At 36.5% G+C, this 66,046-nt stretch overlaps 2 protein-coding genes across 3 annotated transcripts; one reads left to right on the forward strand and one right to left on the reverse strand.

The window, feature by feature from the left end:
• Window positions 1-5,540: 5,540 nt before the first annotated feature.
• LOC129273170 (uncharacterized) lies at window positions 5,541-8,663 on the forward strand. The gene is made up of 2 exons (XM_064107948.1): window positions 5,541-8,418; window positions 8,491-8,663. The coding sequence occupies exon 1, from the start codon at window positions 5,631-5,633 to the stop codon at window positions 6,576-6,578; it is 948 nt and encodes a 315-aa protein (XP_063964018.1). The 5' UTR covers window positions 5,541-5,630; the 3' UTR covers window positions 6,579-8,418; window positions 8,491-8,663.
• Window positions 8,664-28,047: 19,384 nt separating this feature from the next.
• LOC129273166 (retinol dehydrogenase 8-like) lies at window positions 28,048-36,664 on the reverse strand. 2 transcript variants are annotated; one of them, XR_010295320.1, is made up of 6 exons: window positions 36,286-36,664; window positions 34,925-35,104; window positions 34,251-34,344; window positions 32,650-32,914; window positions 28,199-32,323; window positions 28,048-28,106 (listed from the first exon to the last, which is right to left on the reverse strand). XR_010295320.1 is itself a non-coding variant. In XM_054910202.2 (5 exons), exons 1-5 carry the CDS (start codon window positions 36,548-36,550, stop codon window positions 32,204-32,206), a joined length of 924 nt encoding a protein of 307 aa, XP_054766177.2. In that variant the 5' UTR covers window positions 36,551-36,664; the 3' UTR covers window positions 28,048-32,203. The 2 variants fall into 2 exon arrangements, 1 of the variants encoding a protein (XP_054766177.2); XM_054910202.2 differs by having other exon boundaries at window positions 28,048-32,323.
• Window positions 36,665-66,046: the final 29,382 nt, after the last annotated feature.

The following is a 66,046-nucleotide window of genomic DNA, read 5'->3' on the forward strand; positions in this document are numbered from 1 at the left end:
AGAAAAATATCTGGAAGTGATTTCAAATCTTGGGGATCAGAATTAAACTATTGGAGATTCAATCATAAATACTTCGGATTTAAATCTAATTTCAGATTTTGACAGGTCACGATCTCGATTTATTTCTAATGCATGGTATAATACCTCCTTTACAAACACCATGATTTGTCTTCCGTGACTGATCTTGAGAATTTGTTATCAATTAAAAAAAATAATCTGCGATTAGTACGATTGCCACGAGTGATCTGATACGATATGATATGGTCACTACGATTATTACACGATTAAGATCACCGTTTTGATCGTAGGGCGAATCGTAAAAATGGGAACTATAGGTATAAAGCAGCTCGTGCATAGCTGATTCAATTCATCTTTTTCAATTCAATTCATCTTTATTTCACAAGCCGATTAAAAAGGCTCTTTTAAAAACAACATAAATACAGTATAAACAGTTCAAATATATAGAGCAGCTCATCACAGAATGTGTAGATGTTCCATAATGCATTGAGGTAATATAAAATACATGTTAACTAATCATTACAGTGAAAAGGAAAAATAAAAGAATGTGTTCTAAAAATAATGAAAGGCTTGTGAGGCACACCAAAAAAGACCTAGAGACATGCAGGCAAGGTAGCCTGAATAAGATAAAATAGCTATAGATAAAAGAGAAGAACACATGGTTGGAGCAAGAGGCTGAAAAAAGGGGTCAAGTAAAGAGAAGAGTCAGGAGAAGAGGTAGATGTAGAAGGAAATAAAAGGGAAAGTTCAAGATAGGAGAGAAGTGAAGAATAAACTGAGCTCCAAAGTAGAAAAGATGAGCAAGAGAGACTGGATAAAAATATGCAAATATGTAAATAAGAGACATTCCCCCATTCCTTAACAAACCGGGATGATACCCAGTTCCCACTCTCATCCGCGCCACGGTTGGAACGGTGGTCTTAATCGTGGAGTAATCGTAATGATCGTATCAAATCGTAAACGTGGTGATCATAGACAATTTTTTATTGGTTCGCGATCAGTTAAAAAAGGTTATTCGCGGTGTTCATAACGGATCGCACGACAGTTGAACGAGGTATAAAGAGCAATGGTGACAAATCGTAGACCTGCAGGCAGGGGTTCATGATTTCGGTATGCATGGTATGGGGAATTCCTTGCTCAGATGTTGATTCGATTAATAACCAATACTAATAATAATTAAAAAAAAAGTTTTAACCAATCACGCGGGAAATTTATATCTCTCTTATTTAACTCCTCCCGATAGGCCTATATCGTGACTAATGAGAAAGGCCCCGGTGAGTAGAGTTTTTTTTTTTTTTTTTTTTACATTTTTGTAACGAAAAATCAAATTTTGTGATAGATTTTGACAACTAATATTCAAAAAATAATATCATATTTCACCCTTCTCTCATTCCTTTTCTCTTTTTTTTCTTGGTCGTGACAAATTTGGGGAGGGGGCAAGAGCCCCCCATCTGTACGCCTCTGCTCATCTACCCCACTCACATGACTCCTGAAGCTTAAGGCACGTAGTATTATCCTAACAAGTTTTGTAGTAACGTATACAAATAAGAATATTTTTTTCTTGTTTCAAAGGGGCACTCGTTAAAACGTAAAAAGGGTCCTTCTCAGGTGAAAGGGACACAGAACACGTTCGTGAGGGGCACTTTTCTTGGGTAAAAAGGGGTTACTAGCACGAGATAGGGCACCTACAAGAAGGCAAAAGGGCACTTGCTCACTCATAAAACGGGTCCTTCTCAAGGGGCACAGAACATGTTCGTGAGGGGCACCTTTCTTGGGTAAAAAGGGGCAATGATTCGAGAAAGGGCACTTACAAGAAGGGGTGGGGGCACGTTCTCGCACATAAACAGGTTCTCCTCAGGTGAAAGGGGCACAGAACATGTTCGTGAGAGCACCTTTCATTGGTTAAAAAGGGGCAAAGATTCGAGAAATAGCACTTTCTAACACATAAATCGGGGTCTTCTCAGGTGAAAGGGGCACAGAACACTATCGAGAGGGGGCAGTTTTGCTATAAAAAAAAAATTGGCACTTATGCAAGAAAGGGCACTTGGTAACACCTAAAACGGATCCTCCTCAGGTGAAAGGGGGCACAGTTTTTCTTGCGTAAAAAAGGGCAATTTTTCAGTGCTTCAAAAAGTGGGGGGGGGGGTGGCACAGCGCCCCCGGCCCCCTAGGATCGCCGCCCCTGCCTAAGTGGGAAAAAGATGTGCACCTTTTCATTCATTATTTGCACCAGGAATGCTCGTTTGCACCTTAAAAGGTGCAACTTTTCCAATTTTAAAGCGCTTAATACTTGACATTAAAAGCGGTTAAAATTTACACCTTTGTTGTCCATGGTTCTTCTTTGCACCTATTTGGGTGCTTATTGTATCTAACTAAACACTTAAGGTGCAAAAATTAGCATAATTACAATTAACTTTAATTTACTTAATTTAAAAAAAAACAGTATACACATCATGGTAGGTATGCAAATTAGGGGAGTGGTGACATAAGCCACTCACTATTTATTTTGTATTTAATTATATGAAATCCTCATCGTCATGTGAAACAAAGTTTTATTCCAGTGAGTCCCTGAACATGTGGTATTACTATTGTTTTAACGTTCAGTCAAGTTGGTCATTATTGTCAAATCTGTAAAAAATTTCTATATTGTGTCATTCAAATTTCAAACAATAATAAAACAAAAGAAATTATGGGGTTGGGCATCATCAACTTTATCATTTCCATGTAACAGACTGAGGTATGCATAATATAAAATACATTATGTGCAAAATTAGAGAAAAGTTAAAATGCCAAAACTTTCTTATTTTACACCCGATTTTGATGAAATTTGTAGCGTTATTCTCGTTCGATTTATCTCTATTGTTTAAAAAAATATTTTTCTGGGGTCGACTTGACCATTAGATTAACTTCGCACGAGAAGTTTTCACGTGCACGCACACTTCGAGATATTGTAAGGAAACATTAATTTTGCAGTCAGTTGCAAATTTTTGTTAAAATTTTACAACAAATAGGTCGATTCAAGCAGTAGCAAAGTAGTTTACATTCCTTGTGGCAAGAAGCAGGTCAGTAATCAATTGTAAATTTCCAATAAATAATTGTAGACATAATTATGATTGATTTGGGAACCCGAAATTGATTTGCAATCGATCCCATGGTTCTTGAAACACCACATTAGATGAACTTAGGAATAATGATATTTTGTTGTTGAAATGTTCTTGTATTTGACTCTTCCAGTTACATTAGTTACAAACAGCAGTAAAATAACCATACAACTACAAACTGACAATAAACTTCATGAGGTACCAGTAACATTTAAAGAAAAAAGGGAATTTATATTTATATTTAGATTAATAAATCATTTTAATGAGTATAGCTGATCCTTTCCTCCTTACCTTTCATTGAAAAAAGTATTTAAAAATGTAATACGCTGATCTGAAAATGTGTTTGACAAATTCCCAACCCCCCCCCCCACCCGCCCGCCCCCACCCCCGCTCCGAAATTGCAGACGGCGAAACCATTTACTGCGGCCCGCAGAAAATTTCGAGTAATACAAAACAAATCAAATTAGGCATGTCTGTCGCTGAAAATAGGCAGAATTAATATTGATGTGCACAGAACAAACAAAATGACTGATGTGCTTGGTAGTAGCGACATGAGATTTTTCTATTTTTTCTTATTATTATTGATTTTTCTATGCATATCAGAACATTTCTGAGAACCTTCCCAAAAGTTTGTATTTCCATTCTCTATCATGCTATCATTCTGGAGCATTGTGGCCCAGTGGATTGGTCTTCTGACTTTGAAACAGAGGGTTGTGGGTTCGAATCCCAGCCGTGGTGTAATTTCCTTCGGCAAGAAATTCATCCACATTGTGCTGCACTCAACCCAGGTGATGTGAACGGGTACCTGACAGGAAACTATTCTCTTGAAATTCCTCCGCGCAGTAAAAGGCTGCGGGGCCAAAGCTATAGGGTAATATAAATATCCAAGTCCTTTGGAAGCGCAGAATGATGTCATGTCAAAATGTGCATGTTCGCCCTATACAAGAACTACGTTATTGTTATTATTATTATCATCACCATCATCATCGTTATGTCCAAATTATTGCGTTCACCAATTGATCCCCATGGGAACCAGGATTCGTCTCATTCTGACATCAAATTCGATCAACACAATTCCAAGGGTTTTTAAACTTCAGCGGATTCGTCTTGATCCAATAGAACGATTATCATGATTGTGTTCTCTATATAGAGAAAGGTTATTCTAACTGCCTATTTTAGCATTATTTTGTTTAATAAGTTCCGTCACTGGGTAGTCATTATTTTTTTACTCAGTGGCCGGCGTGTTTCGACCATTTCACAATATCTTTTAATGGGATGTTCACCCTGGCGAAAAGTTTGTTGTAAAAATAGCAAAAAATAGTAGAAAATATTATCGAATGCTTGTGGAAAGTCCATCAAGGAATAAAAAAGTTATTAGAATTTTAATCATATGATTTTTACGTCGTAATTATACGAACAGCTGTGGTAAAAATCATTGAAATATCATTTGTCATAAAATTGAAAATTGTTTTTATTGTACCTTCAGTATATTAGAAAAAAACACATTATCCATAACCATTAAAAAGTGACATTTATGCCTTTTATTTCATAACATATGGGGCAGTTGCTCGTATTATGACGTCACAAATGAAAACATTAAGATTCTAACAACTTTCTTAATCTTTGATGGATTTTACTCAGACCTTCACCAGTATTTTAATTATTTTTTTCTACTGTTTTAACAACAAACTTTTCGTCAGAGTGAACGTCCCCTTTAACCTTCAGCGAAAAATGCTTTAAAAAGCATTAAAATCATAAAAATTTCTACAATTTTTCTCATGTGCTATAATGACCTCTCTTTACTTTACTAATTACGAATTTGCTTCAGACTTTATTTCGTGACAAGAAAAGAAAAACAACAGATTTTTGCATTTTTATCTGTTAAAAAACCCCATAAAAACCAAACACAAAATACAAAAAAAAAAAAAATACAAAAAAAAATCATTTAGACGCAATTGCACATTTTTTTTGCCAGCGGCATAAAAGTAGTCGACCAATGCGCATGCGTCGTGTCACAATTCGATTGTCTTTCATGGCGAAGTTTTCATTTCTCATCTTATTAAACCTGTCATCGTAAATCGAGTGTGTATAGGCCGTTGCTAGAGCGAACATTATTGGTACCTAAGCAAGCGCGCTGCTGGTGACGTACGGTGGAATAGCTTTTCACCTGCTTTCATACTATAAGGCATACTTGGTCGTCGACGACCAATTTTGGTCAAATACTTCATTCAGTCGACTTTACAGGTGCCTTTCTGACACATTTCAATAAAAGTGGTCGCGGAACAAAGGGACACGGGCTGATAGACCTGCAAATTCTTTGTTACCTCTGCAATGTAAAAATTTAATAAAGGCAAATCGCATGGATTTTAGCAGTTGATTGAATCGTTCATGTTTTTGTTTGCCCGGACTCAAGATTAATAATTTGTGCCAATTCTATCAAATCACCCTCGCTCCTTTTGTGTGACTTTTAACAATCCAGCTGCTCTTTTGGAGGGGACTTTAATTTCCGAAATGCCTAATGAAATGGATCAGAACGGCGGAGACACCAAGAAAGGTGTCGACGAGTCGAACTCACTTAATGCTTCGCAGAATAGATTCCTTCGCGAGAAAATGGAGAGCACACTCCGAAAAGCTCGCGAAAAGGTTGCAGAGGTCCAGCAGGATGTGGGCTCTGACCGATTCGATAAGGCTTGGGAACGTGTCTACGGCAACAAGCAATACCGGCCGTCCTGGATCGGGAAGTTACAGAACCGTGGCTCTCCACCCACCAAGTTCAAACACCATGCGAGGAACAAGAAACAGGGGGTTATCACCGAAGATAAGAAAGAAGAAGAAGATGAGACTCTTAGGCCTCAAACAGAGGGAATCCCCGAAGAGTTCCGCGCTAAGAAAACTCTTGATCCTCTCAAAATCAAGGGCAAGATCGTTCCCAACGAGCAAGCCTTGGACAAATGGCGGAAGGAAATCGACACAGGGGAAGTGACGAACAATAAAATTGTCAAACAAACCAACGTTACTGGCTGGATTGACAACAACCAGTATTGGAAACCTGATGAAAAGAACTTCATGTCAATGAAACCTATAAAAAAGAAGATGGATTCGCAGAAGGTTCCCGAGAATCAAAAGATCAACACAGAGAAGTACGATCTGGTGGGCAAGTACGAGAATCGGGTGCAGAAGGCGGATTTGAAGATTGGAGACAAGATTGTGCCAAAGGAGAGGGATCTGAAGAAGTGGGGAGATGAGCTGGAGATTCCGAAGAATCTTACGAAGCAGGATTTCAGCGTGAAACCTTCCAAGAAGCCTGCGACTACAACCTTGTCTGGTGCTGGTGCTGCTGCCGTTGCAGGTGGCGTAGCCTCTACGACGCCGGGTAAAGAAACGGAGGGGCAGAAGAAATGGGATAAGGTGCTGAAAACTGCCGATGTGCCAAATTTCCTTGCCAACGGTTACTGGTAGCCGAGTTTTCGATAGGGGTCCTTGTCATGGTTTGCCCATTGGCCGAAGGCTTCTGCTAATTCTTTCCAACTGCATTGGTTTCCATCGGCATTGGGAGCATATTAGTGGGACACCTTATAGAAGAGAAAGCTTGGTGAAATTCAAAGTGTGTGCTTCAGATGAAGGACAGCAGCGTAGATTGGCCTTTCTCAAAAATAGTAGTCTTCAAGAAGAAGGTTTGGATTAGACAAGGAAAAGAACATTATTATCAAAGTGGATGATCCGATTGATTCCAGTGGAAACGATTCTCTTTGGACGGCGAAGTACTTTGACAGCAAGTGAAATTATTATAAGTTTTAAAAGAGGGAGTAGGAAAAGACTGAAGATACAAGTTACAGCAGTCTCTGAATATGGCATCTCTTTGGATCTTGTTATAGCGTTTCATTGCACATTCCCGTATATTGAAAATGAAACGACAGTAAGACTGAGTGTAATGCGTCTCAAATCTTGATAATTGATTTTAAGAATTTGCTTTATATTAATTAGCCTACCGATTAATTGCAGTTTTATTTCTTAAAAAGTAATTCATGTCTTTGTCCTACACTACTCATGAGTGAAGTGTGAAGTATATACCATTCGATGAGAATTACATATAACAATTTGTGGATTAAAAATAGCTCACTTGTCTCTATGTAATCATAGTTTTTTCCCTTGAAGATCTTTTGTTCACTTCTGTAATAATGCTACAAAAATATGAGCATAATTTATCTGCATCTCTTTTTATTTGTGTAAACTTGGTTGAATATTAATGAGAATCATTCATAAAATAGCTCGTTGGTTCTTGATGCTATTCCTTGATTAGTTATTATCAGGAAAGGGTAAGTTGAGTTGATTTGATTTAATTACCATTTCAACTCGTCATCGTGGCGAGTTGTTTCGCAAGTTAGTTTGATATCAATTGGGAGTTTCCGCAGTCGCTACACAGACGCTTTCTAAATCATTGAGAATCTATTGTCAAAAGTCCTTCATAACAAAGCAGTCTTTGTCGAAAATCGGTGAATCAAAACAGAAGTGTCGTTCTGGACTCTGGACAAACGACATATTTGCTATTTTGGTCCGCTGTCCGAATCCGAGGACGATCTGCTGTCCCGTTTCACCAATTTTTGACAAAACCCTCCAATCTGTTCATTGTGTTTTTACAATTTTCAATAGATTTCCAACGTTCCAGAAAGCATCTGCGTAGTGTTGCGAAAACTCATTATTACTGGACATCAAGCAGCAGTTGCGTTTTTACAGATTACCATCAACATCAAAAACACTTGACTTCAGCCTACCCCGACGCTGAGTGGTGGGAGAGCCAATGATGTTTAGGAATAGGTAATTGATGGGGTTCGTAATGACCAGGAGATAATAGACGTGGGATTGAGCTATATAAAAATGTTTTTGAATATTTCACTGGCCTGTAAACGGGACGGAACAAAAAGACGGAATGGTGGTGTAGGTGATAGCGGAAGGATGTGACGGGCGATGGGTGAAATAAACACCTGGTGGGTGTTTCATGAAGCTGTTCGTAAGTTAAGAGCAACTTTAAGAACGACTGGTGAACCTTTCTCATGCGCTAAATAATCACCAATGAACATTTAATAGTGAATATCATTTATCACAAGAAAGGATCACCTGTCGTTCTGAAAGTCGCTCTTAACTTACGAACAGCTTTATGAAACGGCCCCTAGGTAACCTATCATCACATTCCCCGTCTTTCCTGGCTCCGGTCACACCGCATCAGAGCAAAAGGGAGCTGTCACACCTGTGCGTTATGGCCATGTAGTGTGTGCCGAACGACGTATGGCAAGACAAACCGGTTTTGATAATTTGATTATATTTCACGATATCAAGAAATCACGTGCTTTATTAAGGAAAGGCTATTCTTGAGATCAAGAAATAATAAAACAGCTTTCAATGCATACGTAGGCATACGTTGGCTTATTGAAATTTCATGATCATGTTGATTCGATCTCCACTCTTGATAACATTATATTATTCCAACAAATTTCTTTATGAAGATGTGGGGGTAGGGGGCAGTGTTCTTGCCCGTAATACAATTCTAAAAAAAAAAAAGGTTTACAATGATATTTACTTTCAGAATGTTTTTTTGTTATCATAATTGATATTTGATTGTCATTCAATTCTTCATAAGTTGTACATTGACTTTCTTGAAGTGCCATGAGCACCGGAATGTTATTATTATTATTATTATTATTATTATCATTATTATTACTATTGTTATCATCATCATCGTTATCATTAATGTAATGATAATTATCATTATTACTATTATTTTTATAACCCTATTAACCATTTTTACTTTATCATCATGATCTTTATCTTTCTTTATAATGCGATAATGTTCATCATTATAATTCTTATATCATTAATTTTCTTCTAGAATTATGAAGTATACTCTCAAATGATTTTCTTTATCATAAACCTACTGAATGGTGATAATTGTATAGAAGATGATATATTGGGAAAAGCGTTTCAGACACCAGGAGTCAATATTTTATAGTTGTATATTTCTGATAGATACGTAATTATGCTATCATTATTTGTTGTAATCCAAAGAATTAAGTTTCTTTCATTGGAGTGTATTCCTCAACATGAATGAAGCATCGAATCGTTTGACAAGATTTTATTTCAGATTTTGATATTCTTTGTTCGTATGTTTCTCATTACAGTATGCATGGTGGTACCTTCGTTAATTTTGTTAGGTTATCACTGCACGATGTTGTCTAGGCAAACCAAATTAAGTCTTGGTAATCACAGTTCATATCATAGGTGCAAGAGATCATTATGGTATTCATCATAATATCGTCAATGTTGGAGAATATAGTGTTTACACTCTCCTCCATGATGGCAGTCATCATCGGGTTCATCACTTCAAGACAAACAGAGTGAAATAATCTTGTTATGACATAAATCTAAGATACCCCCGACCATTTCCATTTTTCTCAGCACTTCTTCGAAGCAGACAGTCCTTTACCTCGTAATTATGATGATGAATATCTGTAGTCTGAATAGAGACCGAAATCTGCAGTGGACGTTTCTTTGCTTTCCAATGAAACTCGAATCACCTGCTCATCTTTTCATTCAGAGATGATGATGACAAAAGATTTGCACCTTTATATCCCCATCTCGCTTTCTCTATCACCAAAGAGAAATAAAAATATGAAATGTATGATGTGCATTTCTGAAAGGTCAGCTCATATGTATACCAGCCAAAACCGTGCTCATATGAAAATACCCTTTTGAATTTGTCAGCTATGCCGCAAAAATGCGATTCATCCTGTAATTCTCAGAAAGAGAGAGAGAGAGAAGAGGGGATGAGTTGGTGCATATGAGAGAAAATAACCACGAGAAATTTTACCCAAGGTATGCAGTGTAAGTAATTTTTAGTTTAAATTTGACATTGTATTTGTGAGTTAATCACATGGTTATATAACGATTATGATATAACCTATTTTCCATTAGGCCTTATGACAATAAAATATCAGCAATGAAGGGGGGGGGGGAGATGGGGTGGAGCAAAATAATATTGTTAGTCATTTTTGTTACGCAATCAGTGTCCCTAATTTCTGTGTCGAACATCGTCCATCCAATTTCTCGGGGGCACTGGTGTCGCCTCCTTCCGCTTTCAGTTATGGCCAAACTTCTGAGATAAAAGTCACCATAGGTCTGTCATTAAAAAAAATATATATTATGTAAGCCGAAATGTGGCCTTTCCAAACGGCAAAATAATATAAATAGAGTATAATGATCATGATGACACAGCTAAGAGAATGAAGAGTGTCCATACGCATCTACAACACGCGATATATTAGTCGAGTTTAGATCGAATTGCCTAATTAAGACGGCAAATAATGTGCCTGGGTTGTTCCGTGACAAATTGTCTCCAATAATCGATACAGGTTGCTTTAAAAATCCACGCCATTTATCTCTCCACGTGTGAGTCTAAATGATAAGTTTTTCCTAATTATTTGATTCAATGGTGTTTCCAAGGTGACAATAATCATCATAATTAGATGGGGTTGGTTTTCTCTTACCATAAACTTAGCTGTGTGCGATAATTATGCCCAACATTTGCAGCAACTTCACGACCGTCGTTTATTAATTAAATTAGCAAATGCACTGCGTATTGCAAATGATGTTCCCATTGTATGGCGATGAGATATCTCATTCACATTTTACGAATAGTGTGTATTCAAGATGTTTTATTAGTGAATTAGGCCTCACATTTACAAATAAGGTGCAATTTACACCCTTAAACAGTTAAAGTGCAACATTAGACAGCAAAAACTGTCATATCAATATAAAGGAGCACATCAGACACTTTACTCGAGTGTTAAATTTACATTGTTAATTGCACATTCTTTGTTACACCAAATCAACTACATTTTTGGTGCTATTTTCAATCTCGAGGGTGTAATTTCAATAATCGGTTCATTTCATTTGGTCTTATGCCAATTCGTCCAATTACCAATTCCTCTACTATCATTTGGTGTACCATCAGTTCGTATAATTCCCACATGGTCTAAATGCCATTTCGTCCACTCACCATTTCGTCTAATAACCACTTGGTCCAGTAGACATTTAGTCCATATACATTTTGGTCTCATTAGATTAAGTGTTATTGGGCAAAATGAATGAAAATAAAACTGATATTAGACCAATTGGTTATGAGACGAAATGGTCATAGGCGAACTGATGATTAGACGAAGTGATGATTGGACCAAATGGCTATTGGACCAAATGGCTATTGGACCAAATGGCTATTGGACCAAATGGTTGTTAGACGAAATGTTGATGGACGGAATGGCTTTAGACTAAATGAAGTTAGACCATGTTGTCTACACATAATGTGCAAGATTGCACCCGAAAAGTTGCTGTTAGTGTCGCATTTAGGGTGTAAACTTAATTGAAACCCTTGACTAAATTAATTATGCTGTATACAAGCCATTTAATTTTACTTATCCTACAAAACATCAAAATCATTGTGTGAATTACTAGTTATAACATTATATTGAATCATTTTATCAAATTTCCTTCAATATCTGGCCGTTATTTTTTTTTCCAATATGCCAAATCTATAATAAAACCAACAACTTTATCATTACTTAATATTGTCGATATTTGGGCTCACTCGCTTTAAAATATAAATTTTCAAAGACAGTGATATGTATAAAACCCTCAAACGTTCAACTCTTTGTAATAAAATGGCGAGACTAAGTTCATTCATCGTGTCAAAATATGGAGTACTGAGATCATTAAAAATTATATAATTTTCCTGTGGTTATTAATTGATATTTCAATTCATCTATTTCACGTTTTTTATTGGTGCTAACATGGCTAAAATATTAACTAGGCGATCACACTTGAAAATTGTATTAAGAATGGGTTTGCTCTACTGAATGCAAAGCATATTCAATTATTGATTGTCTCATTAAGTTGATTCTGTATCTTCCATTCTTCATTATATTTACCAAAAACATTAATATATAAAAGTCACTTTAATTTCGTTGGAGGTCATTTTAATAGGACCGAAACTTGATATCGTGCAAAGACATAGGGGCGGGGACGCCAATGTATTTTTATAAGGGCGGGGGGCAAGATGGCCTTAAGGTGGTGTCATTTTCTATCAATTAAATAACTGTAGGGGTAATAGAGGGAGTCCCCTACTAAATTTTAATACTCTTCTTGGTTTGTCTCCCCCTTAATACCTCCCCATTTTCTCCTATTGTCATGATTTTTGTATCTCTACTTCAATAATGACGGGGTATGGTCGCACACTGCCACCCCCTTCAGTACTGCCTCCTGCACGAGCATGATATATTCCTTTAAATAAAACCATTTAATGAGCAGCAAATAATGCCACCAAGTGCTGGTATCACTCAAATACTTGACGACTGATACGAGTTCGATTCACTCAACTCTAAAGGAATTGAAGGTTGATCAATATTCAAGATCTCTTTATGAGAAAAATGATCCTTTTACATTAAAATTCTTGACGAAAGGTTCATCGATAATATTGACAGGGTGGTAATACGAAATTCGAATGCTATACTGACGGCTAAGCCCGTGTTTCATTCCACCAATCCTTTAATGGTCTGACCTTCAAAATGCTTATGCTGGATGAAGAGTACTCATGTAACATCGTTTAAGCCCCCATCACACTTATTCCGAATCAAGCAGGAATCGAGCAGAAGCTGGAAAGAAAAAATATTCAAAAAATCTAGAAATTTTTGGGAGGAACTTATGAATTCATCAAACTGGAGTTGAAATTCAGTAAATTGACCAGGTGTATCATCATACACTAGTCATGCTAGTCAAAATGAACCGCAATGGAGTCAGATTGATAATTCGTGCTACGTTCTTGGACATTCTAGGGGCATTCTAAATATTCTGACTGCATTCTGAGTGCGTTCGAAATATTTTTGTCATTTCTTTTGGCCGTCCCGAAGGTTTTGGTCATGTTCAAAACATTCGAGGGGTATTCTCGAACGATGTTGGAAGTAGATTTAAATGACCAATTGGTGGTCAAACAATAGTCCTTTCATTCAGGCCAATTCTGCTTGATTCGGAATAAGTGTGATGGGGGCTTTAGGAGTCATGGATTAATGTTCATATAGGCATTGTTATTGATCAAATAATATGATTGCAGCTTGCAAGATAATGCATCAATTCGAAACAAACGAAATGTTCTTAGAAAACTGAAAATCAATTTGGGAGCTGTATATATAGGAAGAACACGTGTTCGAGAGATAACCAGCAAAACTAAAGCTTATATTATACAGATTCGATTTCAATGGCTCCATAATTATGTGATTACTCTACTACTGAATTATAAAGGATATTTATCTTGGTATTTTTTCTGCACAAAATGTCATTTGGGAAGGAAATCGAAGGGGAAAATTGGTATCAATAGGGGTTGTATAGCTTTGCAGAACAGCACTGGCGTTAGTATGTATGATGTTAAGTTGAGTTGCCAAGAAAGAGGAAAAACTCGGAAACGAAATTAGACTTGGGGCCCGTATAATACAAAGCTTAGCAATGATCGTAGAACATCTTTCTACGACTGATTACTTTGACTACACCCATACTAGGTCCATGCTATACAATCAATCGTGAAAATTAAGCGTACGATTAATAGCTTTGTGTTACGAGACCCAGATCTCTGATTTTCCTATAATGTTATGAAAAAAGTTTGGATAGATAAGACGACTTTCTGAATGGTGAAGCAGGAATAAGACTTTACATGAATATAATCAAATAATGTATAAACAATACTTTTAATCGCATGTATAATATATTCATAATATATAAACAATGCGCACATTTTTATTATCAACGTTTAACAAATGTATATTATGCAGAATGCTACATTAGAACAAAAGTATATGAATCTTCTTTAGACAATAGGGATTTTAAACGGGCTACCAACCTTATTACGATTTACCCAGTGTGTGTGTGTCAACATATGCATAGCAAGCCGTTTTATCATTTAATTATATTTATTAATATGAAAAATTCAAATACTTGATAGACCTATCATGAAATAAATTTGTGTTGTTAAAGGTCAAGTCCACCCAAGAAAATTGTTGATTTGAATCGATAGATAAAAATCAAACAAACATAACACTGCAAATTTCATCGAAATCGGATGTAAAATAAGAAAGTTATGACATTTTCAAGTTTCCCTTTTTTTTCACAAAACAGTAATGCACAACTCAGCGATATGCAAATGAGAGAGTCGATGATGTCCATCACTCACTATTTATTTTGTTTTTTATTGTTTGAATAATACAATATTTCAATTTTTACTTAACTTAACCATAAACTGTTAAAATAATGGTAATTCCACATGTTCAGTAAAAAAATAAAACTTTGTTTCTCTTGACAAGGAGGAGAAAATTAGAATATTTCATATAATAAAATACAAAAGAAATAGTGAGTGGATGACGTCATCAGTCTGCCAATTTGCACACCGACCAGGATGTGCATATAACTGTTGTGTGAAATTTAGCGAAACTTTAAAATGTCATAACTTTCTTAATTTACATCCGATTTTGATGAAATTTTCAGTGTTTTGCTTGTTGAGTTTTTCTCCTTTTTTTCAAATCAACTTTTTGTTGGGGTGGACTTGTCCTTTAACAAAGGGTATTTTTGTTATATCAATAATTGTGGTTAAATGAAGAAACGGCTTGCGAATCGCGCGTCAACATACGCTGGCTAAAATCATCCAGGCATTGACAGTCCCTTTTTTACGAAAACAGGACGCGAACTTTCTGCGCATGCGAGATATACATGTACCACACTCCACGCTCTTGTTGTTAACAGCATCATTCGGATATTGCATATAGCGTATTAAAAAAAATACAAGGTTATGCAATTCTAGTGTATTGCAGTGAAATAGTCAAGTTCTACATATGACTATTGTTTCGGGCCTAGTGAATGTTCCCGTCCTGTTTTCTAGAGATCTGCTTTTTAAACTTTTTTTTTTATGTGTAACAAAGAAGGGGAGCATCTCAAAACGTTAAGTGCAGGCACACATCGTTTTGGAGTCCCTCTTGGTTTATCATTCTTGATTTTACTGTAAACATGGAGTTACAGTATTTCTGAGAAACTCTCTTGTTGTAAACGATCTTGTAGAAATCATTAAATTAGCCAAAAAAATATAATATTTATGGTGTGCTCGTTAAAAAGGCGGAAATAAAATAGTACCTTAATCAGTGATCCGTCCATATTAGATCATAACCTCTACATAATAATCATCAATGATATACAAATGAATATGTATAATGAAATAAATGCTAGTTGTTGCTCGATAATTATATTGTAACAAATAACGTGTAAATAGTGCAACTTGTATATGACTTATTAATGGCAATATATAACCAAACATGATTATTAACAAGTTATATGACAATATGATATTTATTACTTCTTTTGTAAAGTTATAATTATATAATCAACACAAAAGCTATGAAGAATATTCTGAATTCCATGCTTAAGTTTGTAAACCCACCTATAGTTAGTTTTGAATAAATTATAAATGAAATAGAAAAGGATGGCATCTTCATTTCAATGTGTCTTCATTTGTTTTATCCCCGTTCATGGGCTATTCAGGAAATTTACATGATAGAGGAGTAAAAATTGAAAAGAGATAATGTAGACGGAATATAAAGAAAAGACAGAAAGAGGAGAGAGGAGATAAAGCAGAGATGGGATAAAATGATGGAGGAATGAGAAAGAAAGAAAAAAATTATTAAGAGAGTCGATGAGAGAGCGGGAGTGAAAAAAAGCGGGGGGAGGGGAGAGAGGGGAGGGGGCGGACGGGAGAGGAGATTCTAGAGAGAAATAGTATAGTATAGTATAGTATAGTATAGTATAGTATTTATTTTCCGTATAAAAACACAAAAAAGCAAAACGGATGGATAGCCCATTTTCAGTTTAGTCGACATGACTATACTGTTCTTCCATGGGGTCCATATACAATACAAAGTAAAAAGTAAACACATATGAAAGAAGCATAACATATACGGTAAATCAAACAAAATAACAAAAATGACATGATATATGTTGTTACTAATAAGAAAAGATCATAAAATTAAATAGTTTGGCAAGAATTTACACTAAATATTTTTAAAATGAAAGAATTGAATGAATTAGGCTGCTATCACGTTATTGAAAAAGGTTTCCACAAGGAGCAAGGAATAATAAAATGAATAATATGAATATACATTGTATAAAAATGAATATGTAATCATTGTGAACTGATTCTGGTTCACGCATACAATTTTAAGAGGGCAACAGTAAGAGCGTAAAAATATTGAATGGAATTCAGAATAAAAGTACAGATTGCATTGAGACAACATCGGAATAAATATATAAAAACATGAATATGCACTAATTTGATTCATATGACCAGTAAGAAATAAAAGACCGAAAAGGAGAATGCGCTTTGTGGAACTATTTAGTGGAATAAGCTTAAAGTCAGTTAGTAATTAAAGTTTGTTCAAAGAACAATGGGGAAATGGGAAGAAAAAAAGGAAAAGGGAAAAAAAAATACAGTAGGCCCTATTGACTTTATGACAAGGTAAGCAGGTCACCGAAGTGAGATGATAATTTGGTTTTGAAATTGTTTATGGTAGGAGACAATTTTAAGTCCAAAGGTAGGGCATTATATACATTGGCACCTCTATATTTAAAGGATTTCTTAAGGAATTCTGTCCGTGGTTTAGGTAAAAGTAGTTTTTCGCCATAACGAGAAGAGTAATATTGAGGTGCGATCTTGAATTCATTACGTAAATACTGTGGAGTTAGTTCGTGCATTACTAGCTTGTACATAAAAACAATACAATGCTGATTTCTCCTTTTGTTAAGAAATTGCCAGCCCAGAGAATTATGCAACTCAGCGACAGATATGTGTGACTCTGGTTTTACTCTTAATATGATACGAGCTGCTCTGTTATGTACCTTATGGAGTTGTTCGATATATTTATTACATGCTGAGCTGTATACAGTGGCGTACCTAGGATTTTCCACAGGGGGGGCAAACGTCCGCCAAAAAATTTGACAAACAAAAAAAAAAAAAAAAAAAAAAAAAAAAAGGTCTTCGATAACAAATAGAGGATTTCGTACCACAAAAAAATTGACAAGCAAAAAAAAAAAAAAAAAAAAAAAAAAAAAAAAGGGCTTCAAGCTCGTCAGGGGGGGCAAAAAAGGTTTTTCAAGGCCCTTCAGGGGGGGGCAAAGATACGTTTTTGCATGGGTTGTGTCTCGTCAGGGGGGGCAGAGTGCCCCCCCTGCCCCCCCGTAGGTACGCTAGTGGCTGTATATTACATCGCCATAATAAAAATATGGGAGTATAAGAGACTTATAAATCGAGTTTACAACTGATTCATTCAACGAGCGTCTTAATCGTCCTAGAAAACCAACCATCTTACTTACTTTCTGGACTAGTTTTTCGATATGTTTATTCCAGGTCAAAGTTTCATCACAGATCAGTCCTAAGTACTTAAATTCACGCACTTGGTTAATACGGGAATTGTTTAATGTTACATTCAAGACATTGCATTTAGCAAGCATATGTTTACTTCCGATTAGGATGCATTCTGTTTTATTACAATTGAGAAATAAGGTGAATTAAAGGCAAGTCTATAAGAACTGGATAGTATACCTTGTCATGCATTATTACTGGAGAAAATGGGGGTTGAAATGAAGTTTGGAGTGGAGAAATTTGAAAATATTATTCTTGTTTTCAGAAAGAGAGTAAAACGCTTGAAAAAAAAAAATTGTTTTCGGCTGAAGACGCATATCCAAATGTTTTCTATAAAAAGGCTTAAAGGGCAAGTCTACCCCAAAAAGTTGATTTGCATAAAAAGAGAAAATTAAAATAAGCATTACACTGAAAATTCCTTCAAAATCGAATGCAAAATAAGAAAGTAATGCCATTAAAAATTTCGCTTAATTTCACTAAACAGTTATATACATGCACGTCCTGGTAAGTATGCATATGAGGGGAGCGATGACATAACCCACTTACTATTTCTTTTGCACTTTATTATGAAATATGTATATTTTATTCTTCTCCTCATTGTCATTTGAATAAAAGTTTTATTCTTCCCTGGACATGTTGAAATGTTATTGTCTTATCACTTTGTAGTTCAATCAAGAGGGAAAAATTATGTATCAAAAAAGAAATAGTGAGTGAAGAACATCATCTACTCGATCTCTATTGCATGTCATTGAGTTGTGCATATCACTGTTTTGTGAAAACTACGCGAAACTTTAAAAGGTCACAACTTTCTTGTTTTACATGCGAGTTTGATGAAATTTTAAGCGTTATGTATGTTTGATTTTCTCTATTGATTCATATTAACATTTTTGTGTGGTGGACTTGACCTTTAAGGGTATGGTTTCAGATTTTGGGACCAACACCCGAACAATGCGCCTAGGGCACTCGGCAGTGTGGATTAGGCGCATCACGAATCGCATCTTTTATTATTATTATTATTATCATTATTATTATTATTATTATCATCATTATCACTATTATTATTATCATTATTATTATCATTATTGTTATTATTATTATATCATTATTATCATTATTTTATAACCCTTCCAAGGAGGGGGGGGGGGTGGGCTTTGGAAAATAGATTTGACGGTCTGTGTTTCGTCTTATGATCGCGATTTAAGTTTGATGTGCATATCTGTTTTGTAAAAAAAAACACGAAACTTATATAATTCATGTTGTTTCGAATGAATTGCGACTGACCTTTAACTCTAATGAACGTTTAGAACGACGTTCAGGGTCTTCACTCTCTTATACTTATACTTATACTTCTTTTGTAAATATATCATAAAATTAGGCTCATTACCAACAGCTGAAGCACTCAATATTTTTTTTTACTTCTTTTAAGATCATGACCCTTTACTCTTGAGTATAGCGATATGGGATTTAAATCTAGAGTGATTATAATGCAAGCTGCTTGATTATATTCACTCTGATAACATCGATTTTTAGAACAAATATGAGGTGGGTGTCTCGTGACTTTAATTGGCGACTCTGTTTATATTTCAGGGTATGTCAGATGAGTAATTATCTGCGTTTGACTGTAGCGATATCTAACCCACCGGATTGTGCACACAACTCAATTGACATCAGCCCGAATATTCCAGTATATTGAACTGTACGGTCGAAAAAAATAAATTGAAGAAGAATGAATTAATGGTGGTGTGTGTCTATTTGGAGAAGTGATCTATTAGGTACACAGAAAAGGGCGATTAATTAGTCATGCAAACTCTTCATCAATGCCAATATTACTCTCTTTTACAAAATGAATAATTAAACAATAGGTTCGTTGAGACCATATTTCAGTTGCACATGGATTATGGTATCTGGCATCAGATCATTCCCATATGTTTTGTGTTATTCTTTATTGTATTCATTCAATATATAATATATTGTCATGTACAGTAAATTATTGCAACGTGTGATCGAAATATGGTTTACATTACGTAATATAAAAAGAGTTAAAAATTCCCTTATATTTTGAAGATCTTCATTAAAAAAATGTTTCAGTCCAATTATCCTGATTATGTACATATTGCAGAGAACTAAATCATACTGAATGAATAGATAGAAAGGGAAATCGTGGTCACAGCTTTTGGGGGCACAAACAAAAATTCTGAGTTAAAAAAAATGCGAGCGCGAAGTGCAAGCTGACTTTTTTCATATTCAGACCTGAAAATGAAAATTTTTTATTGCGCTTCACGCTCGGATTGCTTACTCGATAAGCAATGCGAGCGTGAAGCGCAATTTGAATTTTTTAATACATAGACCTCAGCAGGTGATATTTTAAGCACTTAATATTCATGATGTGCATGATTACTTTGACATAAATTATTGAAGACCCTACAATCACTAGCGTACCTACGGGGGGGGCAGAGGGGGCAGTCTGCCCCCCCCCCTGACGAGCCACAACCCATGCAAAGGACGTATCCCTGCCCCCCTGACGAGCTTGAAAGACCTTTTTTGCCCCCCCCCCTGACGAGCTTGTCAAATTTTTTTTTGGTACGAAATCCTTTATTTGTGATTGAAGACCTTTTTTTTTTTTTTTGCTTGTTAATTTTTTGGGCGGACGGTTTTGCCCCCCTGTGGAAAATCCTAGGTACGCCACTGCCTACAATATATATATCTTTAAATCAATTGTTATTTAATACTTTGACTGTGGCCTTAAAGGTTCTTTTTATTCATTTCTAAAGAATTGTGAAATATGTTAAACAAAAGTTGAATGTCAAAATACGGAAAGACATTTTTTTGCGAGACAGATATTTCAGCCTGAAAAATTATTTGAAAGAAAAACAAAATGAATACAGTCAAGAAAATTCAAAATTATTATACATGTTTCCATCCTCGCAGATCAAGAAAGCTTTTCATGAAGATTCCCGTCAGTGATGTTCGCTAATAAATTTGCTTCCAGCCAATCAGATACAAGGATTTCAGTAGCTTATAACAGTCGTGAGTGAACAATCACTCACAAATGGCTACATGAAACGCTCTCCTGGATGCCACGAAATCATCAGATGCAATTGATCACCTTTTTATCGTTATTACAAGTTATTACAAGAATTAATCAGGAAAATATATCTACGTGACAAAACTCTCCTGTTTTTCGTCCTGTTTTTTCCCCCTTTTTGCCAACATTCAATAGCTCGGTCGATCCTAATCAATGTTAATGATAAGTCGGAGAAGGTTTGAAAGGAAAATAAAAATGACGAATTCAAAAGAAAGTTGTACTGCATATGCTGAATCGCGTTTGCACCTTTTTTCATTGCTGCAGCAAACACAACTTTGTCTAAGGAACAGGATTCGAAAGCACCTGCCTTGGTCATGTTGGTAATATTGCCTGACCCAATTCAAAAGCAAGAAAAATATTAATGTCGGTTCTGTTTCCTCTCGGCGATAGAGAAAAGAAAAGAAAAAGGCAGCAGCTAGCAGATTAAGAAAAATCTGTTCTTGATTGGTGTAGGCTTGTATTTTTGTTATCATTTTTCATGAAAGGATCTATTGGGAGATTTATAAAGAAATTCACGCCTTCTATGATACTTTTCGGTCAGATTGCATTGGTATGGTATGGTCGAGCTGGTTTCGTTGTGATATTGGAGCAAATAAAAACAACACGATTGAGGGTAGTGTTAGAAGTGCACACTCTCAAGTGAGAAATCGAAATTAATGTCAAACTTTCGATAATGAATCGTGACATTATAATGCCACCCCCTTGGGTCGTTTGGCGAATTTAATTTTTGACCATCAACCCGCAAATACTGGAAACATTCGAAAAAAAAATCCCATTCCGGATTCCCACCCTACCGTAGTGTGCTTCGGGGTGTGCGTAAGCCCCTTTCACAATTGACGTACGACCATTTGCGACCTTTTGGTCGTGCGACAGGTTGCAACAGCCATCAATCGCTAGTCATCTCATAAGATCGCACAGAGGCTTTCACAGTTGCAACAGCTGTCGTACTACAAAAACAACCAGTAAACCCCGTTGCACGAGTAAGTCGCATATGCTCTTATTGTGCTCGTGCGATCACATGCGAGTGTTGCACGAGGGATTGCGAGTGGAACGGTCGCATACATGCGAATGAAACGGTAGTGCAATGTTGTAAGCCGTTGCGATCGGTCTTGCAACAGTCTTATGGCCCATATTATTATCGCAACCAGTCGCAAGACAGGTCTCTGTACATGTAGGTCGCTTGCATATGTGCAAGTGTTGCACGACCTCCAGTCAAGTAAATGCGACTACTTCGTTGTGCCACCTCTCGCACCAAGTCGTACAACGTTGAACAACACTCGCACGATGATCGCCCGACCGATGGTACGACCCCGGGTACGGCCTGATGCGAGTGAATCGATCGTATTTGATCGCGTTCGGATTTTGAACATGTTCAAAGTTCAGATGTGACCAGTCACGACCACCTCGAGTTCGTGCGACCATCTACAACGACTGCGAGTGCTCGCAAGACACCAAGAGATCGATCGTGCAACAACAAGAAAAAACTGTTGCAGGCGGTCGTAAACTGGTCGGACGTCAATTGTGAAAGGGGCCGAACGGTCGCATACATGCGAATGCAACGGTAGTGGAATGTAGTAAGCCGTAATTTCGATCGGTCTTGCAACAGTCTCATATTATCGCACCCAGTCGCAAGACTGGTCTCTGTAGGTCTCCAGCACATGTGCAAGTGTTGTACGACCTCCAGTCGACTAAATGCGACTATGCCACCTCTCGCACCAAGTCGTACAACGTTGAACAACACTCACACGATGATCGCCCGACCGATGGTACGACCTGTTGCGAGTGAATCAATCGTATTTGATCGCGTTTGGATTTTGAACATGTTCAAGGTTCAGATGCGACCAGTCACGATCACCTCCGACCACCTCGAGTTTGTGCGATCGTCTACAACGACTGCGAGTGCTCGCAAGACACCAAGGGATCGATCGTGCAACAACAAGAAAAAACTGTTGCAGGTGGTCGTAAACAGGTCGTACGTCAATTGTGAAAGGGGCTTAAAGGCCACCGTACACCTGACGACTGTTCGCGATCTGATTTTGAACAAATCGCATTTTGCTCATTTTCTGAAAATGTGAATGGAACATATAATTTTATTTGAGGTTAAAGTTAATTGAAAGAATACTAATATAACCATTTTGAAAGATTGCAAGCCTTTATTTTGGAGTAAAGGCCAAATTAGTTTCAAATCGTAGCAAATCTTACGACTGTTATGACGTAATTACGACTAGATATTATATTTGCTTCAATTCCAAGAAGGATGATAGCATAGTCACAGATTTGAACATATGTATTCGTACGATGATTTCGAACATTACACAGTAAGATATTCCAAGTCTCAATTTTAGCATCAAATTCTACTGCGTTATATTCCAAAATTGAGTCGCAGACCAATCGTAAGGTGTGCGGTCGCCTTAAAGGTGTGTATTGGTATAGATTTGTGTGGGTGTGTGTGTGTGAGGGTGTGGGTGTGAGTGTGTGTGAAGTGAAAGTCCGCGTGAGACTAATGTAGGTACACGCTATGTGTCGATGCTTAATGCTATCATGTGGGTTTGTAAATGTGAGGGAGGGTGGGTGCCGTGAGGATGTGGGATAGAGCGTGCCAACGTGAGCGTGCGTTTGTGTGAAGGGGGGGGGGGGGGTGGGGACGAACAATTTTAAGCAAAACTTTCATGAAATAAACTTTAGCAAACAGAGGCATGTGTTACGGCACATTTTGGTAAATTTATCTAAATGTGCAGGACATTGACGGCACATTCTGGTATAACTTCTGGGATTATTCGCTCAGTTGTCTGTACTCATTAAAAATACAAAATACCATGTAACTGCACAAGGAGGGCATTTCAGTTGGTCTCTATTTCTGAGACCACATCGGCTAAACCCATTTGGTGTACCATTGATGTTTTGTCAAATTTCAAGTTAGCCTTTGATCAAACTGGTCTAATGCCCTCTGCGTACGATGCCATTTCGTCCAATGGTCATGTCGTCTAATGCTGTTTAGTCCAATATAATTTTGTTCTATAGCCATTTCGTCCAATAGCCAGTTCGTATGAGAGTCACTTTGTCCAAAAGCCACTTTGTCTAAATACCAATTTCGTCGAATAGCAAATTCCTATGAGAGCTAAGTACTTCATCTAAATGCCACTTCGCTCAATAAACATGTCCAATAGCCAGTTCGTTTAAGAATTACTTGGTCCAAAAGCAACTTTTTTCTAAGATTCACTTCGTCTAAAAGCCACTTTGTCTAAGAGGTATTTCGTCTAATAACCACTTCATTTAAAATCTAAATACGAGAACAGTATTACCAGTAAAAATCACACATTTTGTACAGTTGGTTTCTAGTGTTTATATAACGTAGGGTATGTTAAAATATAATCTTGTTTCATGTATTAGGTAGATTATTGTTTGCTTCAGTTGTTTGCACATTATTTGACTGATGGATATGTATTTTGTTTACCATATTCCAGTACTTGTCGTAGTTAATACGTTTTGTTGTTACAATATATTAATGTTTTATACTAACAATAGGACCCCATTGGAAATAAGCCTTTCGGCTTTCATGGGCTATCCTGTCAAGGTATTCTTCAAATTCATTGTTATCACCTGTGATATTCTTAACGAATAAAATCAATCAATCAATCTACTTCATCTAAATTCCACTTTGTTCAATAAACATTTTGTCCAATAGCCATTTCGTCCAATAGCCAGTAGAGCCAAAAGCCACTCCGTCCAATAGCGATTTGGTCTGTCCTTTGGTCCAATTCGGTCTAACACACACTTGGTCAAATTGACAGTTGGCCCAATACCCACTTGAGCTAACCGAAATTTGGTCAAATACCAATTTAGTTCAATGCCCACTTGGCCAAATGCCCATTTGGTCTAATAAATGTGTATAAGTCTACGCAATCGAGTGGTAATAGCAGGTGTGAAGGCCACGGCTCTTGCCTTTCACCCCCCCCCCACAATATTATGCACACATTCAACCCTTTTGTGAAAGCCATTGACTTTTCCAATGTCAAATATACAATGCACATTGATTTTCTCTATTCAGATTTCGTTTTCATGAAATTGTTTCTCGATCGCTTGCCATTAGTTTCAAATGCGAAAACAAAAATAAAAGAAACAGAACCAAACAAGAACAAAAAAGAAATCGATTCCATGGATTGCAAACAAATAAATCCTGATAATTCCATGTCCAAATTAACTGACGCCTTGCGCAAGAAAGAGAGAAAGTGAGAGAAGGGGAGAGAACAATAAATAATTATACCCCCTCCCACATACACACACACACACACAATATTCAATACAAACGTGACCAAAAACTTAAGCTCCTAAAAACGTTGTTAATGAACAACACCCTGTTCAATTTCATTGGTTTTAATTTCATAAAATACACCCCTAAAAGAAATCAAATGAGGAAAAACAAATGATAGAAACTCCAATATTTTATTACAGTCATAGGATAACTCTGGCAAGAAAAAAAAAACGTAAAAGGAGGGGGGGAATCAAAGATATATACGTGTGTGTTTTTTTTTATTACAAGAGTTAGGGCTCGGATATGCAGATATGACTCAAACTGCAACAAATAAATTCAACACCAAAAATATTTAAATTAAAGAACACTGGGCATAAGCTGAATGCGTCGCAGAGACGGTTATCAAAATCAGGATAATAAATCGCTATTTGTGTATAAATAATACTTGTTCATGCTATATTGTGGCGTGTTTCTTTTTCTTCCACCCTTATTTTTTACCCGGGGTACCAATTCACCTCTGGATCCGCGATTGTCCCAGTAGGTTATTTAGACCAAGTGGGAATTGGACCGAATGGGTATTGGAACAAGTGGGTATTGGACGAAAAGGGTATTTGGACCAACTGTCAATTGGTCCAAGTGGGTATTAGACCAAGTGGCAATTGGACCGACTGGCAATGAAGTTAGACGAAATGGCTGTTGGACAAAATGGCTATTGGAAGAAATGTCTATTAAACAGAATGAGTTGCATTTAGACGAAATAGCTCTTAGAGGAAATGACTATTGGACGAAATTATTCTTAGACGAAGCGGCTATTGGACGAAAGTGTTCTTTAAATAGATGAAGTGGCTTTGCATGAAGTGGCTCTTAGACGAAGTGGCTATTGGATGAAGTGGCGTTTGGACGAAGTTGCTCTTAGACTAACTGGCTATCGGACGAAATGACTATTGAACAAAATTAAATCTGACCAAACGGTATTAGACTACACACAAAAAACAGAAACTTGCATGTGTTAGTAATCGTACTCAAATGTCAAAATAATTTTGACACTATAGCGACATACTTTGATGAGTACTTTCACTCAATGAAGGTACTTTGAAAACTCATCTTGTCGAGTATATTTCATTTGACACTATAGTGACACATCAAGTGAGTAAATTTGAATAACTCAATCTAATGAGTAACTTAACCCAGTGTAATGAGTATGTTTAAAGTATATTTACTGACTTTTTGAATATGTGAGCATATTACACACTTGATTAGTTTTAGCGATAATCTGACGATTAACTGCGCTGAGAAAATGAGTAGTATATGACTCTTGTATGTGAGTTTTGGGGTGTTGAGATCATGCATCCAAGTAATTTTACTCGGATCTCGCGTTAATTGCTTGCGCGCACACGTGATACCGGCCAAATGTGCAGAGCATGAAGACTTTTCTGGTAAGTTCTACATGTCTTTTTATTTATTTTCCCCCTTTTCTTGACAATAATAGCTTAGACCTACATGTATGGGGCAAACATAAATGCTATGTATGGTGACAACAGGGTGCATTGATCTACATTCTCATCCATCCGAGGCTCACGCCTCTCGGTTTGGGTAACCACACACCAGCCTGTTGTTGCGCCGCTACCCCGGGGCCAGAAGGGAGTGAATCATGGACGATGTCACTTATTTGCCCTCCTCATAAATGACTCCAGCAATCGTAGCGGCACACTGGCCTTCACTCCCTTCTGGCCCCGGGGTAGCGGCGCAACAACAGGCTGGTGTGTGGTTACCCAAACCGAGAGGCGTGAGCCTCGGATGGATGAGAATGTAGATCAATGCACCCTGTTGTCACCATAAATAGCATTTATGTTTGCCCCATACATGTAGGTCTAAGCTATTATTGTCAAGAAAAGTAATTATAGAAGAAAAGGGGGAAAATAAATAAAAAGACATGTAGAACTTACCAGAAAAGTCTTCATGCTCTGCACATTTGGCCGGTATCACGTGTGCGCGCAAGCAATTAACGCGAGATCCGAGTAAAATTACTTGGATGCATGATCTCAACACCCCAAAACTCACATACAAGAGTCATATACTACTCATTTTCTCAGCGCAGTTAATCGTCAGATTATCGCTTTACCTGGCTGTGAGTTTTTTCACCCGTTCTGCTATCATACCTTACAAACTTGAAGAAAAACTCATTTGTACGGATTGTTTTACATACTTTCACTGACAGGGATACTCAAGAAAAGTAGTTAATAAGTAATGTCCTTGAAAAAAAGATCAGGTGTAACAGAAACCCAGATTCTCGAGTAAAAACACATACGTTACAAATTTTTGCACTTAATTCTTTATGTAAAAAACAATTTTACTCATGGAAAATAGTTCTCGTTTTTTGTGTGTACATGGTAGTTGGACGAAATGGCAATGACGTATATGCACCCCCCACCCCCCACACCCACACAGCTCACGCAGACAAATACTACCACGGCCCTTGTCTCTAACCCAGTAATATAATCATGATAATTACCAAACTTTGCTCCATTATGACCGTCAAATCTTGTTTTTAAGTTGTTACTAAATAAAATATTGTGCATATTGTCCAAAATGTGCAGGCACATCACGTTATAACTGCACATTTTGGTAACAAAAAATCCTGTCGGGCATATATGCACTATCGGCACATTTTGGTAACAAATTTCTTTTACCAAAATGTGCAGAAGACGAGTATCTTTTTATGATACAGACCAAGTGGTATAGTTAATGAACATTGAAAATGAAAACAAAGTTTTTTTAATACATTCGAGGTGGTAAGTATTTACTTTAAGTAAAATAATGTCCTAAATATCACTATAAGATTGTAGGAGTTATTTTTGGATAACTAAATTAATATCACCCAAACGCTAATACATGTGTTTTTTTAATGTATTTGGAACGACTTTAATTGAATGAGAATTTCGTGCTATTAAATGGATCTAATGATCCCCACCAGTAGGGAGCTGACGAAGATCGTTCGAATTTACTACATCTTCTTGAAATTTGAAAAACAGACATGCAAGCGAGCTAAGCAAACTGAAAAAAAACTGTGATTAAAAAAAAATTGTCATACACTCGGTATACATGTAAAAATCAATTAAAACCGGTAGGTGTTTAATAAAATTCGTAATTTACGAACGACTGGTGATCCTTTCTTAGGCCCTAAATCATTTAACATCAATGAAAATACGATGTATTTACCACATGAAAAGGATCACCAGTCGATCTTAAACATGGTAAAGAAACTTACAAACAGCTTTATGAAATACCCAGCCGATATTCAACGATATTCAAAGAAATTCGATGAAAATTTCATTGGAGAAATCAAAATACATTGATTTCACGCAAAAATAAACGATGATTTTAATGTGAATCTTAAAGAGTGCTAATCCCAATCTCAGATATGTCAGAGGGGCCAATGTTCACAATTCTTCCCATAGTCAAGCAAAAACCTTCCACCCGTTTATTGCCCTTAAAATATTCCTTCTTAACCATAAACTTTGGTCGCATCCTGTACCTCAAAATGATGGATTTATGAGCCTGCTTCTATCCTTTCATTTCGAGCCATTTTATTTTTGATGTCGTATCCCAGATTGAAAATGCGTCAGCAGTCACCATGGGCAACCAATTGTAGCCCTCGACAAATGGCGACTGCTTACTCTCAATTAATAACATTCATTGGACATGCGCATCTTAATTTTTCAGTATATCCGAGTCAACCTTAACTTGACAGCCCCCAAAATCCCCCAAAACAAACCAACAAACAACCAAATAAAAACAAGAGTATATACTTTGGTAAGTGAACCCATATACAGTATACCTATAGATGTTTCACTTTTACGCGCGCATTGCAAGGTTATAAAAATCGCTAAATCAGAGGTAATATTCATGCATTTCTTAACAAAATGTTTTATTTGTCATTACAAATTTTGAATCCGTTTTAATCAAATATTACAAAACTGCTTTTTTTAAGATAAACTTTTGCACTTCTTTGGCCACATATTTTAATTACTTTTAAAGAAAGGGACCACATCGAATATAAAAGGGTTTGAGATATCTTTATAAGCACTTGTGTATATAAGTCTTATTTTAAGAAATTTGACAATGTTCTACTTTTATCTTTGTTCAAACAGTGGGAGATATACTGTACGTGTATTTTTTATCACCTTAAGCATATGCATAACATGGTCTGTAAATTATTTCCATTGCCTTTTCTTCATGAAATTGATTGGGAAAAGAATCATCATATCCGTATCGTTCGTAAAGCAATTATTATTATCATTATTATTACTTATTATTTGTACTGCACTTTTCCCGTTAGGCCCAAAGCGCTTACAATGAATTAATTAAATGTAATATTTAAAAAAAAACTACACAGTACGAAAGAGATGAGTTTTTAATGACTTTTTGAAAATTGCTAATGTTGGAGACTGTCTAATTATTTGTGGCAGGTCGTTCAAGGATTTTGAATAAACAGGCATCTTAACAACTGGATGAAAAAAAATAAAAACTTTGATTATTACATGGAACACGAATGTCCTGTAACCACAAGTACATTGCAATGAACGAAAACTATAATCACAGGCGTAAATCCCGGGGCGATGGCGGATACATCCCCCACTTTTCGGAGAGGAGTGGCATGTAAATCATCTCCCCACTTTTCTTAAAATGCAAATAAAGCACCCTTAATCCCTATAATCATGATCCCTTGATGTTTCATTCTTATCTCACATTATCTTAGCCTGTGAGCAAGTGAGTTTTCACTGAACAAAATATGGAGTGTTTGTTACTTATTTGCTCTATATATTATTGATAATTTACCTTTATCATTCTCTGTAATATTGTATGCTCATCATTTTAAACGACTGAGAAGCAACTTTTTCAAGGCTCGCTCACTACGCTCACTCGCTGCATTTCTCCAATGATTACACACCCCTTGAAATGCGATTTGGGTCATCATTCTGTCATTACTATTGAAAATTTATTTTATATCCCAACAAATCCATTACAATGTAGCCATTAAAAATCGATATAGGCCTTTAACTGAAAGATGATAGTACTATATGTACACGGTTATATATACCCCGTATACATAGCCCTTATTGTGGGGATATCCCCCAAATTTTGAATTTTTAGGTCATTATATTGATATCATCCCCCACTTCTCAGACCGGACTTACGCCAGTGTTTATAAAGGATTTCTAAACTTTGCAAAAAACAGTGTCATGCATGTAGTGGTCAAGGATAAGTCAATATTCATCATTGAACAGCAATTGTATACCTGTTCATATTTTGGTTCCAACAGTTAGATAGAATGAGAATTACTTTTCCTAATATCACAGGGTTCTTTTTTCAGCACTTTGAACCATCTTCACAAATCACATTCACTATGATTATGTGAATAAATACCAGTATGAATGATAACTCAGTCAAACCAGTTTAGATGATAGAATTGAAATAGATTGAATTGACCTGAATTGAATTTATTTGAATATCATTGAGATCTACCAATATTCTGTTCAAAACCAAAATACAAAACAATTAAATTTATACCGTGTTTACACGCGGCATGGGTTCGCGATCAAGTCAAGTCAAGTCTGGCCCCTTGTAGATTAGGCAGATAAAAACATGTTACTAAAAATGAACAATCATGAGTCTACTAAATACACTCTGTAATAATGCCTATAGTAACAATTTAACAAAAACTAACAGTATTTACATATGAAAGATATATAAATTATAACAAAATCACATACAGATGATAACAAAAATTCAGTTTTCCAACAGATGTTCAACAATAGCTTTACGAAAACTTGACCTTGATGGTTTCTTTCTGATTTTGATTGGTAGCTCATTCCAAAAAGTTGTGCCTACATAAGATAAACACTAGGCTAGCTAGCTTTCCCAAGCTCGTCTTAACGTATACTGGCTCAAACCGTGGTTTGTGCCGCTGAGAATACAATGCGAATTGTGCGCGTACGAAAGACTCAAACCCCCTGTTTTGGGTAAAAATGAACAGCTTCTGAAATGCAAACATGCGCTTCGTTTCAAATATTGAGAGAATGAATACGAATCGCGGGTCAAATTTTTTATATTTTAAAAGAATAGAATGTATGATGGTGTGACTTCATTTCGCGCGTTACCTTATTTTGCGCACTGTCGAATATCTCAGTATCTAACTAATATATTGAAAATCTGATACTGCCAACGTAAAAAGCGCCCTAAAAATCAACCAGATTAGTAGTATATTTTAAGGTTAGGTCTCAATTTGTAAAAATATTGGCAAACTATCCGAAAAAAATTTCCGTTCATAGAAAATCCGAACTACTCGACAAGCATCAAGAAATCGTAAATTGTAAGAAAGTTTCGATATAATTCAACTTCATGATAATTATTACCATGTGCGAAAATTACGTTTTAAATTGGTCTATGCCTAAATATTTGATTTTTTTTTCCTTTCAAAGCGCGAAGTTATGATTGTCTGAAAAACATTCAAACTTTGAACGCGATAATCTCGAAATCATGTTTTGGAACGTACCAACCGAGTAAGAAGTAAGAACTTGGGCTTCATCAATTAAGACATGAAATACTCTATTTTTTTTGTTTTCTGTGCATATTGTTCTTAAAATGTCAAATTCGTAATTTCAAAAGGAAATGAAATATTCAATCTTGTCTACATACAAACGCCTGTAATCTCAACTCCGACCACATATAGGATGGCGTCATATAATTCAGACTATGGGGGAAACGCAACGAAGCCGGTGAGCATTTCGTGCAAATACATAAAACTTGCATTGTTGTGTTCCGATTCTTCAAAGCTTTCCAATGATATATTTAATTATTTTAATTAATTTATGTATTCATGGGGGCTTCCACTATAGTCTTGACAAATTACAAGAATAATCATGATAATAGCTCGACATCCCACAGACCATAGAGATATATTACGCGTTATAAGTATATATATCTCTATGCCACAGACAAACAGCGTAAGATGTGATACGTATATTGTTCATGGGGTTGTTTAACGGTGTTATAGAAGTCGATCAAGCCATAGCAAGTCTTCAAATAAACCGTTTTGTAAAATTTAAAAATAACAACACAATTAGCATATTTCTAATCTCCCGCGGCGTTATTCCACGGACGGTTTGAGAACATTATGTGAATAGAATATACGAAGAACAACAAAAGAGATTGACCTGGACTAATGATCATCGATTGACCTTGGAAATGACCTATCATTTTGCTTCCTTTTCTGCTAGTTTCCTCCTAAACGACTCAAGTTCGGTGACCTGGTAATCGATATGCGAATCGCCCGTCACATCCTTATAGATCATCGCTGCGTAAACTTGACAGACCTGGTATAGAAGAAAGAAAAAGGGGGATTCGAGCTTTAAAATAATGGTGGCATTTTGAAAAAATTACATGGAAATTAATATATGCATTGAAGCTGGAACCTCAATAGTGCAAACAAGTTAAGGTATTTTAAATAATATTTATATTTTGTGAATACACCCCAAAGGATGGCATATTTTTTAAACAGTTAGTGCTTGATAGTCAATGTCTGTACGATTGTCAAAAAGTGTACACATTTCCCCTCTTTTATTCAACAATCTCTGTTGCACGATCTTGAATTTGTTCTTGTAATTTTGTTTTTGTTTTTTCAAACTAATTAAGGTTTTACCTCCGATGACTGGTAACGGAAATGAGGTTTGTCTGCCGTTGCAACTTTGAGGATTAGTTGAGCAATATCTGAAGGTTTTTGGAGAATAGGTAAACCGATAATATCGGGGTGGTAGATGTCTACGTGTTCGAAGCACTTTGACAGTGTGAGGTCGATGTTAGTTGTATTCTTGTTTCTCTGTATTTCGGCTTGTCCTCCTAGCCTCTGGGCGATCATGTTCTCCGTAATGGCCGTGTCGACCGCACCAGGTTCAATAACGCTTACACTGTAAACAAAATAAGACTGATGGCGTAACTACTCGTAGTTACTCAATACGTAGAATATACCAATTTAAAACAAAACAATAAATAAAGTGTGAATTATAATAGCTATTTGGTCTTTGTTGAAAACAGGAACGACGGACTTTAATCTCTATTCCACTGGAAAATCATGGCATATAATTATGTTGCAAAGAGTCTTTTTTTACCGTTCACTTGGGTTGATGCCTTCGATGTTATAAGACGGTATGGGGTGTATGACAGGATTATTAACTCTTTGCATGCTGAATTGATTTTTTTTTTTTGGGGGGGGGGGGGTAATAATGGCAATTGTTTCCATATTATTTTCTTTAATTCAAGACTACCATAGTGCACCATTGATACTTATTATAATAATTATTATTATTATTGTATAGATGTTATTCGAGAACTATTGCCTTTTATTAGGTAATCTAATTTGAAGGTAGGGGAGAAAACTAATTATTACGATTGTTGAGTTAAATTGCACGAATGTGCAAGATTGCAACATCAGCGCACAAAGGGTTAAGAAGGCAGGAACTGTATGAACCCAGGCTGAAACTGTTCAATGTTATTTGATATACATTGTTTGCTTCTAAGGAAATAAGTTTATAATCGAAATGATTGAAAAATAACCCTGATTACTCGGTCAGATATTCAATTAAACCGTTCAATTCAAATCATGATGATAAAAATACAACAAAATAAGAAAATACATTTTCCGTCAAAATTATTGTTTGAGGGTCTCCAGACCCCACCCCATATCATGCATATTATGCTTTAAAAAGGACATATTGGCTCAAAATGAAAAAAGTATGAATTTTAACTGGGCAATTTGGTGCAAAATAAAGTGATATTTGACAGGTATGCCATTATGTTTCCATCCAACAATATATATTATTTCTCAAATATTACAACCCCATTACTCCCCTCTAACTATCGGTGGAGAACCGCGCCTGTATAGCTTAACAAAATCCTACCAATTCTTTCAAGTTTAACATGCAAAATAAAAGAACAAAACATCAAGAATATTAAAGAATTTGTTGAAGTTGGGGACGACGTGGTGATTTCCTGCATCCCTTTCGATTATTTTTGTTCAGCTTTGCCCTGATAACACATTTCCTTAGGTTAATAAATCTAAATTTGGTGTTTTATACATGGAAAACAGGCCTCGGAATGGTTTTGAAATTGGGGGGGGGGGGGGGTGCATGGTGAAAACCACAATCAGATGGTAAATTTTACGTTTTTGTGCAAGGTTTTGGAAAAAGCCCTCCTCCGTTTCCGCGGCCCCTGGAAAGGTGAATGATTAAAAAAAAATGTTTTTACCTAATATTGAAGAACCTTCCAATTATAGCTATCTCCTGACTAAATCCCACAATGGCTTGTTTAGTTGCACCATAAAGACCATAGTAAGGAAAAGCTGTCAATGACACAAAAAGGAGGAAATCATATTTCTGATTAATCAATTTCAATACGGTAACCATGAGTTTTTTTTCCAGTGGGGAAAAGGAATATCTTAAAATCTGAACATTATACTGTATTTATTTAATGATATACCACATAAAAAAAATCGTCCTTTGTGTTTTGTTTTGGAAATATGAAATAATATACGATGGCGTGTCTGGTTATAAACGAAAAGAAAAGCAAACTATATTCGGATTCCTTTGGTAGGAAATGAAGATATCATCAAGGAATTGAAATTGGAGCACTCGTCATTATTCCGGGGCAGACTCGCGGGACGACCAACCGTATCATTTATAAGTGAAAGAAAATCTTTATTTGTAGAGCTACAATATCCAAATATTTCTTTGAATAAAAAAGAAGTCAACTTCACCCCCATCGGCCAAGAAATCATGTCAAACTCTGTTTTGACAGAGCTTAGGCCTAATTCTGAAAACTATTGAAAGTGTCTTGTTTCATCCATTCACGGAATATTAACGAATAAATGAATAGAACAGTAGATTTACATGTTTTGCATATTTTAACCTCTGACGTCTTACCTCCCAATCCTTGTATGCTTCCCATGTTGATGATTCGACCTGACCTTTGACGCTTCATCACAGGAAGTACTTCCTGTGTCACCCGTACCGTACCGAAGAAATTGATATCAAAAACTTTCTTCATGACCTCAAGACTAATCGCCTCCGTAACGTTGTATAGATTGACTCCTGCAATATTGACTAAGGACAACAAGTAAAAGTGAATAATAATAATGATAATAATAACAATAATAAATGATAATAATATGATAATAATAATGATAGTAATAATAATAGTAATAATAATGATAATAATAAATGATAATAATATGATAATAATAATGATAGTAATAATAATAGTAATAATAATAACAATAATAAATGATAATAATTTGATAATAATAATGATAGTAATAATAATAGTAATAATAATAACAATAATAAATGATAATAATATGATAATAATAATGATAGTAATAATAATAGTAATATTAATAATAGTAATAAATGATAATAATATGATAATATATATATCATCTTTATTCGCCAAATAATATACATGTAACATATAATATATAATAATAATGATAGTAATGATAATAGTAATAATAATAATAATCATCATCATCATAATAATAGTTATGCTACTACTACTACTACTACTACTACTACTACTACTACTACTACTACTACTACTACTACTACTACTACTACTATAATACTACTACTTCTACTATAATAATACTACTACTACTACTGCTACTACTACTACTACTACTACTACTGCTACTACTACTACTACTACTACTACTACTACTACTACTACTGCTGCTACTACTACTACTACTACTACTAAATCGATTATGAAATAAGCAAGTTATGGACGTTTGAAAAGTCTTGCTGTACTTTCTATGGGGATCCTCAAATTGGCAAACGTGCTTCAAAATGGCTGATTTTGTGGACAACTCTCTATTTGTTTTGTGCACAAATTTTCAGATTTCCCCTTTATTTTACATACTTCACATTATCTCCTCCTGACCTTGAGATATGTGGTGTGAATTATATTTTCCCATGACATATTGTTGTGCTAAGAAGGAGGCAAGATGAAATTTAAAGAATTAGGAAAATCTGAAAAATTGTTTACAAAACAAATGGAGAGTTGTCCACAAAATCAGCCATTTTGAAGTACGTTTGCCAATTTGAGGATCCCGTAGAAATTACAACAAGCGTTTTCAAGCTTCCATAACTCGCTTATTCTGTATAACCGATTTTGATAAAACAAGGTTTAGATTGCTCCTCTCATTTTATTCTTTCTGATATAGGATTATTTCCTCCTTGTTCTTTGGTTTCCTTTAAAATCTCAGAAATATTTTTTCACGTACTTATTATGTCTATTCGTCCATGATCCTTCATCACCGTACCAATCGCATCAACTATCATAGCTTCCTTGGTGATATCCATTTGTAGCGGAAACAGTGTATCGTTGAGGGCGTCTCCTACCTGCAACCTGAACTGCTCTTCTTGTTCCAATGGCTTCAAGATAGTGGCATACACCAAAAAGCGTTTCTGTGGATCATGGGCTAGGAGTTGGGCCGTGGATAACCCAATGCCCGATGAACATCCGCTGATAAAAACAATCTCTGGCATGTTTCTGATCCAACCTATATGTGATATCGATCAACAGAAGCAACTACGAGTCTCGCCTGATTTCGCGATCAATAAAATGTGGAAGATGATCAATAAATTCCTCAGTCTAAGTCTATTTTGTACCCTGTACTTTGTACCTTAATGTTGAAATAACTAAGATAGCGGCTTATAGACGTTTAATAGTAGGTCATGCAAGTATATGCGTAGTGTTGGCAAAGAATCAGTGCCTAATATCGACATTTTGCTGACTATTTATTTACAATAAAAATAATGATGATCAGTGTACGTAATTGGAATCTGCATGGATCACATGACGGTCACGCAACCGGTTGTCGCCATTTTTACGACTTTCTTCCGTCGGGTATAGTGTATAGTGCATGAGACTATAACATAATCCTTGATATGAAATGGAAATAAAATTAAACAGGCCTGTGAACCAGAATTTATATAATAGGCCATAGTCTAAAGACTATTATACAAAATAAGCGAGCAAATTGCTCAAAACCGTAGCCTACGATTACCAGAGAGGATACTACACAATAGTTACACCCTGCTTGTAAAACAGGAGATATCTACGTTCTGGTTCCATATTCCATGAGGCCAGAGGCCGAATGAAATATGGATTCAGAACATAGATATTTCCGTATAGAACAAGCAGGGTGTCACGATTTTAATAATAGTAATAATAATAAATAATAATAATAATGATAATAATAATATTAATGATAATAATAATCATAATAATGATAATAATAATATTAATGATAATGATAATAATGACATAATAAAATAGCCATTTTTTATTATAGCGCTTTCCCATAAAGGACTCAAAGCGCTTTCCAGCATATTATTACCCCGGTCATTGGATTCATTTCAATCCCGCACGAAAGTGCACAATTTCCACTCCCTGAGGAGCATTCCTTGCATTCATCGCAGTCTCAAAAGGCGCTGGCAAATTCAAACATACAATAACGTTAGCATCCTACCAGGTACCCAATTAACACCTGGGTGGAGAGTGGCAAATGCAGAATTGAAATATACAGGCTTTACATGTCTGATAAGAATGTATCCGTTACATTATATCGTCCATTTTTGGGGAACATTGAAAGACTTCTATTTGAAAAAGGTGTAGTTTTATTGAAAGGAAAATTCAGAACAGGTAAGTGGTCAATAATTATGTATAAAAGCTGTAGATTTCGCAACTATGCTATTGTGTTCTCAAGAATGTTGTCACTTCATTAAATAGGCCCACTGAATAGGAAACTGCATTTAAATCGGCGCCTCATAAATGCTATTAGGAGAATGAAACTCTTGAAACCAGCTGAATCCATATCAAAGAGAAAAATCAAAGAAACATATTGTTGAGAGTTTGAGGAAGATTGAATGAATAATAAGAAAGTTATGAGCATTTGAATATTGAGATCACTAATGCCATGTAGTTCCTCCTATTGGCAATGCGACCAAGATCTGCGATGTCACACACGTACAACTCCCTCATTACTTTAGTACTTATTTCACTTATATTCTCACTTTTATCAAGTCTATCACAAGGCGAGGTGTTCTCTTTATGAGAGGACAATTAAGTACAGAGGTTTCACAACATTATATCATTGATGAATCGTTTGTCATATGATTAGAATGAGCAAAAAGAGATGTTTTGGGGTATATTTTCAGTGTCCAAAAGGGGTGAGTTGTTCATCTGTGACATCATAGATCTTGGTCGCATTGCCAATGGGAGGATCTCCATAGCATTAGTGATCTCGATATTCAAATGCTCATAACTCTTCTATTGCTAGTCCTATTTTACTCAAACTTTTGTTGATCTTATTCTTTGATTTGTCTGCTTTCACAAAAGCTAACTTGCTCCAAGAGTTTCATTCTCCTTTAACTTTGGGGAAGAATTCTCCCGATTGGAATAAAAATCGCATTCGTATACTTACTTTCTTCCATGAGATTTCATGTATTGTGAATAAGTCATGAATACTAAAGAATTATGATCAGATAAGCTATTTCTTATCACATTTTAGTGTAAACATATATTTAATGTGTAGTTTTTCGACTGAATAGCTTCTTCAGAGGAAAACACAGAAAAGGAGAAATGAGAAAAAAAAAGGTAAACGGAAAATAAAAGTAACGAATTGCGCAAAGGAGTCCAGTCCTTATATTGCCGAATTTTAACATTATATGCGATTTTCTCTGACGAATGATTCTTAAATAGTTTCCAAATGACTCGAGTCAGCGTAATCAGGGGCGGATCCAGGATTTTCCAAAGGGGTGGGGGGCAAATTTTTCGGAAGAAAGTTTTTACAAGCCCCCCCCCCCAAAAAAAAAAAAAAAAAAAAGGTTTTCAACCACAAATTAAGGATATTTCGTACCCAAAATAAATTGACAAGCAAAAAAAAAAGGGTCTTCAATTTCAAAAGAGGGGGCACACCTCGGTTTCAGTGACAATTTTACATTACAAATTTTAATTTTTCTTCTCAAAGGGGGGGGGACGTGCCCCCTGTATCCCCCCCCCCCCACCTGGATCCGCGCCTGAGCGGTTTATTAGATTTTGTAATGGCAAACATGTTGTCAGCTGCATTTTCCCTGCATGTCAAAACAGCTTTTTCCTTAAATAAACTTCGCAATATTTCAAAATCTTTCTAGTCATTGCCTTGCACAAATGTTTTTTTTAATCTCAAAACTCCCGAGACAGACTAAAAAAGAAACTCATGACACCCAAGTGTGGATGGCATCCGACCACTGTTGCTAAGCGGCCAGATTGAACATCTTCAACATATTCAAGCGGTACTCGAAATTTCGGTGAAGCAACATAGCGCTGCAGGAATGCGTTTTATTAACACCATCATGAGAGCGGCTCAAGTTTTATCAGATTGAATGGGAGGATTTGGGGAAAGGTGATAGTACCTCCGAATAAAAAAAATCCTCCCTATTAGTAGGCTTGTTAAGAGGTTGAACGCTGCATTTTTTAGTACAAATGTCCCACTTAATTGGCACAAATGTTCCTTGAGTCAAAAGAAAAAGATTCATTCAAAGAGACACGCTGTATCTATGCAAATAAGCAAGTAATTTGCATAAATTTGCATATTATGTCAATATAGTGAAAACAAGTATTTAAGAATATATATTTAACCAGAATTGCTCTAAAATTGGAAACGAAGACTTTGGTAAGAAAATATTGGGATATCCTTGTTTACTATTACCTAATGTACATGAATTATGCAAATTATAATTTAAAACAGAGTTATTTTTCATGAATCCTGAACTGTTTTATAAATAACAGCAATTAATGTACAATGTCAACATTCTACGTGAAAGAGAATATATTAGCGAAAACATTAATATGCTTCATGACAGTATTAGTGCCTTAATTTGCTTAGAACTGTAGAAAGAGGGAAAATATGTCAAAATGTATTACGTGATATTGCGCTAGAACGAGACCAAAACAAACCTCTATGTCACAGTCACACTCACGAATCCGACTGCGATCAATGGTATGTCATTCGAGATAACAATCCCAACATAATAGCTTCCATCGGCTTCTCGTATCGCTTTTGTTGGTGTGTCTGCATCACCGTAATGTATGGTATATACGGGCAAAATGCATTTCGGTATCGGTAAAAACACCATTTTTTTTTTTTCTAATTTGTTTCTCTTGGAAAATCTATAGGAGACATTGCTTTGCAGGTTACTTTATTGAAACTCTGGCACATCAAAAGTATAAACACATGAATCATGACGAATGTACCCCACCTCTATCCATATTTTAACTTTATTAAAATATCTATCTTTTGGAGACCCCGAAATGGCAAAACTGCATTCCCGCTACTTCACAAAGCCAGTTTGACTTGTATTATCGACTTAAAAAAGACAGATGTATGAGACATCAGTCAACATGTTTCCTGAAGAGAGTTTTTGGTTTATTTAAGCCTACGCCCACGGGAGCCCTCCGAATTTACCCCCACCCCTCTCCGTATTTTGACACTATATAAAAATCCGGGGGGGGGGGCACTTACATTGGCGAGTGGATACCACGTGCGAACAAAAAACACGTAAAAAGGATGTCTTTTTCAAGATAGGGTACGTTACGTACTAAGGGTGTCAAAAACACTAAAATAATGAAAAAAGGGTATCTATTTTCGCTAGGAAAGCTACGTGTTTAGGGTCAAATATTTGCGAGGGTGTCAAACTAAGACTAAAATGTTTTAAAAAGGGTGTACTTTTTGCCCCAATAGTCAACACTACGTGTTTAGAGTACGATTTGCGCAAGATGTGGGAGGAGGAGCTGTACTAAACCCAATGATGTAGGTAAAGGTAAAACCGTCGACCGACGTCCGTGACATAACATGATATCGCTGTTCTTGTTCAGGGGGTCAATTCAGGGATACTTGGCAAGAGTATCGTTTTGTTTCCAATACTTGTTAAGGGTAGGGTTTCACACGCCAATACTTGATAAGGGGTGCCTTTTCAGAATATGAAAAATACGCGTTAGGGTGCTTTTCGAGACCCCATGGTCGCGCATGGTATCCACTCGTCAATGAAAGTGCCCACCCCCCCCCCCCCGGATAAAAATATCGTGTTTTAAAGCCACCGGCAAGGCAAATGTCGTTTTTGGTAAAGCAACTTTTATATTTAGGGAACCTCTTTTATTTAGAGGGGATATTGTTCTGCAGTTTGTAATAATGCTCTAGCACAGTAAAGGCTCAAACCCAACAGGAGCATGCCTGGGGTACCCTTTCCCCTTTTGGTTAAATTATTTAAAAATAATTTATTGTCTTTAGAACTACCAAAAGATTACTTTTGTTTGTATTGATATCTTGGAATAGATTGAGGAGAAAATACTCTACAAGTGACATGAAGAGGAGCTGTGGTACATTGAAGAACAGCCACACGCAAGCTCTAAACTACCCAAACCCCTTTATTGATTCCACTCTATGTTAAAATGAAATATTTTTAGTGCCCAATCGGAAGAAAGATGCATTTCTACTACGCAGTAAAGCCGCTTTACATTCTCCTCCTGGAAAAAACAGAGAAGGCATTGTTTTATATCGCATGAAAATAAGTACATGTACATGACGGGGCCTGTCGAAGTTGCCACACCCTTTATTTTGTTTTGACAATATATATTGAGAATATCGTCTAAATGAAGGCCTCATCTGGAAAAGGGCACTTATTAAAAGCAACATCTACATTATATAGAGGAGGTCCTGGCACTGGGAAGCGGAGGCTGAAGGGGGAGGGGGTGCTGCGTGTATTATTCTCCATAGACAGCACCCCCTGGAATCCCGGCAAATGTGACAAAACGAAAAAAAAACGTTACAAAAATCACATTCATTTTGTAGGGCTATCCTCTTTGTTTCTTTGCTTGTTAAATTTCTTGGAACCAAAATGACCTTCATTTTATATTGAACCTTTTTTGCTTTTCAAATTTACATCAGCAACCCCTGTAAAAATCGTTCACTGTGCCCTGGAGGAGGCATTGTTCTAGTGCCCAGGTTTTATAAATAAAAAATTCTGGCAAATTAAAGCCTACTTCTGTTCTAAGGGCTAGTTTCCCCATCCCTTTCCATATTTGACTATATTGAAATATTTCATGTTTTTGTAGCCCCCACGGTGTCAAAAGGGTGTCTTTAACACCTAGTAAAGCAAATTTTACTTTTATTTCATTAAGTTCATATAGATCCTATTCCAAAAAGGAGCCTGCCTGTCGAAAGTATCACATCTCATTCCGCATTTGACTCTATCATGTCTGTCATGTTTGAACTATAGCGTCCTTTTGGAACTCTCAATTGGGACAAAACGTCATTTCATTTTTTTTTTCTACATGGAAAATTCACTTCCATTTTTTATTTATTGATTTCTTAAAAAACATAGAGGGGACACTCTGCCTGTCTACTTGTCGAAGTACCCCCCCCCCCCCACAATTCTACATATTATATTACATATTAGATAAACATAGGAGGCATCATTTCACAAGTTGCATATAGAAAATTCATAGTCCCCCACTCCTTTCCATACTACACTTTTTAAACCCCCTTTGGGGCCAAAGGCATTCCTCTTACTTTTAAATAGTTACCAATGGCTAGCTAATGTATAGTAAAGGCACCTTTTCCAAAGGAACTTCTTCATATTTTGTATTACATTACAAGAAGATGGTGGAAAATGTACCAATATCCATCTAAATGAAAGAATACATGTATATTACGAACAATAATATATTTTGATGTGTACCCGTGTACTAGAAATGCCATGGGGGCTCCCATTGGGAAAGGCTTTGATGTTCCAAATGCTAATGTAACCAGTAGAGTAGGGTCTTCTATTTTCTTATCCAAGAGAACAATAAGTATCGAAGTGGTTTTACAGTGTACCAGAATTTGCAGAAATGTAATTAATAAGATTATTTGTCTTGTAACTTCTTATAGGTGTCGATTGGGATAGGCTTTGATTTGTCAGGATTTCTCTTCATTTAATCTTTATGCCTCCTTTATCTTAGGACGTTAATGAAAATAGAAGCTGATTTAATATTCAGCAAAAGCGCCCCTTTTACAGAAGGGGCGTTATTAAAAGGATATGTTAAATAGACTAACATAGTCAAAGGAAAGTGATGGGGCTACGTTGCTTGTCAAAACAAGCAACGTAAAATAGTAAAGGATATAGGCTTCAATGTACCAGAACGATGCATCCTCTGTTTTTTTCTTCAAAAGATCAGTGGAAATTATAGCGATAATTTCGAATAAAAATTATATGACTCTTGATATTGAGAAAGGGGTGGGGAGTACCTTCGAGAGGCTCCCAATGAGGTTAGGCTTTGGTTACCAGAACGTCATTGCATGTAACATGCATAGCAATGTTTTATTTTTCTCCATGCATAACAAAAAATAAATTGACACAATATAATGTTACATTGATAATAATAATAATAATACAAAGTAGGAACTAAGCATAAACAAGAAAATGTTCGAAGTGCAGAGTTCCTTAAATAACATTGTATGTAAGTAATTCATTTGACTTAAACATGGCTCAAAATAAGCATTCACAGAAACCAGAACAAATATTAAATCAATACTTAAACTACAAATAATGCCCTTTTCTATCTTTCTCCAATTGTTCCAAGAGCAGAGGAGGTTTCATAAATATAAAGTTGTTTTGCTAACTGTGGCATCGCAGCATTTAGGAAACTCTAAAATTTTCAGACTGTGAACTCTAAATCTCTAAAAGTTTCTGTGACACCAACTTTTGTAAATATAACCCCCATGTAAATGTTAGAAGAGAATCAATTTAGTTGATACAAGCAATTAAATAATACTGTATGGAATTATATAATTATACCAATTGTAATTAGCATGATATGAAAAGTTGTGTAGTTCTACACCCAACAAACTGTTTTATCTGTATTTACTTTTCTCTTCATGTCACAATGAACGTTAGTTTTAATTGTGCCATAATTTTAATTGTGAATCGGTTATATACTGCGCGAAAATTAGCCATTTTATGTTCGAATATGCATGATAATTTATGCATAATTTATGCAAATTAGACGACAATATGAATCAATAAACAGCTCATTGGTAAATGTTTTCTTTTCCTCCATCCATAAAAAGTTAGTACTGAGTAAAATGCATAATTTTGGTGATTGAAGTTTTTTACACTATTCATGGAATTAGTATTGGTAAACTCATTAATATGTATTTATGGTAATAAGTGGTCATTTGCATAGATGTAGTGAATTCCCTGTGCCCGAATACTTTCTAATAACCCTATTTAACACATATACCATTGATCATTCAAAATCACACAAAAGCTTTAGTACTAAGTTGCATAATTTATGCAAATTATGCACTGAATATCACAAACAAATGAACATAACGCAAATATTGAATATTTTTTTTACAAAGAAATAGTTTTCTCATGTATAGTTTCTTTTCCTTTCATCATCATAAGATTGTCCCGAGTAAGACATGTTTTACTATTAAAGCGGTTTTTCTAATGTTCAGAGCATTTTGCAGTTTTATGCATAAATTAGGATAATTAGGGATTATTTGCATATTTAAAAAGAGTTCGTTTGTCCAATGTCTTTCCCAAGCCTTAAGACACATTTGTACCGTTTATTATTTACATACCACATTTATTGATACTTTTATTCAATTTGGATTATCCAGAATCATTTGAAAAAGAGGCACTTTTTATTGAAAATGTGTATAATTTAGGCAAATTAGGTAATGAAATGTTTGGTTACCGCATTCTTTTTTCATTAGTTTTCTTTTGCTACTTCCACAAAACGCTTTGCATCAAATTGGACATTTCTATGAAGTGAGCTTTACATTTTTACAAGTGTTTTTAGTAAATTACTCATTTTAGAGGCTAATTTACATAATTTATGCTAATTAGGGTTAATTTGCATAGATACAGAGTGTCTCTTTGGATAAAAATTTCCCAATGGGTTCAAGGAATATACATGCCAAGAGGCACATTTGTACTAAAAAAATGCAGCGTTCACCCCGGCCTTTTTTGCAGTTAACAAGTCTACTATTTCAAAAAAAAATGAAAAAAAATAACAAAATAAAAATAACAAAATTAGCCAACCAAATAAAATGGCGGGTTGCTGCAACCATTGTGTTACCCTATATAAACAGGATGGGATAAAATAGGGCCTAGGCCTACACACACCGAAAAAATCCCACCTTTTCAGAATATCCTAACCTTTTAACTACATAGAATTGCAGGGATGTCCCTGCACTCGTTATCTTTAACCAGGGACGCATCCCCTCTCATGTCCCTGTAATAACTCGTGAAAAGCTTCGTCACGCAATTCTAATGTAAAAACGTCACAACTATGACAACGATATTGTTTTTTATTTGTCAGTTTGTGGTACATAACTGTCATGTTTGATTGCGGTGTATGGCTTTGCTAAATTCCCTTGCTTAACCCCTTACTCCCCCGTACCATTTGTATTTTTTTATAATCATGAAAATTTTATCTTTTCCATATTCTGATACAGTACAGGACTGATCCAACTTTCGCTGTGGGGGGGGGGGATATTTTCATCTACATTCCCCTCGATTGGCTGCTAAAGATGATTTTTTGTTGTTGGTTTTGAGGGGGCAGCCTTTGTAAAGACTGAAGTCCAACTCAGCTTTATCATATTTAAGGTCTAAACAATAAATGCGAGCGCGAAGCGAGCGCGAAGATAAAAATGCTCATTAATTAAATATTGCTAACTTAGCACTTAGTCTTAGCAGGCAGGGTAGGACTTCGGACACATCCACACATAAACATCTCCAACTAAAGTGAGTACACTAACTACCCCAACTTTCACTTCCAATTAAAAAAAAAACACAAGGTGAAGGATGTATTCCCTGTATGGGCAATGCATCCTCTCACCACCCAAATGTTTTGATCAACAACTGTCCTTTTTCCAGCCAAACGTTCTCTGCTCTTTAATTAATGATTAACATGGGCAGTGAAACCTGATCTTATCCTCAGCATCCTAACATAGCTTCAAACCACTACCTCTCTCTAAAAAACGCCCATTATCAACCACAATACAATCCATGAAACAAGCACAATTTGAACACAAAACAAAACCAAAAAGCCTGTGTATCCATTGACATCTTTTATGATTGATAAGATATCCACGCATAAAGGATTTGGACATGTTCAAGACCATCACCCCCACCCCATGTGCGCCACAAATTCCACACCCTACACATACTATAATAGCCCCCTTTCAGCTCACCAAACGCAACATATGTTATTCATATCTGGTTCCAAAATACACTGGATAATTCTTGAAAATTCCAGAACTCGCGTCGCACTATCCTCTGACGTCAGAGTGCAGGATAGTGCATTTTGGATGCATAGTGCAATTCGCTGAATATCATGTGATCCGATTTGGACCAATCAGATTACAGAACATTCTTGGGAGTTGTGTAAAATCGTTTAATAGAGTTCAAATCCTAGCTATGCCACTGGTTCTATAATGTCTACATATTTGGCTATAATACCGATGGCGCTCTTTAATATCCAATTTAAGATACCATTTAAGTACAAACCTCCATCTCATCAACCGAACTATACCACTAGTTCAGTGATCCCATGCAACGAATATTTTTGTGTTCCCATCCTCCATCCTAATCTTCAGAACGAATAGTTCATTAAGAATGTAATTGTTAGTTTTCTTGTAATGCATTGTCAAATATTAAATATTATTCGATCTTTAAATGCTTTTTAACCGACTTTCTTGTAGCTATCATGTTGTAGGAGCTATATTTTGTATTTTATTAGCTCTAGTATACGCGGGTTCTTCCAACACAGAACAAGAACAGATGAAGAGGTAGATGTTGCTGGTTTGAAGGTCTGTGCTCAACTGCCTGAACTTGGCAGGGCATAATTTATTCTTCATTTCTTCTCTGGGCTTTCTTTGCACAAGGTACTAGATTTCAATACATATTCAAATTAACTTGGAAGATGACAATAACAGAGGTAACGCATCATCATGAATAAGAACCAATCACACATAAGGAGTCTTACAACATAATTATTCATGATTCAATCAACCAAGACAGTAATGACAGTAATATTTATTCTCAGATCACCCCAACGGGTATTGGAGAACACAACAACATTTGAAACATATTAACATTTGAATTTTAAACATATTTACAAAAAATATATATAAACAAAAACTAAAAACAAGAAACCCACATATTTCACTGAAATATCATGATAACATATTATAATAAGATATAAATACATTATTTCTTGAATTACTAAATTTTAGAATTAACAGAAAAAAATAAAATAAAACATGATGCGTACAAAGGCACCAGCAGCAAACTAAATACAAAAATTAAACAGTTTATCAAATAATACATATGTGATATCTATATCTATATAGTAATCAAGATAAATTATTAAAAGACAAATAAAACGAAATAAATGATTACTCTATCAGAAGCGAAGCATAATTATTTTACAAAATTTAGCCAGATTTAGAAGTGTGTTTAATTTAGCTGTGTTGAATAATTTTTTCCATTTTGTAAGTGTTAGGCCTCTTTGTGTAGTAATTGTCTAAATATAATTTTCTCTCTGCTGAAAAAGCCCGACAAACAAACAAATAATGGTATCCATCGCCTGTAAGTTGTGATTGACACAGATTGCAAATTCTATTATTTCTTTCAACGTTTTCATACCTCCCTGTAACTATTGGTAGACGATGGTTTTCACAGCGGAATTTTGAAAAGCATATACAATATTTTTTTAGGAAAAACAATCATGTATTTTTCTAATTCAAGAGGCTTTTTATAGATCCGATAATTAATACATTGAGGATTATCATACATTTCCGAGTACCAATTTTGAAAGAGGCAGTCTTTTAAACGTTGATCAATTGTACGTTTGATCCAAGTACTTTATCGAATATATTCTTTGTTGTATTATTATCCACTGTTCTTTTATAGTTATTCGTTCATTGGAGTTGAGTAAAACAAATAGTGAACTGTTGAAAGAGCGAAATGTATGGTATATTTATGTTTCAAAGCAGGCTGACGTCAAAGTATTTGACGGGAGAGCGGGTGCACGGGGGGGGGGGGGGGTCGACCTATCTCTCAATACAATATAAATTATATTGATAAGTCCTACAGAACTAAGATGCACATCTCCTTTTCCCTAGTTCTCCCCTCCTTTCTTCTCCCCTCCTCCTTTTCACTGCTTGAAAGTATCTTTGGGGTAGTCGCTCCTGCTCCTTGTAAACGAGAGCAAGACACTTGTATTTTCAGCATTTTGCTCGATCAGTGAATTTTACTTCATTTAGATATTTAACAGGGGTACGTACTCTTTTAAAGCTTTGCATCATTTCATGAAAACATTTACCCAAAAGTACGTGACAACCAGATGCAGGTGATTGTACGTCAACGGAGAGATACAGATACAGAACCGTAAACTGAGAGTTGGCTCAGTCAGTAAAATTATGTGTCTGCCTGTCGAACCAAAGATCGTGGGTTCGAGTAGTCCACCCCTGTCGGATGACTAAAGCCAGTGCATTGTATGTAAACGTCTCTCCCCTGTTTCATAGATGTTATGTTACAGTGGAAAACACTCCGTCCCTCGGATAGGACGTCAAATTGAGGCCCCTTGTAGAGGAGCTATAGAGTCACCACCTTTGCACGTTAAGAACCCACTGCACTATTCGAATAAGAGCAGGGGGAAACCCCGGTGTAGTGGTCCTCCTGCATTCCCCCCAGGCGCGTAGCCGGGTGGGTGGTGGGGGCGGTCGCCTCCCCCCCCCCCCAAAAAAAAAAAAAAAAAAAAAAAAAAACGCTCCCAAGAAGAAAAAAAAGGAGGAAAAAAAGAAAAAGCGAAAGGAGAAAAGGGAAGAAATGTATAGCTGTGTTGTCTTTTCCCTTCTTTTTTTGGTTAAAAGAATAAAAGTCTAAACGAGACGTTCTTCTCTCTTCATACCAAAATTTTGCTTCCGCGCTCTGCGCGGGAAAATATAAAAATTGCCATTCCCTTTTGTTTCCCACACCTTTTTTCTACTCCGTTGTTCTCCTTCCCAGCTGTGGGAATCGTATATTCTTGCCATAAATTATAAAGTATACATACATGACATATGGGTGAAAAGAGTGTGACAAGTATTTTTCAAATATTGCATTGACACAAAATTTTGGCTCTTCTTTTCGGAGCGGGTAAACATTACCGTCATTCCCCGAGTCCCCAAATGCTATTTCTTTCGCTTTTCAGCAAGTAATTTTTGGCAAAGTATCTGCTCAAAGGGGGAGGCATTAAATTCGTGCCGTGCTATATGCAAAAGTATGCACGATAATAAACTTTATTCTATATCGTTAAACATCCATGTCTTGTTTTGCGCCATTGATTTGAAATTTGAATATCACTTAATCAAAACGAAGCGCTTAAAGGAGAATGAAACCCTTGAAACCAGCTGAATCCATATCAAAGAGAAAAATAAAAGAAACATATTGTTGAAAGTTTGTGGAAGATTGAATGAATAATAAGAAAGTTATGAGCATTTGAATATTGAGATCACTAATGCCACGTAGATCCTCCCATTGGCAATGCGACCAAGATCTGTGATGTCACACACGTACAACTCCCTCATTACTTTAGTACTTATTTCACTTATATTCTCACTTTCATAGAGTCTATCACAAGGTGAGGCGTTCTCTTATATGAGAGGACAAGTACAGAGGTTTCACAACATTATATCATTGATGAATCGTTTGTCATATGATTAGAATGACCAAAAAGAGATGTTTTGGGGTATAGTTTCAGTGTCCAAAAGGGGAGAGTTGTTCATCTGTGACATCATAGATCTTGGTCGCATTGCCAATGGGAGGATCTCCATAGCATTAGTGATCTCGACATTCAAATGCTCATAACTCTTCTATTGCTAGTCCTATTTTACTCAAACTTTTGTTGATCTTATTCTTTGATTTTTCTGCTTTCACAAAAGCTAACTTGCTCCAAGAGTTTCATTCTCCTTTAATATGAGCGAAATTACACAATTCTTTTTCCAAAATAAATCACAGAGGTTTCCGTACTTCGCGAGCATGGGAAAGGAACAGTCCCATTCTAGCTTGCATCATCCCTTTCACATTTGAGCTCGCTTTTCTTCTTAATCGAGTTATATATAATCTAAGAAATATCAATATTAGAACAGGTTAAAGTTTCAGAGAATTTTTTAATATGTAGAGCTTCAACGCCATTCGCGGGAAGGAATATAGCGCCTATTTCCTTCCTGTATATACCCGTCTTCTACTCTGTTTTGCGACTTGAGTTAACGAAATTATAATGTGGAATACACTTATTACAATCAAATCTGATGTGACCAAGGTAGGCATAATCATTTCTGTTCTCTATTTAAAAAAAAAACTTTTTAAGCTTCCACGCTTCGCGCGGTAAGAGGAATTATTTCAAATTCTTAAATATTTTCCCATTTTTGGGGTGCTCATAATTTCTTTCGAAAACAATTATAGATTGGCTGGCTCCTCCAAATAAAAAGCGCCTTTGAATATCTTTAAAAGATATATGGCGCATGTGCATCACATCTTGGACCCTACCCATTATCACTTCATCATCACTCCAGATCTAATATTTTCCTTTTTTATTAGACGTCTTGAAGACACACTACAACAATTCGGCTTCGTTTTGGATTCGGTGAGTCATTTTCATTTTTTTGATTAAAATTGAATATAAATGGAACAGAGAGATACAAATTATTTGTCGTTAAATCATTTTCATTCAATAGAATGTGGTTGAGGATGTAGTATAATGAGTGAAATTGAGATAAATGAGTAGAGATTTGGAGAGTCCATAGACTTTGGTCCCACGCGATACAATTTATGTTGTAATTGTGAGAATTACATCGTGCCAGCGCGGCGCCAGCTCCATCGACTTTTCCCGTTATTCTTTATGTTCACTAGTGAATTTAGATAATTTAAGTACATAAAGGAGATTTTGGCTTATTAAACCTAAAAGGACGAGGGGGGGGGCCATGATACCCCCTCACCTCGACGCTTTGCGCGATATTTCCGAAACACAAAAAGATAGCGCTGCAAAATTTTAATTTTTATGACTTTGTTTTTTGAAGTCTCGCACAACTTTTGATTTAAGGCCAAATTCGCGACATATGGGTATAGCATCGTGACATCATGTGACTTTTTACGAGACAATCTCATGCCGAAAATGACTAAATCTTATGTCTTGGCGCTGGCCTGGTGTACAATTAAATGTCTACAGTCTAGTATGGTGAGACTACCACATATCGACCACCTCTTTTGAAACCGACCACCTTGCGCGCGTTAAAACTATGCGTATTACAAACGATACGCGTGGGAGAGTAGGCGCAGTGTCCATAGAAACGGTAAGAATTGATTTTACGAGAAAAAAAGAAGCAACAAAAAGTAAAAATTTAGTAGAATTAATCAAAATTGTATTGACCAAACCCAAAACCCGCTGAAAAACCAAGAAATCTGATAGGAAACGGCTTTAGAACAAATATCCGTCGTCAATCGTCGAATCATGCGCCGGAGCTCACAGTGGAAGTAGTGAAGCGATCATTTAGCATGTTGACGTCATAGAACTGATTTGAAAGAGTAAAAATATTTCGTCACCGCGACAAGAATCGGCCGTAAACTTAGTGTACCGCGGGTGGTCGGTTTCAAAAGACGGGTACAAATGAGCAAATGGAAAATCGTCGCATTTGTTGATCGTCGATATATACGCGGATTGAATCGGAGTCGCCGAGCGAAACATGGGAATCTGATCTGCTCAATTTTCTGCACAAATGAGACGAAAACTGGGTAAAATTGATGAATATTTTCGCAGATACGATGCTTAGAAGATTAGGTGGTCGATAAGGGGTAGTTCCAACCATACATGTATGGTAACCCAGGGAGCTCCGGCCCGCGAAGTGGGCAGGAGTAGCCTGGAGGCTTCTGGGGAGTAAAAGTCATCTACTATACGTAGGCTTACTCCCCATGAAGCCTGGGCCGGGGGATCATTCCTCTCTGTAGAGGCTAGGATTTCCCACGGTTAAAGTAGATCTAAATCACAGATTGTATAAATCGTTTTGAGCCCAAACTAACGTAAATGGGCCAAAACAATATTTCCCCCCCGAATTTGATATTTTTGATTAATTTTTTCTCAATAAATAGTACGAAATTAAAAAAAAATTAAGAGCACGCGAGTTCACTTACCCAGACTGTTTTGGTCGCCATCTTGAAGTCTATGTTATCGATACCTAGATACCACACGCGTGAATAGCCGCCAACTTAGATTAAAAAAATACTTGCATTGGCCGAAAATATTATGAATCGTAAAATACTTGCATCGGTCGATAAATATCATAAACATTGTTCATGATATTTATCGACCGATGCAAGTATTTTACAAAAATAAACTTTAAAGGAAAAAAACAGTGATTTACTTCAGCTGTCGCGCTACTTTCACTCCCTGGTTTATCCGAACTTAACATATAAACATATGGCCACTGAGTCCCTGTACAGATCGAGTTAGAACTTCGGTCTCTGTAATTGGTGAGTGGAGCCAACGGAGTTCAGCAGAACAACCAATATAACACAGACCGAGCTTTTGGTCTACTTTAAAACGTGATATCGCTCAACTGATTCACAAATCCAATTTAGGGGATACGAAGAACGTTCCTTTGAACATCACCGGAAAGAGTTCCATATGCAACCCCCACCAAAAATAACAAAAGATTGTTGAGACTTCCGGTTCGTTCACTTAAGATTTTTCTGTCATATTTTTACTGTTGCTTACCTTAGTTGGGACTCGAACCCACCTCGTTTTATCTGCAGTCAAGAACTCTTCCAGCTATGCTAGCGAGAAGCGCTGATACCAGAAGGGGTATTTTAGTGATTATCAGCCGATAGTTCAACTAGTCTAGACTCACAGACCCTTACTGACTGAATAAAGCGATGTCAATGGACAATTACACACTAGATCCTGCTCGAAATTTGACAGAATAAAGTCATGTTTTGGTATGTATTTCCACTCCCCCATTATATGTTCTATTTTAGGGCTAGATATGTTATTTTGAACTTTCTCCATATTTTTATTTTCAATTTTAGTGGGGGGTGCATATGGAACTCTTGCCAAGACACCTCCGGACATGTCCTACGTAGGCATGATCTTCTTTTGCACACCGCCTGCCTCCGTTGGCAGTGAGAGAAAATGTGTTTATGGCAACTAGCCTCCCATCCTTGACATATATCACCCTTCTACATTTTTGGGGTCATCAATTGCATGCTGATGCAGTTTATCAGGGATGACACCAAGTTATTTTTTGTATGGGGGCTGACATCAATTTCAGGTCATATCGCCTGGCAAGACGACCCAAAAAGTGATGTAATTTTAACTTCTCTGGGGTATTATCTACATGTAGGCCTGCCCAAACAATGTATTTATAAAAATATGTTTTCCATTATTTTTTCTCCTTTTTTTTTCCTCCACTCTTTTTCCATTTTTTTAAACCAAACTTGAAATATTGAAATGGGTAACCTCTCTGACCCCCATGCTTTATGATTAGATAAAGGTTATGAAAGCAAATTTGGAAATTTAAAGAATTTATGTATGGCAAAGAAAACATGTGTTTATAACATTCAGCAAAAAAAAGAGATAAAAACATGCTAAATCATTTATTTATTTTTATTGTATAATTTTATTTCCTTTTCTTTGTGTCAGTCTTGGGAACGATGGAGAAATGTTATAAAAAATTTTCCAAATAGGAATACAATAATAAATTTATAATAAAATATGAAAATACTATTACAAAAATTACTAGGCCTATTTGGAAAATACATTACTGATGTCTTTTATAAATTCTACTGACTAAATTGTGTGTTAGCTGTAATATCCCCCCCACCCTCCGTCCCCACCTTGAACTGTCTATTTTTTCCCCTTATGATGGAGCTTATTTCCATTGTGTTTGTTTATTATCACTTACATGCTGTAGGCTTTCCATCCAAAGGCATTGAAATAATTATGAACACCAAGAAAAAAAAAATCAAAATATTGATTCGATCAGCTAATTAAGAAAGATTTCACAGCTTCATCTTGCCCTCCCCCCACTTAAAAAAAATTGATTTGCAATGAAAAGCCATATTAAAAAAAATATATATAAATGAGATAACTTATAATGGTGTAAAATAAGTTGATGAATGAAAAAAAAAACCTGTGGTTACAAAGTAACTAATTGAATTCAAAATATAGACTATAGGCAAACTTATAAATCCATCACAAACATGACAAATGAAGATAGACAATATTCATACATTAATAATAGCCAATTTTTATAAAGCGCTTTTCCCAGAATGGCTCAAAGCGCGTTACAGCATATTATTACCCAGGTCATTGGATTCATTTCAATCCCGCACGAAAAGTGCACAATTTCCACTCCCTGGGGAGCATTCCTTGCATTCATCGCAGCCTCATTATGGTGCTGGCAAAATCAAACATACAATATCTTTCGCATCCTACCGGGTACCCATTTAGCACCTGGGTCGAGAGTGGCAAAGTGTGGATTAACGCCTTGCCAAAGGATGCTAGACCGCGGTGGGATTCGAACACACGACCCTCTGTTTACAAGGCGAGAGTCAGAACCACTACACCAAGGCTCTTCCGCATTCAGAAGAAATGGTTAAATTGAAAAGTCCATATGCATTTTAAACCAAAGGGATTAAAGATCAATAACTGCTATTCTTTGCTGAAAATAAAAGTGGGAAAGATATGAGGATTTTTTTTACCTTAAACATCACTAAGGTAAAATACTAATAAAATAATTCCATTCTCAAATATATGTAGCTGATGTTGATGGTTGTTTCATGCATTTGAGCGATCAATCACTTGGGGGGTGGTAAGTTTGTTCACTTTTCATTCAAGCTTATTAGAACTCTTGTGGTCTAATTCGTATTTTATGCAAGTTGAAATAATGAATGATAGGAATTCCATGAAGTGGTCTACTGCCCTCTCATGTTTAATATCGTGCATTCTCACATTGAGTCTAATCTTCTTTAGTCCCCATATACACTGGCATCTTGCTTCAAGAAAATTGTATAAACCTGAAATTAACTTGAATTTTTATTCTACTTTTATAAACTGAAATCTATTGCTTACTGGCATATCAAAACAACAGGGAATTATTTCCTTGTATCCTATCGCAATTCGCTCCACATTTTTTTAAGACTGGGCAAAAATAAAAAATAAAATAAAAATTGTGTAGCAGATAGTCAGGACTGTACAGAACTTGGTTGCAAGTCACAAATAAAAAAAAAATTAAATATTCATAACTCTCTTTATTCTTTGATGGACTTTTATGCATTTATGACATTATTTGATGTATGCAGGCAGCTCCCCCATTTATGAATTCCATAAATTCAATTTTTCAATGGACATAATGAATGAAAAAATGTTCCTTAAAGGAAAGGGTACATGAAATGTTTAATACAATTTCCAAATTTTTGTGAAAATAATATTTTTAAAAGTGTACATGCTTTTCAATCAAACCTTTACCACTCTGATGTTTCTCCTTTTTGTTGTCTCACCTTTTCCTGTTGGTCTGTATTCCAAAATGTTAATGTTTTTGTTCAACTTGCTCTCATTTCTTTATTTGTGCATCAATTATGTTCATATTTGGTACATAAGATCCATGGATAATACCATATAAACACATGAGAATGATGGGGTTAAACTTAAAGGTCATCTAGTGGTCAAATGATATGAGGTCATGTTCATAAAATCCTTTTTTGAAGTTTTTGTTCAGCTTGTTCTCATTTCTGTATTTCTGCATCAGTTTTGATCATACTTGGCTCAAATGATCCTTGGTTAGTACCACGTGTGTGTTGTTGAGGATGATGGGGTCAAAGGTCATCTAGGGGTCGAAAGGTCAAGTTTTTTAAAAAACTGTTCTCATTTATTTATTTCTGCATCAATTATGTTTAGATTTGATACATATGATCCTTTGGTAATACCACATGTGTGTCCATGAGAATGATGGGGACAAAGGTCATCTAGGGGTCAAGATGTTAAATAATATGTGGTCATGTCCATCCTTAATGAAAAGTTTTTGTGCATCTTGTTCTCATTTCTTTATTTCTGCATCAATTTTGATCACAATTGGTTCAAATGATCCTTGGGTAATACCACAGGTGTGTTGTTGAGAATGATAGAGATCAAAGGTCATCAAGGGGTCAAAAGGTCAAATAACATGTGGTCATGTCCATCCTTTTTTGAAAAGTTTGTGTGCAACTTGTTCTAATTTCATCTCTGCATCAGTTTTGATCACAATTGGGTCAAATGATCCCTGGGTATTTCGTAATACCACTGGTGTGTTGTTGAGGATAATGGGTCAAGGGTCATCTAGGGGTTAAAAGGTCAATTGATATGAGGTATTTTCAAGTTTTTGTTCAACTTGCTCTCATTTCTTTATATCCGCATCAATTGTGTTTATACTTGGTACAAATGATCATTGGGTAATACCACATGTGTGTTCTTGAGGAAGATATTGGTCAAAGCCACTCAAAGGTCATCTAGGGGCTAAAGATCATATCGCATATTATTTATTGATCATGAAATCAGGCGAGACTCGTGGTTCGTGAACCACCGTGTTTAAAAACCAACTTATTCTCAGGGTAAAATTCCCCTTTTAATACGATGAATGTATTGGTGAGCAGGAATTCTTAGGTAATTACAGAGAGACACAATCAATCAAAATACTTTACAAGAACTTCCTGCAATCATACCGACCCAAATCGGACCCTTTTGGGGCAAGTTCTATCAAAGATAGGAGTACATTATAACATGTATGCAAAAGAACATGAGGCATCACTAATTAACACATGGATTTGTTAGCATGTAACCCAAGCAACCTTCGACGCTTGCACGCTTGAATGGGATATTTTTGTTTTTTCATCAGTAACCATTTGCAAAAATAACAATAATAATAGGCATTTATATAGCGCCATCTATCTAGAAATATTCTATTCCGAGGCGCGTTGTTATTATTATTATTACCCCGAATGGCAGTGACCTTTGAAAATAAATCCCTGCAAAATTTATCATAATTTGGAAAAAGTACGTACTTTTACTTTTAGCACATATTTTCTTTTCTGAATATTACTATACTGGCAAATATATACCAAAAATGTTTTGTTCTTTATTGGGTCTGAAAGGACCTTTTTTAATGCTTGACATTTGCATTCTATTTTGGTTTCTATTGGTGTCGATAAGTTGATAATGAATGATTAATGTGTTTAGATTTTTAGTGATTTTCATCACCTTTGGCCAATCTTAAACTGTTGTTCAGTCAACACATCACAAAGCATTTGGTTTAATCCAGTCATGTCAACATACGTATTGCATAATACATTGACTCAGGTGTATATTGGAGTGTAGTCTGGTTCTGTACTCTTTTTGTTATTTGTAATTAGCCATAGTGCGAACTATCAAGTGGAACCGACTGATGATGTGAAACCAAATTAAATATCTGTTTCCTGCATCAATTTCAGAAAAATTGATTGTTCATTATGATGGTGAATTGCTACTTGATGAACATGTACACCCTTTGATGATTGGTCCAAATGGCAGTTTGACCAAAGTGATAGTAGACCAAGTGGGTTTAGCCATGATGGTGTTTGATTAAATCTGGAATTAGACCATCTGCTAGTAGACCAAGTGGGTTTAGCCACAATGATGTAAGATTAAATCTGGAATTAGACCATCTGCTAGTAGACCAAGTGGGTTTAGCCACAATGGTTTAGATTAAAATAATCTGGAATTAGACCATCTGCTAGTAGACCAAGCGGGTTTAGCCATGATGGTGTTTGATTAAATCTGGAATTAGACCATCTGCTAGTAGACCAAGTGGGTTTAGCCACAATGATGTAAGATTAAATCTGGAATTAGACCATCTGCTAGTAGACCAAGTGGGTTTAGCCACGATGATGTTAGATTAAATCTGGAATTAGACCATCTGCTAGTAGACCAAGTTAGTTTAGCCACGATGATGTTAGATTAAATCTGGAATTAGACCATCTGCTAGTAGACCAAGTGGGTTTAGCAACGATGTTAGATTAAATCTGGAATTAGACCATCTGCTAGTAGACCAAGTGGGTATAGCCACGATGATGTTAGATTAAATCTGGAATTAGACCATCTGCTAGTAGACCAAGTGGGTATAGCCACGATGATGTAAGATTAAATCTGGAATTAGACCATCACTTAGTAGACCAAGTGGGTTTAGCAACGATGTTAGATTAAATCTGGAATTAGACCATCTGCTAGTAGAACAAGTGGGTTTAGCCACGATGATGTTAGATTAAATCTGGAATTAGACCATCTGCTAGTAGACCAAGTGGGTATAGCCACGATGATGTAAGATTAAATCTGGAATTAGACCATCTGCTAGTAGACCAAGTGGGTTTAGCCACAATGATGTAAGATTAAATCTGGAATTAGACCATCTGCTAGTAGACCAAGTGGGTTTAGCCACGATGATGTTAGATTAAATCTGGAATTAGACCATCTGCTAGTAGACCAAGTGGGTTTAGCCATGATGGTGTTTGATTAAACCTGGAATTTGACCATCTGCTAGTAGACCAAGTGGGTTAAGCCACAATGATGTAAGATTAAATCTGGAATTAGACCATCTGCTAGTAGACCAAGTGGGTTTAGCCACGATGGTGTTTGATTAAATCTGGAATTAGACCATCTGCTAGTAGACCAAGTGAGTTTAGCCACGATGATGTTAGATTAAATCTGGAATTAGACCATCACTTAGTAGACCAAGTGGGTTTAGCAACGATGTTAGATTAAATCTGGAATTAGACCATCTGCTAGTAGAACAAGTGGGTTTAGCCACGATGATGTTAGATTAAATCTGGAATTAGACCATCTGCTAGTAGACCAAGTGGGTATAGCCACGATGATGTAAGATTAAATCTGGAATTAGACCATCTGCTAGTAGACCAAGTGGGTTTAGCCATGATGGTGTTTGATTAAATCTGGAATTTGACCATCTGCTAGTAGAGCAAGTGGGTTTAGCCACAATGGTTTAGATTAAAATAATCTGGAATTAGACCATCTGCTAGTAGACCAAGTGGGTTTAGCCATGATGGTATTAGATGATCTGAGAATTAGACCATCTGCTAGTAGACCAAGTGGGTATAGCCACGATGGTTTAGATTAAAATAATCTGGAATTAGACCATCTGCTAGTAGACCAAGTGGGTTTAGCCATGATGGTATTAGATGATCTGAGAATTAGACCATCTGCTAGTAGACCAAGTGGGTTTAGCCATGATGATGTTAGATTAAATCTGGAATTAGACCATCTGCTAGTAGACCAAGTGGGTTTAGCCATGATGGTGTTTGATTAAATCTGGAATTTGACCATCTGCTAGTAGACCAAGTGGGTTTAGCCATGATGGTGTTAGATTAAATCTTGAATTTGACCATCTGCTAGTAGACCAAGTGGGTTTAGCCATGATGGTGTTTGATTAAATCTGGAATTAGACCATCTGCTAGTAGACCAAGTGGGTTTAGCCACAATGGTTTAGATTAAAATAATCTGGAATTAGACCATCTGCTAGTAGACCAAGTGGGTTTAGCCACGATGGTGTAAGATTAAAATAATCTGGAATTAGACCATCTGCTAGTAGACCAAGTGGGTTTAGCCACAATGGATTAGATTAAAATAATCTGGAATTAGACCATCTGCTAGTAGACCAAGTGGGTTTAGCCATGATGGTGTTTGATTAAATCTGGAATTAGACCATCTGCTAGTAGACCAAGTGGGTTTAGCCACGATGGTGTTTGATTAAATCTGGAATTAGACCATCTGCTAGTAGACCAAGTGGGTTTAGCCACGATGGTGTTTGATTAAATCTGGAATTAGACCATCTGCTAGTAGGCCAAGTGGGTTTAGCCATGATGGTGTTTGATTAAATCTGGAATTTGACCATCTGCTAGTAGACCAAGTGGGTTTAGCCACAATGGTTTAGATTGAAATAATCTGGAATTAGACCATCTGCTAGTAGACCAAGTGGGTTTAGCCACGATGGTGTTAGATTAAATCTGGAATTTGACCATCTGCTAGTTGACCAAGTGGGTTTAGCCATGATGGTGTTTGATTAAATCTGGAATTTGACCATCTGCTAGTAGACCAAGTGGGTTTAGCCATGATGGTGTTAGATTAAATCTTGAATTTGACCATCTGCTAGTAGACCAAGTGGGTTTAGCCATGATGGCGTTTGATTAAATCTGGAATTTGACCATCTGCTAGTAGACCAAGTGGGTTTAGCCATGATGGTGTTAGATTAAATCTTGAATTTGACCATCTGCTAGTAGACCAAGTGGGTTTAGCCATGATGGTGTTTGATTAAATCTGGAATTAGACCATCTGCTAGTAGACCAAGTGAGTTTAGCCACGATGGTTTAGATTAAAATAATCTGGAATTAGACCATCTGCTAGTAGACCAAGTGGGTTTAGCCACAATGGTTTAGATTAAAATAATCTGGAATTAGACCATCTGCTAGTAGACCAAGTGGGTTTAGCCACAATGGTTTAGATTAAAATAATCTGGAATTAGACCATCTGCTAGTAGACCAAGTGGGTTTAGCCACAATGGTTTAGATTAAAATAATCTGGAATTAGACCATCTGCTAGGAGACCAAGTGGGTTTAGCCATGATGGTGTTTGATTAAATCTGGAATTAGACCATCTGCTAGTAGACCAAGTGGGTTTAGCCACGATGGTGTTTGATTAAATCTGGAATTAGACCATCTGCTAGTAGACCAAGTGGGTTTAGCCACGATGGTGTTTGATTAAATCTGGAATTAGACCATCTGCTAGTAGACCAAGTGGGTTTAGCCACGATGGTGTTAGATTAAAATAATCTGGAATTAGACCATCTGCTAGTAGACCAAGTGGGTTTAGCCACAATGGTTTAGATTAAAATAATCTGGAATTAGACCATCTGCTAGTAGACCAAGTGGGTTTAGCCATGATGGTGTTAGATTAAATCTGGAATTAGACCATCTGCTAGTAGACCAAGTGGGTTTAGCCACGATGGTGTTTGATTAAATCTGGAATTAGACCATCTGCTAGTAGACCAAGTGGGTTTAGCCATGATGGTGTTTGATTAAATCTGGAATTTGACCATCTGCTAGTAGACCAAGCGGGTTTAGCCACGATGGTGTTTGATTAAACCTGGAATTAGACCATCTGCTAGTAGACCAAGTGGGTTTAGCAATGATGGTGTTTGATTAAATCTGGAATTAGACCATCTGCTAGTAGACCAAGTGGGTTTAGCCACGATGGTGTTTGATTAAATCTGGAATTAGACCATCTGCTAGTAGACCAAGTGGGTTTAGCCATGATGGTGTTTGATTAAATCTGGAATTAGACCATCTGCTAGTAGACCAAGTGGGTTTAGCCACGATGGTGTTTGATTAAATCTGGAATTAGACCATCTGCTAGTAGACCAAGTGGGTATAGCCACGATGATGTAAGATTAAATCTGGAATTAGACCATCTGCTAGTAGACCAAGTGGGTTTAGCCACAATGATGTAAGATTAAATCTGGAATTAGACCATCACTTAGTAGACCAAGTGGGTTTAGCCATGATGGTGTTTGATTAAACCTGGAATTTGACCATCTGCTAGTAGACCAAGTGGGTTTAGCCATGATGGTGTTAGATTAAATCTTGAATTTGACCATCTGCTAGTAGACCAAGTGGGTTTAGCCATGATGGTGTTTGATTAAATCTGGAATTTGACCATCTGCTAGTAGACCAAGTGGGTTTAGCCACAATGGTTTAGATTAAAATAATCTGGAATTAGACCATCTGCTAGTAGACCAAGTGGGTTTAGCCACGATGATGTTAGATTAAATCTGGAATTTGACCATCTGCTAGTAGACCAAGTGGGTTTAGCCATGATGGTGTTTGATTAAATCTGGAATTTGACCATCTGCTAGTAGACCAAGTGGGTTTAGCCATGATGGTGTTAGATTAAATCTTGAATTTGACCATCTGCTAGTAGACCAAGTGGGTTTAGCCATGATGGTGTTTGATTAAATCTGGAATTAGACCATCTGCTAGTAGACCAAGTGGGTTTAGCCACAATGGTTTAGATTAAAATAATCTGGAATTAGACCATCTGCTAGTAGACCAAGTGGGTTTAGCCACGATGGTGTAAGATTAAAATAATCTGGAATTAGACCATCTGCTAGTAGACCAAGTGGGTTTAGCCACAATGGTTTAGATTAAAATAATCTGGAATTAGACCATCTGCTAGTAGACCAAGTGGGTTTAGCCACAATGGTTTAGATTAAAATAATCTGGAATTAGACCATCTGCTAGGAGACCAAGTGGGTTTAGCCATGATGGTGTTTGATTAAATCTGGAATTAGACCATCTGCTAGTAGACCAAGTGGGTTTAGCCACGATGGTGTTTGATTAAATCTGGAATTAGACCATCTGCTAGTAGACCAAGTGGGTTTAGCCACGATGGTGTTTGATTAAATCTGGAATTAGACCATCTGCTAGTAGACCAAGTGGGTTTAGCCACGATGGTGTTAGATTAAAATAATCTGGAATTAGACCATCTGCTAGTAGACCAAGTGGGTTTAGCCACAATGGTTTAGATTAAAATAATCTGGAATTAGACCATCTGCTAATAGACCAAGTGGGTTTAGCCATGATGGTGTTAGATTAAATCTGGAATTAGACCATCTGCTAGTAGACCAAGTGGGTTTAGCCACGATGGTGTTTGATTAAATCTGGAATTAGACCATCTGCTAGTAGACCAAGTGGGTTTAGCCATGATGGTGTTTGATTAAATCTGGAATTTGACCATCTGCTAGTAGACCAAGCGGGTTTAGCCACGATGGTGTTTGATTAAACCTGGAATTAGACCATCTGCTAGTAGACCAAGTGGGTTTAGCCATGATGGTGTTTGATTAAATCTGGAATTAGACCATCTGCTTGTAGACCAAGTGGGTTTAGCCACGATGGTGTTTGATTAAATCTGGAATTAGACCATCTGCTAGTAGACCAAGTGGGTTTAGCCATGATGGTGTTTGATTAAATCTGGAATTAGACCATCTGCTAGTAGACCAAGTGGGTTTAGCCACGATGGTGTTTGATTAAATCTGGAATTAGACCATCTGCTAGTAGACCAAGTGGGTATAGCCACGATGATGTAAGATTAAATCTGGAATTAGACCATCTGCTAGTAGACCAAGTGGGTTTAGCCACAATGATGTAAGATTAAATCTGGAATTAGACCATCACTTAGTAGACCAAGTGGGTTTAGCCATGATGGTGTTTGATTAAACCTGGAATTTGACCATCTGCTAGTAGACCAAGTGGGTTTAGCCATGATGGTGTTAGATTAAATCTTGAATTTGACCATCTGCTAGTAGACCAAGTGGGTTTAGCCATGATTGTGTTTGATTAAATCTTGAATTTGACCATCTGCTAGTAGACCAAGTGGGTTTAGCCATGATGGTGTTTGATTAAATCTGGAATTTGACCATCTGCTAGTAGACCAAGTGGGTTTAGCCACAATGGTTTAGATTAAAATAATCTGGAATTAGACCATCTGCTAGTAGACCAAGTGGGTTTAGCCACGATGATGTTAGATTAAATCTGGAATTTGACCATCTGCTAGTAGACCAAGTGGGTTTAGCCATGATGGTGTTTGATTAAATCTGGAATTTGACCATCTGCTAGTAGACCAAGTGGGTTTAGCCATGATGGTGTTAGATTAAATCTTGAATTTGACCATCTGCTAGTAGACCAAGTGGGTTTAGCCATGATGGTGTTTGATTAAATCTGGAATTAGACCATCTGCTAGTAGACCAAGTGGGTTTAGCCACAATGGTTTAGATTAAAATAATCTGGAATTAGACCATCTGCTAGTAGACCAAGTGGGTTTAGCCACGATGGTGTAAGATTAAAATAATCTGGAATTAGACCATCTGCTAGTAGACCAAGTGGGTTTAGCCATGATGGTGTTTGATTAAATCTGGAATTAGACCATCTGCTAGTAGACCAAGTGGGTTTAGCCACGATGGTGTTTGATTAAATCTGGAATTAGACCATCTGCTAGTAGACCAAGTGGGTTTAGCCACGATGGTGTTTGATTAAATCTGGAATTAGACCATCTGCTAGTAGGCCAAGTGGGTTTAGCCATGATGGTGTTTGATTAAATCTGGAATTTGACCATCTGCTAGTAGACCAAGTGGGTTTAGCCACAATGGTTTAGATTGAAATAATCTGGAATTAGACCATCTGCTAGTAGACCAAGTGGGTTTAGCCACGATGATGTTAGATTAAATCTGGAATTTGACCATCTGCTAGTTGACCAAGTGGGTTTAGCCATGATGGTGTTTGATTAAATCTGGAATTTGACCATCTGCTAGTAGACCAAGTGGGTTTAGCCATGATGGTGTTAGATTAAATCTTGAATTTGACCATCTGCTAGTAGACCAAGTGGGTTTAGCCATGATGGTGTTTGATTAAATCTGGAATTTGACCATCTGCTAGTAGACCAAGTGGGTTTAGCCATGATGGTGTTAGATTAAATCTTGAATTTGACCATCTGCTAGTAGACCAAGTGGGTTTAGCCATGATGGTGTTTGATTAAATCTGGAATTAGACCATCTGCTAGTAGACCAAGTGGGTTTAGCCACAATGGTTTAGATTAAAATAATCTGGAATTAGACCATCTGCTAGTAGACCAAGTGGGTTTAGCCACAATGGTTTAGATTAAAATAATCTGGAATTAGACCATCTGCTAGTAGACCAAGTGGGTTTAGCCACAATGGTTTAGATTAAAATAATCTGGAATTAGACCATCTGCTAGTAGACCAAGTGGGTTTAGCCATGATGGTGTTTGATTAAATCTGGAATTAGACCATCTGCTAGTAGACCAAGTGGGTTTAGCCACGATGGTGTTTGATTAAATCTGGAATTAGACCATCTGCTAGTAGACCAAGTGAGTTTAGCCACGATGGTGTTTGATTAAATCTGGAATTAGACCATCTGCTAGTAGGCCAAGTGGGTTTAGCCATGATGGTGTTTGATTAAATCTGGAATTTGACCATCTGCTAGTAGACCAAGTGGGTTTAGCCATGATGGTGTTTGATTAAATCTGGAATTAGACCATCTGCTAGTAGACCAAGTGGGTTTAGCCACGATGGTGTTTGATTAAATCTGGAATTAGACCATCTGCTAGTAGACCAAGTGAGTTTAGCCACGATGGTTTAGATTAAAATAATCTGGAATTAGACCATCTGCTAGTAGACCAAGTGGGTTTAGCCACAATGGTTTAGATTAAAATAATCTGGAATTAGACCATCTGCTAGTAGACCAAGTGGGTTTAGCCACAATGGTTTAGATTAAAATAATCTGGAATTAGACCATCTGCTAGTAGACCAAGTGGGTTTAGCCACAATGGTTTAGATTAAAATAATCTGGAATTAGACCATCTGCTAGTAGACCAAGTGGGTTTAGCCACAATGGTTTAGATTAAAATAATCTGGAATTAGACCATCTGCTAGTAGACCAAGTGGGTTTAGCCATGATGGTGTTTGATTAAATCTGGAATTAGACCATCTGCTAGTAGACCAAGTGGGTTTAGCCACGATGGTGTTTGATTAAATCTGGAATTAGACCATCTGCTAGTAGACCAAGTGGGTTTAGCCACGATGGTGTTTGATTAAATCTGGAATTAGACCATCTGCTGGTAGACCAAGTGGGTTTAGCCACGATGGTGTTAGATTGAAATAATCTGGAATTAGACCATCTGCTAGTAGACCAAGTGGGTTTAGCCACAATGGTTTAGATTAAAATAATCTGGAATTAGACCATCTGCTAGTAGACCAAGTGGGTTTAGCCACAATGGTTTAGATTAAAATAATCTGGAATTAGACCATCTGCTAGTAGACC

Source organism: Lytechinus pictus, chromosome 12 (genome assembly GCF_037042905.1).
Source record: "Lytechinus pictus isolate F3 Inbred chromosome 12, Lp3.0, whole genome shotgun sequence".
Lineage (NCBI taxonomy): Eukaryota > Metazoa > Echinodermata > Echinoidea > Temnopleuroida > Toxopneustidae > Lytechinus > Lytechinus pictus.

Coding starts and splice junctions, on each gene's coding strand:
- LOC129273170 (XM_064107948.1), top strand. CDS start 5,631: ATGCCTAATGAAATGGATCAGAACGGCGGAGACACCAAGAAAGGTGTC.
- LOC129273166 (XM_054910202.2), bottom strand. CDS start 36,550: ATGCCAGAGATTGTTTTTATCAGCGGATGTTCATCGGGCATTGGGTTA. Junction 35,105..36,285: donor TGGACGAATAGACATAATAA/GTACGTGAAAAA, acceptor TGTTGTCCTTAG/TCAATATTGCAGGAGTCAAT. Junction 34,345..34,924: donor AAGCATACAAGGATTGGGAG/GTAAGACGTCAG, acceptor TGTCATTGACAG/CTTTTCCTTACTATGGTCTT.